At 36.1% G+C, this 72,089-nt stretch overlaps 1 long non-coding RNA gene across 1 annotated transcript; it reads left to right on the top strand.

The window, feature by feature from the left end:
- Positions 1-20,166: 20,166 nt before the first annotated feature.
- Positions 20,167-52,857, top strand: LOC138857534 (uncharacterized). Its single transcript, XR_011396633.1, has 3 exons — positions 20,167-21,885; positions 21,944-22,161; positions 51,826-52,857. It is a non-coding gene; the product is annotated as an uncharacterized lncRNA (long non-coding RNA).
- Positions 52,858-72,089: the final 19,232 nt, after the last annotated feature.

Genomic DNA, 72,089 nt, shown 5'->3' with positions numbered 1-72,089 from the left:
ATCACAGGGCACTTCAGGCCAACCAGATGCTCATTATAACATAAGAGCTAGTGCAAGTCAAGCAGCAGCGGCTGCAATAGCACATAGTCATGAAATGGATAGCTATCAGCAGAGCCAAACTATTAGTAGCGGTAGCTATGAATCCATCACCAATGCCGCTTTCCCAACTGGCCCACTAAGGAAGCAAAAGATCAGCTCAAAATTGAACTGAAAGAAGTCCAACTACGAGTAGAAGAAATTACCTTTAAGAAGCAAAATGCATTCAAGGAAAGCGAGCTACGCATAGAAGACATTACCTTTGAAAAGCAAACTGCATTCAAGGAAAGCGAGCTACGCATAGAAAATATTACCTTTGAGAAACTACGCGTAAAAGACATTACCGATGAAAAGAAAAATACATTCAACGATGATGCTAGTAGTATGAACACCGAATTGTTGTCTCCTCTGGTAGCTGATGACAAGTCAATAAATCCAACTCAACACGACCACAAACAATGCAGGCTGGCAGAAGTAGAAGAAGAGATTAATATTGCAACGTTTGAAGATAAGGATCCCGCTGAAGTGATCGAAGAAAATAGAAGAACTAAGAGAAATTACAAGAGGAGCAGATAAAATGAAAGAGGAGGCTAACGCAATCACCTTTATAATTAACGAAGGCACAAATTTTGTGGAAGCAGCTAGATTTTTGAAACAACTGATTACACCAACTATAGAAAGAGAAGATATCAAGTGGCATTTTATTCCCCCGGAGAGTCCTCACTTTGGAGGAACTAGGAAAGCTGGTTATGTTGTCATAGACGCAACATTGAATCTTGATCCTCCTGATGAAGAGCCAAATGACGATGTGGATATTAAAGTCTTCGACGATGGAGGTACCTATATCAAATAAAGGTGACTCAAATGATTCTAAGTTTGCTTGTACAACCAAAAAGAGAAATTCTCAACGTGGTACTAAGGGTAGACGAAATAAACGCAAATCAATGGCCACAGCAACACGGAACCCAAAAGTCAAGGACATGAAACGTATGAGACGTCTGCCAAGCAGTGAAGAGGAGAATTCGAATCCACAAATAAAGAAACAACAAGGGTACACCGCCGTTCGATGAGAGAGAGTGAAAACCGATAGAATACTTTTGCGACGAATATGAACAAATAGTAACGAGTAAACTATCATTAATACAACACAGGAAGGCGCATAGTCATCGTGAGCCGTTATGTGACATGTCCACATTTGAACGTCATAAATACGAATATTCAGCCACCAGCTACAAACTCACTTAGTTAACGAGCATGACACGAATACATACTGCGGGCACCTTTTCAGCAGTCACTTTTGTCGCCCGGGAGTATGTTCAAAAATGAATATGTGCATTGATATCAAAGGGCATCACTTTCAGTATGCAGCAATACATTTAGTTTTTATTATTCTACATACTAATGTTATCTAGTCCCGGTTATATAGTACCCGCTTGGGTGGTAAGTTATTGTTTGGTTGTCGTCGAGATCATCTAACGAGAGGCCCAGGAACGAGCTGTTTCGACAGCATTGCATGCTGGACATAAATTGGGCATGTCGGGGTCGATTCTTGATAAGTAGGAGTTTAACCAGATACAGTATCCAGAACGGAGTTGCGCAAGGGTCACTCTAGATTCACGATATGTTCCTTAACCGAAAGCATACGGGCCTCACTATTGTTCTAATGCGGACATCAAGAGGCATACCATGATAGTCCGGAGTGCAGAGCTTTGACAAGTTTGAAGCTTCTTCGTCTGCGTTAAATTCCGGCAGGCCGACTGCCTTGCAAGTTGCCAGCAACGTTTCTTTGTCTTTTCCCCAAGAGCTGCCGACTATCGATTTGAGAATTTTGTTGCGGCTCTGTACTTTGGCAGTTATCGCGGTCGTGTGAGGAGTAGTTGACTGTTGAAATTTTAATACAATCGACTTAAATGTCTAGATCCAGTCTGTACTCCTTCGTCCAGTTTGTAAAGACACAGCCATCGATTCTATTGCCGACGTCAATGTCGTGCAGTCATCAGCGTACGAGGTCATGGAAATTCCCTCTGGTGGCTGGGGGAGTTTCGAAATATATGAATTTAACAGTAGGAGATTACACCTTACGCCACGCCGATCCCTGTGATCCCTGAATAAGGGATCTTAATTTGGAGATTCGGCAAATGGTAAATCATCATAAGCGGACAAAATGGATACAGCACCTGAAGTCCTGCAACAGGTTCACAGGTTTAAGCAAGCTTAGGACTACTGTCAAGGCCCTGTCAAATCCGATGGAGTTGAAATTCAATTCGATTGTCATGACTTCTCGGACGCGAAGAAGAGCGCGAGCTATTTTAGCGGGCAATTTACACTGCACCCTTCGACCGACAAGGCCAAACGATGAGTTACCCGACGGCTACGCAAAATGCCAAAAGACTGCGCACCACTTACTTTTACCGATGAGAAGGTCCAGAGTGCCATCAACAAGACCATGCGGAAAAAGCATGCTGATTCTAAAACACCTAGGCTCGACGGGAATAAGCTATCTCACCAAGGTCCTCAACTTGTCAATGACCGCTATTCAAATACCCGAAGTGCAGAAAGTCGGAAGAATGGTCCCATTACTGAAACCAGAGAAACCAACCAACAAAGGGGAGTCTTATCGTCCGATAACTCTCCTCTACCCAGTAGTGAAGACACTTGAGGCCTTGCAGAAACCACCCTGCGAGAGGACGATCCTCGTAGCGTTGGACTTGTCAAAAGCTTTTGACACAGTCAATCACACAACGCTACTTGAGGGCATAAAACAATCCACGCTCTCTCCAGGGCTGAAGCGGTGGACTATGAACTACCTGAGCGGTCGGCATTCATCCGTACTGTTTCGAGGCCAAAACTCCAAACTTAGATAATTTAAACAGGGGGTTCCTCAGGGTGTTGTCCTCTCCCCACTACTAACTTTTACATCTCGAAACTCCCCCAACCACCAGAGAGAATTTCCGTGACCTCGTACGCTGATGACTGCACGATATTAACGTCGGGCAATGGAACCGATGGCATGTGCTCGAAATTAAACGGCTAACTCTCCGATCTTTATCGCTTCGTCTCTGCAAGGAGTCTGACACTCTCCCCACTAAATCCACAGCGACCATTTTTACGAACTGGACGAAGGAGTACAGACTGGATCTTGATATTTCAGTCGATGGCACCAACATTCCGACAGTAAACAACCCTAAAATTTTAAGCGTTACGCTAGAATAGTCTTTGCTCTTTCACTCCTCACACGACCGCGATAACTGCACAAGTACAGAGCCGCAACAAAGTTCTCAAATCGATAGTCGGCAGCTCTTGTGGAAAAGACAAAGTAACGTTGCTGGCAACATACAAGGCAAACGGCCAACCGGTCCTAAACTATGCAGCCCCAATATGGTCGCTTGGATGTAGGGATACGCAGACGAAGAAGCTTCAGACCTGTCTGAACACTGCTTTTCGGACTATCACGGGGTGCCTCTTGATGTCCTTAATAGAACACCTACACAGTGCGGCCCGCATGCTTCCGGTTAAGGAACATAACGACATAACGAGCTCTTTCCCAAGCAGTTTCCGCTGGGCTGTTTTCGTAGAAACCACCCCTGCAGCCGTGTGCTGGGAGCGAAACCGCCTCCTAGAAACATCAAGAGGTCTTTCATTGATTACGTTGACGACATTAGACAATACGCCGACCGGACTTCTGACGCAACGAACTTCAAACAGGCACTGACTGCCATTCACAGTGGAGCCATCAACACCTTCACCGACTCCCTTTCAGTGAATGGCGTACGACGAGTCAAACCACCACCCATAGCAGATGTAGAGCTCGAGTTGCCTCGCGAAACCAGAGTGACCCTCGCGCAACTTCGTTCTGGATATTGTAGCGGGTTAAACTTCTATTTATCCAGAATAGACCCCGACATACCAAATACATGTCCTGCGTGCAATGAGTTTCCGCATGACACTAACCACTTCTTTGCATGCCCAACGAACCCCACTCATCTAACACTCTTTTCCCTATGGTCCGACCCCGTCGAAACAGCTCGTTTGGTTGTCAGGTAGTCAAAGTGCAAAACTGTTTATAGATTTCGTCTAAATGCTTAGTATGCGTCGTAAACATTCGTTATTTGTATTTTATCAGCAGAAAGTACGAGGTAAGCAATATTGTTATACATATATCCAAATGTTTATGGGCTAAAAATATTTCCTTTGGTTTGCATATCGCAATGATACTAAATGAAGATAAGTTTGAAAGTCGCAAAAATGTTTGGTCAAAATACAAAAGTATATTGACTAGTGTTTGTCTACAGCTGGCTTGGGAAATTTGGAGTATATTAAAGGAAATAGAATTACTGAAATAAAAAGAAATCATTTTTAGCTTGACAAAAAGCTTTTCCAGACAATAGCGAATGAGATAACTCGGCAACAAAAATTACAAATCATTACATATTTTATTAAGAACGACCACAGTTTGAATCATATTTTTAGCTAAATGGTCTCTTTTATGCATTTCAGCTCACTCAATGTATAAACTCAACATCTCTCTATAAGAAAAATAAATTATTTATTTCTATATTATACAAAACTGTTTTAGAATTAATTATACATAATTTACTTATATTGATCTACTATATGTAACTTCGCTAATTGCGTTCAACGCAAACATTTCATAAAAACATAAAGCGATATTTCTAAATTCAAGATATGTTATTTCAAAACTTGTTAGGACTCGGTTTAATATTATTTGATTGACAATTATTAGAGTAACAAATCCAAATATCCAATATCCCTCATTTACGGAAATATATAAGTACACCAAAAACGTTGCGGTATATATTACTGATATGCCAGATATTACGTTACTCAGTTTAACATTTTTCCATTGAGCAAATGAAGCAATAAATGCACATACCAATGCCCCATAAAATAATATCCCACGACTTATATTTAGAATTTCATAAGCATCTCTTATAACGCATAGAGGAATTATATTAAGTTGTAAAATCAACATCATATTCCAAATTACTGAGTTGAAGAGGAAACATTCTGCTTTAGTAAAAGAAAAACTACCAATAATTCCAAACACCAGAAGTACTGGAAACATCCCCCGGCAAAATGATGCGGCAACGTTAATCATTTTTAAGGCCCATCCTGAAATTACAATGACAAATATGTTTGCTATACAAACAACAACTGCACGGCTCATTTTCTTATTTCAAAACGCTGATATGTGCAACTAAGATCGATAACCTACCGCTCATCTTATACTCCGGCCACACATGCCTGTAAATCGTTGCCAGTACAGCATACGATTATATACCGTTGTGATGGCATACGAGCAATTGCAAGTTTATTTCAAACATTTTTTCCGCGCGAAAGAAGTTACGTGTAAAAAGTGATGAGGGCAGGGTTAAAGGGATGCCCAACCTATTCCAGTGTGAGAGCACCTCAAAATTTGCGTCTTTTATAACATTTTGAATTGTAGGCAGATCAATCAAAATAATAACTTTGGGGAATTTAAATTAAAACACCCAATTTTTATTAAGATTAAAAATTATTATAAATATATCCTGTTAACAAACGGAGAAACTAAGTCAATCCTTTTTTATGATTTTGTGATATATTAAAACAACTGATTTTTGAACTTTCAACACTTAATAAAGTGCTTAAATCATTTTTAATTGAAAGTTACTACTACGAAACATGACATCACATACGATATCATCACATACATTTCAATTTCGCGTTTTCTCTTATTTTAATTGTTTTACCAGAGAACTTAGAAGAACGAGAAGGTGCAAATTGAATTTTGTAGGATGCTCGATTGGACGCCAACAGAGCTGAATATTCCGAGCAGGGAGCTCATCATTTTTTGTAATATTCGCTGTTATTTAACAGAAAATTTATAACAACGTTCTCTGGCAGTATACGTATCTATCAACATAGAGAAAAATGAAATACTTTAAACAAAAAATACAAATCCCACTTCACATAAAATGTGAAAGATTATGCAAAAAAAAAATATATATATTTTACATTTTTAATAATTTACTGATTTCAATTGTAACAAAATTAATAATTTATGTATGTACATCAATATGAAGTTCATTTCCATTCTCTGGTATGTACACATCGAGGAATAGAATTTTTGATATCGCTTCTCAATAAATACATGTGCGTGCACTGCTCTATATGTAAATACGTATGTACAAATATGCGTATGACTTTGCAAAATAAGTAATGCATGCACAAATCTACATACATTTTTTTTTTATAGTAGGGGGAAGCAATGAAAGCCGAAGTGCGGAACTTTAATCTGCTAAACCTGACCAACTCCCAACCCAAATCTCTGCCACGGAAGCACTGGACAAAGTATTACTCTATGGGAGAGAAGAAGACATTTAAGTCTCCTCTGCGGTACGGACTGACTGACTCCTAATCTTTTGTAAGTTTCTCAATCTTGTCAATATCAAAGCTAACGCTTCGATGACTGCTTTTCATTTAATAGCGGACTCACACATAAGTGTCGTCAAATTTTCCGCCGAGAAACTACCGCCAAATGTGGTTTTCAGGTTTTCTTTTATACTTGAGAACCGAGGGCAATGGTAAAAAACATGATCAGAGTCTTCTATACACTCTGTACACGTCGGACAAAGCGGACTATAATCATGACGAAATTTATAAAGGTAGCTTCTAAAGCACCCATGTCCACTTAGCATTTGTCTATCTATCCACGGTCTGATGTCTGGTATCAGTCTGTGAGTCTACCGTCCTTTGGATGAGGTTTGCCACCGTTGCTGCCACAGCGTTATGCTCTTGATTCTTTCCTTTTTTTTTGTTGCTGTAGAGGGTTCCGATAGCTGGAATAAACGCGCGAATTCATATCGCTGTATGTCAATGGGCACCATACCGGCTAATACTTCCGCAGCGTCACTTGATACGGTTCGGAAAGCACTTATCTCGCGTATTGCAGAAAGCCTATGCACTGTGATTATTGGTTTAGCATATGATTTTGTGTCTAGCGCCTGGATCCATATTGGAGCCGCATACAGTATCTCATTGCCTTAGCTATTAAAAAACGTCGGCTGGAACACAGCCTCTACATACTTATAAGCGTACAAATGTAAGTATGTCTATATAGGAGAAATACAAACATTGTTGTACCAAAACAACAATTGCCTCAAATAGCATGTGCAGCGTCAGAAATCACTATGGCAGCCAATTTGCAAGTCCTTAATTTGTAGTAAGTCACACAACAACATTTTCATTCATGAACGCTGACGCACATGCAATAAGCTAAGTCGCTTCATTCATAAAAGCAATCGCTTAACACATTTCCCCCAGTATGCATTAGCGTCTTTTCGCTACGATGGCAAAAGCTAGGAATCCCAAATTGAGCTTTTTTTGCTAATTGTGTGTCAAAGAGTGCGGACGTGTATTTAATTCGCTCCGTGAATGTTTAAACAAAACCGATCAAATAAATAAAAACACAAACAAGTGATACAAAAAACAAATAACAGTTGTCACAAAGTGTAAACTAAAACAAAACATTATTCAAATAATAATAAAAATAAACATAAACATATAATAAGTGAACAAAAAGAAACAAACAAGCCCAGGGAATCCTATTCAGAGCTGTCAAACGAGCAGTGGACTTTGATCTTTTTAAATTGTAAAATACCCCTATAAAAGCTTTTATATAAAAGATCGTGTAAGCACGGACACAAACCAGTAGAGCTTTTATTAAGGTAAAGCCTAAAAGCCTGCTATAAAAATCTATGAATACAAATAAATATGTAATATCACAAGAGTGGCTAGAAAAGAGTTCTGTGTGGGATAAATCATATTTTACTATGTGACATGAGTCTCAATAATAAAACAGCCACTACATCAAATGAGTACATACTCATCCAGCAAAACCAAGTACTGTTCCAAGAGGATCAACAACGCACCCAAAATGAACAGCAGTTGTTTAATCAATGGCAATATGCCTCAAGTCGATGGCAACATGCAGATAGCGAAATTGCTCGTCTTAATTCCCAACTTATGGACATGCAAAAACAAATTGATATGCTCAAGGCAAATCTACCTAAAGGAAGGCCTTTTCTAAGTGCCTCGAGAACCGCAACTCCTGCATCCTCTAGAGCTAGTACACCAGCTCCAGTAAAAGAATGTGATACTGAATATGGGACGGATGAAGATGAGCTGGCTAAAGAAACAGAATGGAATAGAGAAAAACATAAAAATAAAAAACGAAAAATAAATACAACACCCTCACCAACCACTATAAAGAAAAATATACAAACTCCCAAAAAAACTAAAAAAGAACCATTACCACCGCCTATTGTTGTAAATGGAATCAAATCGTATGAAACCCTATACTGCTTGATGAAAGAACATATAAATGAAAGTTCCTTTCAAATGAAATTAATCAACGACTCAACAGTCAAAATGAATTGTAGAGAGTCAAATGATCATAAAGAAGCAGTTAAGCTACTTAAAGAAAATAATTTGGATTTTTATTCAAAAAGACCAGTAAGGGTAATGGCTAAAAACCTGCACCACTCATGTAATCCTATCGTTTCTGGATCATTTTTAGCTGAAAAAGGGTTTAAAATTATCTCTGCTATCAATAAATTGTCATGGAAAGAAAAAAAGCCATTGAATATGTTTATGTTGACATTTTGTAACGAAGAAAACATAGAAAAAATAATGAAAATAAGTCATATACTTGGGTGTAAAGTGGAAATCCAACCAATGAAAGGAAATAAACTGATCCCCCAATGTAAAAAATGCCAGGCCTTTGGTCACACGTAAAATTATTGCTGCAAAGGGCCAAGATGTGTTAAATGTGCAGGCAATCATCTTACAGTAAATTGTGAAAAACCTCACAACAAAAGAGTAAAATGCATCAATTGTGGCGAGCCACATCCAGCGAATTACAGGGGATGCGTTGTAGCCAAAGAACTGCAAAAAATCAAAAATAAAAAGATTGATAATCCCAATTTGAACAAACATATCCCAAAAAAATATTGTAAAAGATGCATCAGAAATAAATAAAGCTGCCAGCGTTCAAAATAAAACGGACAACGTTCAAAAAAAACCAATCTATGCCTCTGTTGCTGCATCAGGTACTGAAATGCAAGGTATTGATACCAAAAAAGGGGATATTAGCCAAACCCTTCAACTCATTCTCTGATATCAGAAACGCACTTTACTAAACAATCTTTCATTAGATTTAAAGGATATAAAGTCTACCACACTATACATCCAGAAAATGCAGCAAGGGGAGGAAGTGCGGTAATAATCAATGAAAATCTCAACCATAATGAGCAAATGAAACTGGAAGCGGAAGATATACAAGCAACGGCAATAAACATTAAAACAAAGAATGGTAACATTACGGTAGTTAGCTTGTACAGCCCCCCGAAACACAATATTAAGTGTGATAGATATGAAAAGTTCTTCAAAAACATAGGAAAACGATTCATCATTGGTGGTGATTTTAATGCTAAACACACGCACTGGGGATCGAGGCTCATCACAACTAAAGGAAGGGAGTTATTAAAAGCGGTTCAAATATATGGGTGTGAAACCTTATCAACGGGCAAACCCACATACTGGCCTACCGACCCAAACAAGGTTCCTGATCTTATTGATTTCTTTATCATAAAAGATGTTTCAAGCAATTACATGAAAATAGAAGATCTTTTCGATTTAAATTCAGATCATTCGCCGATTGTTCTAACTTTAAGTGAAAACATTATAATGAAGCCAGCTAACCCATATCTGACTAACAAATGGACTGGTTGGGAAAGCTTTAGAATTTTACTTGACCAAAGAATTGAATTAGCAGTTCCATTACAATCTGAAGAACAGTTAGATCTGGATGTAGAAAAACTGACCAATGATATCCAGTATTCAGCGTGGCAAAATACATCTGAAGTTTGTTTAAGACCAAAAGGTAACAATTATCCTAAAGAAATATTGGAACTAAATTAAACAATTTAAGAACGATACCATGAGTGCGTTTCTATGTGAACTTACAAATGACTCAAGTACTGAATATTCACTTTGGAAGTCTACCAAAAGACTGAAAAGACCAATTATGCAAACCCCTCCAATTAAAAACATTGATGGTAGCTGGGCTAGAAATAACTATGAGAAAGCATCCAGATTTGCTGAACACCTTGAAACGATTTTTTAACCCAACACGATGGATGACACTACACTGTTACCAAACATTATTGCACAGGAAAATATGGAAATACCACGGGTCACTCTAGCTGAAATCAAAAAAGAAATTAAAAATACCATGAACCCTAAAAAAGCTCCTGGTTTCGACCTGATCACCGGCCAGATACTTAGAGAATTACCAAGGAAAGCATTACTTAAAATAACCAATCTGATTAATGCATCATTCAGACTACAATATGTACCGTCATTGTGGAAATTGGCTGAAGTTATTATGATACCCAAACCTGGAAAGCCACCCCATGAAACCACATCATACCGACCAATTTCTCTGCTTCCGGTTATGTCCAAATTGTTTGAAAAACTTTTATTGAAAAGATTAAAACCAATAATTGATGAGAAAAATCTTATTCCAAATCATCAATTTGGTTTTCGGAATCAACACTCTACGATTGATCAGGTTCATCGAATAACTGATACAATTGAAAAAACATTAGAAGAAAAAAAAGTGTGCTCAGCAATATTCCTTGATGTAGCACAAGCTTTCGATAAAGTTTGGCATGCAGGATTGAACTATAAACTTAAAATGTTACTTCCAACACAATTCTCGAAAATTCTGAAATCATATATATCAGAACGCTATTTCAGAATCAAACAAGAGGACGCTTTTTCTGTCCTAAAAAAAATCCAAGCGGGAGTTCCGCAAGGTAGTGCATTGGGACCAGTTCTTTATCTCTTATATACTAGTGACCTACCAACATTTAACGGATCTGAATGTAGAAACTGTTGACACCGTCATCAAAAAGTATGCTCAAAGTCATGCACAACGACTTCAACAACATATCAACATTGAGGCTCTCCAGCTCCTTAATAATGATGGCCTTACCAGAAGATTAAAGCGAGTAAAACCTTTCGAACTTGTGTAAAAAAAAAAAAAAAAAACTTAACTATAAAATAAAATAATCATTGTTCAGGTCTCACTAAAATAGTGACTATAATACATACATATGTATAAGTTTAACATCTGAAATGAATATCATAGGATAAGCATTTTGTAATTTTAAAACCGTATAAATTTAAGTCAGAAACAAATAGTTTATTAGTATTAATTTACTAGATTGCTATAAAATAAATTCCCCAAAGGGGTGTTTTTACAAAATAAAAAAAAATAAAAATATATAACCATATGTATATATTTACAACGATTTGTAGGCAAAGCTGTTAGCGCGGCGAGGGATGCGATGACAATCGGCGAGCCATCGTTTATTTTTTCGGCACATCGGATTTTCTACTAACAACACAATGTTGTGACGCTTTGTCGTCACGTCAGTCCTTCGACAGATTGAGTGTTTAACTTTGAACAATTCTATACTTAATTTGCGTGTGAGCACACACCACTGATCCAAAATTAATATAATAAGAGTAAGGGTCTCGGCGTATCAATAATTTTGGTTTACTCCGCAATAAAATAATAATGTATTTTACATTAGCGAAATGAAATAGATAACATAAAAAATTATATTGCTATGTGGACGGAATCGAACGCAGTACGGGTCGTATCGAATTGATGCGGTATCGCGCAGGAACTGTTGTCGAAACGAATTATTTTAGCGAAATGCAGGTAGCGCGCTGGATCGCGTTCGTAATGAATGTGTTGTTTACGCGGCGCAGCGTCCTAACGAATGTTGATCCTCTGATGTGGGGACCATCCTTTTTGTTGCTTGGCGGTGTGGGGTGTCGTCGTGTGGTGACATTTTGCTGAGTGTGGTGGTGTTCTCAGGTGTGGTGTGTATTAGTAGGGTGCGCCAGTTTTTACCGAGTAGAGTGGTGTGCTTAATTATTGAGGCTTAGCTCATTTAAACAAACATAAAAGCAAAAACCGCGAGCTTCGGTCATAGGTTGACCGTGTCATTTCACATGAAGTGATAAGTGTACATATCTACAACCATATGTTGTTTATTTGATATGAAAATGCCGACGGCACAACACAATTCTGTACATTTGTGACTCCATAATGGTGTCAAGTATATGAATTATTTTAAGACATACTTATATATCAAAATACCTTTAAATTATTATTAATAACTCATAATAAAGTAAAAATTAATTAACATAAAATAATTTAAAAAATATTAGTTCAATAAAAGGCATATCAATATTCCCTGTTTGGCATACATATTATATTATCTCCAATAATCATCGGTTGGACTTGTCAATGGGCACCATACCGGCTAATACTTCCGCAGCGTCACTTGATACGGTTCGGAAAGCACTTATCTCGCGTATTGCAGAAAGCCTATGCACTGTGATTATTGGTTTAGCATATGATTTTGTGTCTAGCGCCTGGATCCATATTGGAGCCGCATACAGTATCTCATTGCCTTAGCTATTAAAAAACGTCGGCTGGAACACAGCCTCTACATACTTATAAGCGTACAAATGTAAGTATGTCTATATAGGAGAAATACAAACATTGTTGTACCAAAACAACAATTGCCTCAAATAGCATGTGCAGCGTCAGAAATCACTATGGCAGCCAATTTGCAAGTCCTTAATTTGTAGTAAGTCACACAACAACATTTTCATTCATGAACGCTGACGCACATGCAATAAGCTAAGTCGCTTCATTCATAAAAGCAATCGCTTAACACATTTCCCCCAGTATGCATTAGCGTCTTTTCGCTACGATGGCAAAAGCTAGGAATCCCAAATTGAGCTTTTTTTGCTAATTGTGTGTCAAAGAGTGCGGACGTGTATTTAATTCGCTCCGTGAATGTTTAAACAAAACCGATCAAATAAATAAAAACACAAACAAGTGATACAAAAAACAAATAACAGTTGTCACAAAGTGTAAACTAAAACAAAACATTATTCAAATAATAATAAAAATAAACATAAACATATAATAAGTGAACAAAAAGAAACAAACAAGCCCAAGGAATCCTATTCAGAGCTGTCGAACGAGCAGTGGACTTTGATCTTTTTAAATTGTAAAATACCCCTATAAAAGCTTTTATATAAAAGATCGTGTAAGCACGGACACAAACCAGTAGAGCTTTTATTAAGGTAAAGCCTAAAAGCCTGCTATAAAAATCTATGAATACAAATAAATATGTAATATCACAAGAGTGGCTAGAAAAGAGTTCTGTGTGGGATAAATCATATTTTACTATGTGACATGAGTCTCAATAATAAAACAGCCACTACATCAAATGAGTACATACTCATCCAGCAAAACCAAGTACTGTTCCAAGAGGATCAACAACGCACCCAAAATGAACAGCAGTTGTTTAATCAATGGCAATATGCCTCAAGTCGATGGCAACATGCAGATAGCGAAATTGCTCGTCTTAATTCCCAACTTATGGACATGCAAAAACAAATTGATATGCTCAAGGCAAATCTACCTAAAGGAAGGCCTTTTCTAAGTGCCTCGAGAACCGCAACTCCTGCATCCTCTAGAGCTAGTACACCAGCTCCAGTAAAAGAATGTGATACTGAATATGGGACGGATGAAGATGAGCTGGCTAAAGAAACAGAATGGAATAGAGAAAAACATAAAAATAAAAAATGAAAAATAAATACAACACCCTCACCAACCACTATAAAGAAAAATATACAAACTCCCAAAAAAACTAAAAAAGAACCATTACCACCGCCTATTGTTGTAAATGGAATCAAATCGTATGAAACCCTATACTGCTTGATGAAAGAACATATAAATGAAAGTTCCTTTCAAATGAAATTAATCAACGACTCAACAGTCAAAATGAATTGTAGAGAGTCAAATGATCATAAAGAAGCAGTTAAGCTACTTAAAGAAAATAATTTGGATTTTTATTCAAAAAGACCAGTAAGGGTAATGGCTAAAAACCTGCACCACTCATGTAATCCTATCGTTTCTGGATCATTTTTAGCTGAAAAAGGGTTTAAAATTATCTCTGCTATCAATAAATTGTCATGGAAAGAAAAAAAGCCATTGAATATGTTTATGTTGACATTTTGTAACGAAGAAAACATAGAAAAAATAATGAAAATAAGTCATATACTTGGGTGTAAAGTGGAAATCCAACCAATGAAAGGAAATAAACTGATCCCCCAATGTAAAAAATGCCAGGCCTTTGGTCACACGTAAAATTATTGCTGCAAAGGGCCAAGATGTGTTAAATGTGCAGGCAATCATCTTACAGTAAATTGTGAAAAACCTCACAACAAAAGAGTAAAATGCATCAATTGTGGCGAGCCACATCCAGCGAATTACAGGGGATGCGTTGTAGCCAAAGAACTGCAAAAAATCAAAAATAAAAAGATTGATAATCCCAATTTGAACAAACATATCCCAAAAAAATATTGTAAAAGATGCATCAGAAATAAATAAAGCTGCCAGCGTTCAAAATAAAACGGACAACGTTCAAAAAAAACCAATCTATGCCTCTGTAGCTGCATCAGGTACTGAAATGCAAGGTATTGATACCAAAAAAGGGGATATTAGCCAAACCCTTCAACTCATTCTCTGATATCAGAAACGCACTTTACTAAACAATCTTTCATTAGATTTAAAGGATATAAAGTCTACCACACTATACATCCAGAAAATGCAGCAAGGGGAGGAAGTGCGGTAATAATCAATGAAAATCTCAACCATAATGAGCAAATGAAACTGGAAGCGGAAGATATACAAGCAACGGCAATAAACATTAAAACAAAGAATGGTAACATTACGGTAGTTAGCTTGTACAGCCCCCCGAAACACAATATTAAGTGTGATAGATATGAAAAGTTCTTCAAAAACATAGGAAAACGATTCATCATTGGTGGTGATTTTAATGCTAAACACACGCACTGGGGATCGAGGCTCATCACAACTAAAGGAAGGGAGTTATTAAAAGCGGTTCAAATATATGGGTGTGAAACCTTATCAACGGGCAAACCCACATACTGGCCTACCGACCCAAACAAGGTTCCTGATCTTATTGATTTCTTTATCATAAAAGATGTTTCAAGCAATTACATGAAAATAGAAGATCTTTTCGATTTAAATTCAGATCATTCGCCGATTGTTCTAACTTTAAGTGAAAACATTATAATGAAGCCAGCTAACCCATATCTGACTAACAAATGGACTGGTTGGGAAAGCTTTAGAATTTTACTTGACCAAAGAATTGAATTAGCAGTTCCATTACAATCTGAAGAACAGTTAGATCTGGATGTAGAAAAACTGACCAATGATATCCAGTATTCAGCGTGGCAAAATACATCTGAAGTTTGTTTAAGACCAAAAGGTAACAATTATCCTAAAGAAATATTGGAACTAAATTAAACAATTTAAGAACGATACCATGAGTGCGTTTCTATGTGAACTTACAAATGACTCAAGTACTGAATATTCACTTTGGAAGTCTACCAAAAGACTGAAAAGACCAATTATGCAAACCCCTCCAATTAAAAACATTGATGGTAGCTGGGCTAGAAATAACTATGAGAAAGCATCCAGATTTGCTGAACACCTTGAAACGATTTTTTAACCCAACACGATGGATGACACTACACTGTTACCAAACATTATTGCACAGGAAAATATGGAAATACCACGGGTCACTCTAGCTGAAATCAAAAAAGAAATTAAAAATACCATGAACCCTAAAAAAGCTCCTGGTTTCGACCTGATCACCGGCCAGATACTTAGAGAATTACCAAGGAAAGCATTACTTAAAATAACCAATCTGATTAATGCATCATTCAGACTACAATATGTACCGTCATTGTGGAAATTGGCTGAAGTTATTATGATACCCAAACCTGGAAAGCCACTCCATGAAACCACATCATACCGACCAATTTCTCTGCTTCCGGTTATGTCCAAATTGTTTGAAAAACTTTTATTGAAAAGATTAAAACCAATAATTGATGAGAAAAATCTTATTCCAAATCATCAATTTGGTTTTCGGAATCAACACTCTACGATTGATCAGGTTCATCGAATAACTGATACAATTGAAAAAACATTAGAAGAAAAAAAAGTGTGCTCAGCAATATTCCTTGATGTAGCACAAGCTTTCGATAAAGTTTGGCATGCAGGATTGAACTATAAACTTAAAATGTTACTTCCAACACAATTCTCGAAAATTCTGAAATCATATATATCAGAACGCTATTTCAGAATCAAACAAGAGGACGCTTTTTCTGTCCTAAAAAAAATCCAAGCGGGAGTTCCGCAAGGTAGTGCATTGGGACCAGTTCTTTATCTCTTATATACTAGTGACCTACCAACATTTAACGAAAATATTGTTGCTACATTTGCTGATGATACTGCAATTTTAGCCGTTGGCGACAATAATATTGAGTCAACAGAAAAATTACAAAAATTGCAGAAGTACAACGCTGGACAACTACTTGGCGCATTAAGCTGAATGAAACCAAATCAGTGCATATCGATTTCACCAATAAACGTATACAACACAAACCAATATTTATGAACCAAAAAATAGTTCCGTATAAGAATACAGCAAAATATCTTGGTATGACCCTTGATACTAAACTTAGGTGGAAATCACATGTCAAAAAAAAACGAGAAGAATTAAAACTTAAGTACAGAAAAATGTACTGGCTATTAGGCAGATATTCTGCCTTGTCAATATACAACAAGCTACTCTTGTATCAACAAGTCCTTAAACCGATCTGGACTTATGGTATTCAACTCTGGGGATGTACCAGTCAAAGCAACAGATTAATTATCCAAAGATTTCAAAACAAAGTACTTCGTGGTATTGTTAATGCACCCTGGTACATTCGCAATGACAACTTGTTCAGGTCTCACTAAAATAGTGACTATAATACATAAATATGTATAAGTTTAACATCTGAAATGAATATCATAGGATAAGCATTTTGTAATTTTAAAACCGTATAAATTTAAGTCAGAAACAAATAGTTTATTAGTATTAATTTACTAGATTGCTATAAAATAAATTCCCCAAAGGGGTGTTTTTACAAAATAAAAAAAAAAAAATATATATATAACCATATGTATATATTTACAACGATTTGTAGGCAAAGCTGTTAGCGCGGCGAGGGATGCAATGACAATCGGCGAGCCATCGTTTATTTTTTCGGCACATCGGATTTTCTACTAACAACACAATGTTGTGACGCTTTGTCGTCACGTCAGTCCTTCGACAGATTGAGTGTTTAACTTTGAACAATTCTATACTTAATTTGCGTGTGAGCACACACCACTGATCCAAAATTAATATAATAAGAGTAAGGGTCTCGGCGTATCAATAATTTTGGTTTACTCCGCAATAAAATAATAATGTATTTTACATTAGCGAAATGAAATAGATAACATAAAAAATTATATTGCTATGTGGACGGAATCGAACGCAGTACGGCTCGTATCGAATTGATGCGGTATCGCGCAGGAACTGTTGTCGAAACGAATTATTTTAGCGAAATGCAGGTAGCGCGCTGGATCGCGTTCGTAATGAATGTGTTGTTTACGCGGCGCAGCGTCCTAACGAATGTTGATCCTCTGATGTGGGGACCATCCTTTTTGTTGCTTGGCGGTGTGGGGTGTCGTCGTGTGGTGACATTTTGCTGAGTGTGGTGGTGTTCTCAGGTGTGGTGTGTATTAGTAGGGTGCGCCAGTTTTTACCGAGTAGAGTGGTGTGCTTAATTATTGAGGCTTAGCTCATTTAAACAAACATAAAAGCAAAAACCGTGAGCTTCGGTCATAGGTTGACCGTGTCATTTCACATGAAGTGATAAGTGTACATATCTACAACCATATGTTGTTTATTTGATATGAAAATGCCGACGGCACAACACAATTCTGTACATTTGTGACTCCATAATGGTGTCAAGTATATGAATTATTTTAAGACATACTTATATATCAAAATACCTTTAAATTATTATTAATAACTCATAATAAAGTAAAAATTAATTAACATAAAATAATTTAAAAAATATTAGTTCAATAAAAGGCATATCAATATTCCCTGTTTGGCATACATATTATATTCTCTCCAATAATCATCGGTTGGACATGATAAGAGAGATGTATGTGTACAAATTCACCGCTGTTATAAAAGTTATAATAAATGTTATTTGTTTCTCCTGCTTGTGAGGTGAGGTCTCCGACTGAAATTTTACAAATTTTCGCTGTCGAACCTCCACCTTCTCGCTCCTTTAAGTTCTCTAGTTTTACAATTATTGTTAGTCATCCTGAACAGCGGCAACAAACAGTCTCCGTTCACATATTTTTCCCAATTGAGAAATATTAAAACCTCCTTAATTCTGTCAACTGTCAAAGTTGAGGAGGTGATTTACGATCTCACTTCGAATAACATGAGAGTTGTACATCCCTTTATCTCTATATGCGAGTGTCGTTGGTCCAGTGTTCTATTTTATTGAGGTTTTATGTTTTATAATTAAGCGTGTTTTGACAAATACTTGCATATGTGTAGGGATGGCAAAAGGGAAGTGATGACAATCGGCGAGTGTTGGATTATTTTTTCGGCACATCTCGGATTTTCTACTAACAACACAATGTTGTGACGTTTTGTCGTCGCGTCAGTCCTTCGAAAGATTGAGTCTTTAACATAAAAGCAAAAACCGTGAGCTTCGGTCATAGGTTGACCGTATTATTTTACATGAAGTAATAAGCGTACATATCTACATACATATGTTGTTTGTTTGATATGAAAATGCCGACGGCAAAACACAATTCGGGAAAACTTTAGTTAAGCATCCCACGATTTCAGGGTTAAGAGGGGTATGATTGAATAGAGGAGATGCTCCAGATCTCGAAAATATATATTTATTGCCGCCGGAAACTTATAGTTTTCGAGATATTTGCATTTTAAGTTGAAAATTTCACACTTTTCATTTTACAATTTCTCGATTTATGGTTATCTTTTCTTTTATATTATGCACTTATTACACACTAACACTTCACTACAATGTTTCTACATATCTATTGTATATTAAATATTTAAGTATTTGCTTTAAATAAGCATTTAATTTTTATACAATTTTCGTAATATGAACAATAACAAATTGGTTCCATGTATTAAATGTATTACTCGATTCATGTATCAATTGATTAATTGCAAGAACAAAAAATTTATTTGCAAGATATTGATAGATTAATCGCATATGATTCGATTAATTTTTTCTTAATGCTAAAATATTGAAACAACTTAATTTAAAATTTATTTATTGATTATATACGCATATATTACATACATCGTACAGAACTGAAATGTAAATAAATATATTATCTGTAGTGTACAACAAACGCTTTAACAAGTAACGACGGGCTAAGTTCGGGTGTAACCGAACATTTTATACTCTTTCAACTTGCAAGAATCCAAGCCTAGGAAATTCCTTTAGGTCCCGGCAAATTTTTTTAAAAAAAATTTGGCGAAATAATTAAACATCCATTATTAAATGAGATCGTGAATAAAATACAATCAAATTTGGTATATTTTTAAGATATATTGAAGACCATAAACTTAGACTTAGTGTTATTGTTATATTTTACTATTTTACATATTACACACGATTAAAAAACAGGTGGGAAGACGGAAATAATTTTAGAGGGTATATTGGCGATAGGGAAAGGGGCGGGCCGATTGTATTAATTTTGACATTGCTCAGGTATACTTGAGAACATATTTTGAAGCAGTTTAATATATAAATATCACTAATCAACATTCGGCTTAAAACTTGTTGAAATAACAAAAATAAAGTATATGGGAGTTGGGGGTAGTATTGAACCGATTTTATCAATTTTTGCCAATAACACATACTACTAACATGCCACAGACTAATAAAATGCTTCCAGGTTTTCATTAAGGTTTCTCACATATCATATGAAGTAAAATTATTCGGATGTTCGAAAATCTTGATATTAGTTATATGAGGGCTAGGTTGGCAAAAATCCTCCGCTGAACCCTCCACGAGGGTGCCGACTGGAAATAGATACCACAGGTTCACGTCGTTAGTAGTGAGGTATCTAGCTAAGGTCAGGCTTCCTATCTGGGTGTTCGGTACTCTTCAATAGTGCATCATCCAGATAGGAGGTCTTACCATGGTAGGAGGTAAAGGGCTGGATCAAGGTGCCATGCGACCCGTGTCGAAGATCAACCTGGCTGGGGGCCCTTAAATAGCCCAGTCTCGCACGGAGCTTACGGATACCTGGCACCCTCCGTAATAAGATAGCCTTACTTGCGTAGCGGGGGCTATGCGCAAGCGGACATACTTTCCCCTACACTCGTGGGTCCAAAATATGAGCCAAAACATTAATAATGATAAAAACAAAAACAAAAAGGAGTCCGGACCTCCTTCAAAAAGACCGGAGGGAGCGAGTTGCTCCCAGAGAAGAGCAGCGTTTGGCACGAGCTCGACAACAGCCAAAGCGAGGACAGGAGCGAAGCTTGGTCCTGGAGCAAAGGCGAATACTAAGGGGGCAGTAGCCAAGGCTGGCGCCACAAAAACAGCAACGCTGGAGGCAGCCCATACCAACCCCTGTAGCCAAGGCTTGGCAGCTAAGCAGGAGAAGGTGGGAGATGCTAAAAGCGAAGCTGCCAGCAGTGGGTCAGTCAGAGAGTGGCCTTCCTTTAGGATTGATGACCCGGCAAAGGCAAAGTATGCAGAGAGGCGACGCGCTGCATACCTGTTGAAGAAGGTGGAGCTGCAACCGCCAATCAATTAGGAGCTCACAAAGGAGCTCCAAGAATCCATTGATTGCGGGAGAGCTGTCTTACCTAACTTCAAGCTAGAAGCGCCGGTAGTGGCAACAAAAAGACAAAGGACCGCATTGTCATTGGGGTATTGGATGAGGGTGACCCCGAAGGAAAAATCCCCAGAGCCCAATGGAAATGGGTGCAAGCCGCACTGACGAATGTGGCTTTGGAAGTGCTACTAAGCAATCCAGGTCCACCCCCGTCATGTGCGGATGCCGGATGGTATCAAGGGCAGATAAAGATGATAGCGTGTGACGACGAGAGATGGGTCCAGCTATATAAAGCAGCAATAGCTAAGGTGGGAGAGGTCTACCCCGGAGCCAAATTAGTGGCGGTAGACAGGAAAGATATCCCATCCCGACCGAGAGAAAGGGTATGAATCCCGACTACACCATCGCAGCCGGACCAAATAATGCAGCTTATAAGAGCCTGCAACCCAAATCTGCCAACGGAGGGATGGAGATTCGTCAAGGTCTTTGACGACCCCGCAGCAGAATCTGGTGTGGAGACGAAATGAGCCACAAAAGGTCATGACCTACAAATCAGACGCCGATGCAGGAGAAAACTTGGCATCGGAATCGGAGTGCGAAGTCGAGGAAGATCCAGTGGAGTCCTCGAGTGACGCAGAGATCACGGATCAAGGTGAGTGTACTTCGGGGTCTGAACTTGCGGACAGACTCTCTGAACTCTACATTGAGAGTGAGCTTTTAAGCGACTCTCATGATGATGCAGAGAAGACCATAACTAATGCGTCTTCTCCAAATTAATTTACACCACAGCAAACTAGCGTCTCTAGCCCTAGTTAACCGCATGGCAGAAGAACGGCTTGACTTTGTCCTCATTCAGGAGCCATGGGTTAACGGAGGGCGTATTTGCGGTCTGAGGACACCAGGTTACAATCTATACGCGAATGGTTGTGTAGGTAAGCCTAGGACATGTATATTGGCTAACAAAAAGCTTAATGTCTTTTTATTACACAGTTACAGTAGTAACGACACTACGGTGGTAAGCTGGGAGACGAGCAAGAAGAAATACCGGCTCGCATCATGCTACATGCCGTACGACGAGGTAGCAGTACCATCGCAGCTGTTCAAGGAGCTGGTACGAGACGCCGAAGCATCCAAGTGTTCGATCATACTTGGGTGCGACTCCAATGCGCACCATAATCTATGGGGAAGCACGGACATTAATGAAAGGGGTGAGTTGCTCTTTAATTATCTAATAGGAAGTAAGCTTTTGTTATGTAACAAAGGTAGTACGCCAACATTTATAACCAGAAACCGACAGGAAGTATTAGATATAACACTGGTATCGGAAGAACTGGTGGATAAAATAACACATTGGGGGTATTGGAAGAACACTCCTTCTCAGACCACCGCTAAATTGAGTGTATAATTGAAGAAAATGTAGTTAGGGAAGAGAAATTTAGGAATCATAGGAAAACGAACTGGCAGATGCACATGCAGGAGCTAAAAAAGCGTATTCCTATGATTCCACCATTCCAACCGGAAAAGAAAGAGAACCTAGACATCCTCGTTAAACGATTCACAGATTCTTGTCGTCAAGCACTAGAGGTAGCTTGTCCATTAACGCACAGTAGGGGAAGAATTAGACCTCCTTGGTGGACCCCAATACTTAAGAACATGCAGAAGAATTGCAGGAGGCAATTCAATTCTGCCAAACTATCCCAAGAAGATATAGAGTGGGATAACTATCACAACCACCTTCGGGCATACAAAAAGGAGGTAAGAAAAGCAAAAAGAAATTCGTGGAAATCTTTTTGTAGTGACATTGAAGATACGGCAGAAGTGTCCCGACTGAGAAAGATAATGCCACAGTCGAAACATAGCATCGGATACCTTCAGAAGCCAGATCACAGCTGGACGGAATCCAGTAAAGAGACTCTGGGCCTACTAATGGACACTCACTTCCCAGACAGTTCCGAGAACCTCACAGGGGAGCATATAATGGAGAGTGAAGTAAGCTCAGAGACCCCTCCGCTAGACATAGTGTCAGATGACAATGTTTATTGGGCAATAAGCAGCTTCAAGCCTTATAAAACGCCGGGACCAGACGGTTTATTCCCGGCCCAGTTACAGCAATCCCTGAGCTACACAATAAACTGGATAACAACCATGTTTAGAGGGGCGCTGAAATTGAACTATATTCCCTCGACATGGAGGGAAGTTAAGGTGATATATATCCCAAAGGCGGGCAAAAGCTCACATATTAATCCAAAGGATTTTAGACCAATTAGTCTTTCATCATTTCTTTTAAAAACGCTGGAAAGACTAATAGAAATACATATAAAGGACATACTAAACCCAAGAAAAATGGCAGTTTCGCAGCATGCGTACTCGAAGGGTAGATCCACAGAAACGGCATTAAGCTCAGTGGTAGCAGAGATTGAAAAATCTCTGGAAATAAAAGAATACACCCTCGTAGCCTTTCTAGACATAGAAGGTGCCTTTAACAACATCCAACCGAAGGCTATATTGAGCGCGCTTAAAGATCTGGGCATATCTGAGCCTCTCCGGAAATTAATTGAACAGATGCTCTTGGGCAGGTCAATTATTTCAACGCTGGGACCTTCAACGATGTACAGATCTGTCCGAAGGGGTACACCCCAAGGAGGCGTGTTATCCCCACTTCTCTAGGTCCTGACAATGAATAAAATGCTTGTGGATCTAGAAAAGAAGGGGGTACATGTTGTGGCCTACGCTGATGATGTGGCAATCTCGGTTAGGGGCAAGTTCCCGAACACCCTCGCTAGTCTCATGCAGACAATACTAAACGAGATTAATCGATGGGCCGTATCATGCGGACTGAATTTAAATGCTAGCAAGACAGAACTAGTATTGTTTACTAAGAAACACAGTACTCCCGAAATCACGCCGCCATTTTTAAATGGCACCAGGCTAACGATAGGGGATAAAGCAAGCTACTTGGGACTAATTTTGGACAGGAAGCTTTCTTGGAAACAAAACCTGGAAGCGAGGATAAAGAAAGCTGCTACAGCGCACACATGTAAAAGAATGGTGGGGCCCAGGTGGGGACTGACACCTCCGGTGGCTCACTGGCTGTACACAGCAATTGTAAGGCCGATCATGACCTAAGGGATAGTAGTATGGTGGCCAATTACAGAAAAGAAATATGCGATTAGAAGTATGGAAAGTATACAAAGAGCAGCTAGTATTTGCATCAGTGGAGCTCTCAGAACTACGCCAAGCTAGGCACTCAACATAATTTTACACTTGCTGCCAACAGACTTATATTGCAAGCAAATGGCAGCGAAGTCAGCTCTGAGACTAAGGGAAGCCTCCCTATTAGTCGCCTGCAACAAGGGGCATTCTAGGATACTTAGGAAGTTCCCGTTTCTTCCCATAACTACGGATTTTCGCAATCCTGGGGAGCTGAACCTAAATCCGGTCCTCAATATTGCCTTTCCCTCCAGAGAGGAGTGGGAAAGGGATGTAGTAGACAAGGAAGAAGGGATTAGCTTCTATACGGATGGTTCCAAACTGGATAACCGAGTAGGCGGCGGTGTCTTCTCGGCTAAACCAGATACCAAAATCGCCTTCCGGTTACCAGACCACTGTAGTGTCTTCCAAGCAGAGGTCACTGCAATTAAAGAAAGCCTTCTTGTACTAACAAAAAGCGTAATCACAACAAGAAGTGTATTTATATATACAGACAGCCAAGCGGCTTTGAAATCTCTGATGTCTCATAGGATTTCGTCGAAGACAGTGAAGGATTGCCATGATCTTCTAGCGGATCTGTCGTCCTATTTCACTGTAAATCTGCAATGGGTTCCAGGACACAGTGACATCCCTGGTAACTGCGTAGCAGATGAACTAGCCAGAACAGGCACCACCCTACAACTAGATTCTGGTAAGGTGGACATAAATATGCCTCTGGCTACGTGTAGATACCTAATCGACAAACATGACTTTAATATAGCGGAGTGTCAGTGGAATCAATCCCTGACCTGCTCAACCAGCAGGCAAACGTGGCAAGAATGGAATATGAGCCGCACATGCCGACTGTTAAAATTCAAGAGGAATGATATAAGAACTCTCGTAGGAGTACTAACAGGCCACTGTCTAATAGGCAGACATACAAGTAGACTTGGCGCGCCATATAACGACTATTGTAGAAGCTGTCAGGAAGTAGAAGAGGAGGAGACCATTACACATCTTCTATGCGATTGCGCAGCACTATATAGGAAAAGAATCGCAACCATCGGTCGTGAGTTTCTTGACGACGTCTCGGAGGTTGCACAGATAAAACTTGTTTCACTGATGAAGTTCATCAGAAGTACGGGGTGGTTCAGAGAGGAGCCAATAGAGTGAGGGGATCACAGTCCCAGTGGTATCACAATGGGCCTCCTAAAGGCCTAAGTGTGTCGAATGATAGCCACTTTACCTACCTACCTATATGAGGGCTAGGTCAAGTTTTCAGCCAGTTTTATACGTATTGGCCGTATTACAAGTAGTTACAGAGAATGCAGATTATGGAGAAGGTTCATAATGCGGCCATTATCAAAATATTTCACTTTTCGCAGGGGAACTGAAACCGATGAGCGTGTTTCACCACAGCAAATTATTGGCCACAATAAACATCAGGAGACTCCAAAATAGCAGAATTGAGCTTTTTAAATGTTAATTGAGCAAAGTGATGCTAATTTTAATGTTAAGAAATGTACGCTTACAGTTTCGTATATTTACAATGCGCCAACGACTTTGCATATAATTTTAAGATATTCTGAATATGCAGGGTGGCTTACGAATCGTGCTCCAAAACTGAACCGTATAAAGTTTCTTTTTAATCAATGCATTCCATTTTTTTTTATTGTGCAGAAAATTTTATTTTATTTAAACACCTTATTATTCCTCCATGCTCAGCCACGCATATGCGACAGCTAACTCGGGATTGCCTCAATTATCTATTTAATTGTATGCTTCAGTTCGGTATGTATGCTTCCCTTGCCGCTCTAACAGCTTTGCCTACAAATCATCGCAAATGTGTATGTTTATATAGAAGCATGCATACATATTGACGCAGATGTTTGTGAGGCCCGGAAAAATATTTTAAATTTGTAAAATATTTTAAATCGACAAAAGTTTTGTTGATAGTTTTGTCAAAATTTTCTGTTTTGTGGGTTTGCGGGGTTGCAACTTTTCCCTTCTAGAGGGAACATCAAAAATTGCATACATATTGACGCAGATTTTTGTGAGGCACGGAAAAATATTTTGAATATCCATCATCGCCATCGTCGCGATAAGACGCTTGTAGGCAAACGCATGCTCGGGGAGATATGGGAGTGTCTGTTTTTATGCATGAAGCGAGGTTGCTTGTTGAAAGTGGGCTGCGTTCATGAATGAAAATGTTGTTGTTGTGTGATTTGCTATAAATTTGGGCTTCGGCTATTTGGCTGACATATATTATATATATATATTGATAAGTGATAAAAATATGATTTGAATTTCTGAATGCGTACATTCAAATACGCATGTTCAGATATATGAAAATATGACTATATAAGATTAATATGATAAAAGATGTATGTATTCGTTTTAATAAATTTAATCGCTATAATTATATATATATTACAGCACAAAATATTTATTAGGAATGCATATTATGTAAAAACTATATAATATTATTAAATGCCCGACAGACGTTGTCCTGTACACACGTCGTTAATTAGAAAATTTCCAACATTGTTTAATAAATTGTAACAATCTGGACCGTTTTGATGAAAATGATTATTCAAGAGTTATTTTAATATCTAACGTCATTACATGAACACTTATCCAAATTCGACCGATCAGTAGCATGTGAGTATATACTGTGTGTGTAAGTATGCATATACTGTATGAATGAAGTAAAATAAAGAAGCTGTGTTAACTAAAAATATACACTATTACCAGAGAACGTAAATGAATAGAGAAGGAGCAAATGTTAGCTGTACTAAAATGTTAATTAAGATGAGGGAACATCGAAAACGCCCAAGTTCGAAAATAAAATTTCACCAACCTATCAATTTACGCAACGAACTACACCACTCTATAAGCAAAATGTATGCACAAACATATGCACAGATATTCTTTGGTATGCACATGAACAAAAATTAAAGTAATAAAAAGGGAAATAATTGACTTATGAAAAGAAAATGTAAATAATGAGGGAAATAATATGAAAATATCATTTAATAAAAAAGGGTTATAAAAATAAAAAAGAGTATATAAATATAATATATCTGATAGGATTTGAACTTAGGCAAGATACTTCATGTTGCAATAAGGAAGCGTACTGTACAAGCAGCACCACAGACAATATTCAAGTCACTTTGTCTAATCTGTGAACTCAAACAGCTATTGTAGTTTACTTGCTTCAAATGTTCATATGTCTATATGTGAATATTCTTGAAATTGCCTTCCTTCATTCGCATGTCGAAATATATTTGCATATATGTACACATATGTACATATGCATGTCCCTCAATATGTATTTCGCAAAAAATCAAACATTGGCGCAAGTGACAAAAAAACGTAGACGCACCATCATCGGCCAATAATATTCAAGCGAACTCGCGGCTTATTTTCTAAGTATTTCATATTACATCGACAACAAATTCATTCATAAGGAACGTGCGTCTGCTTCAAAGCAAAGCGCGTTCGTTCATAACTCTGCGCCGCGCTATTTTTTCTGTGCGCCTGGTAAACCACATTTGGTTTTCATATAGAATTCCTACGCAAATGCGAAATTAAGTTTATAAAATGAATGAATGAATGAAATTGAATTTGAATGGTTTCAGTAAAACGAGAAAAATTGAATTTTACAATTTGACAGCCACCACTGAAATTTCTACCGTCCCCCTCGCATTTGTATGTTGCCCACAAGCTGCTTCCTCAGAACGATGCTAAAAATCAGAAATTGAAGAATTTGTCTGATGTTCCCTTCAGAAAGGAGAATTGGCAACATGACCTATTAGCGAGTTAAAATAATATTTCAATTTTATTTATATTATGCACTATATGTGGCATTAAATTATAAAATTTATATAAAATTGACATTTATATGAAATCATTAACTACTTCTATATATTCTAAGCACAGTCCATATAGTACTTTTATATGTTTACTTATTATCATTATTTCATTGTTTGTTGATTTAGCCCATTTTATCTAAATACGACGCTATGAAAATGCAGTTCAATCGGTAATCGCAATATTTCAAAAGAGCATAAGTCAACTTTTAATAGCAAACCACTGCAAAAAGGACAAACGAGACAACATAGCCGACCGACATTGTCGTAAAATTGTCGATTCAAATAAATTTTGTCATATCCGCCAGATGCGCAAAATTCGGCGTCAATATGTACGCGAGCTCATATGTATATTTCTATGTTTGTCGACAAAATTGTCATTTGGTTTTTTTCAACAACACAATGTCCGCGCGAACTCGCCGTTATTTCGTTGGCTTGCCACCATACACAGAGGCGTGTCAAGTGAGGGCTCATAATACATTAATATGTTGCTTAATGAGTATTGAAAAATACTGATGCATTTATGACTTCTTTTCGTAATATAATAATAATAAACGTAAAAACATAAATACACATAAATTCATACTTATAATCGTTTTTAAAATAAACTCGATTAATAAAAACTAGCTGAAATAATTATGTGGCAGTGCGCCCCTGACCCCTCCTTGCCAGCGATCGTTCAACTTGCTTCTCGCAAAAAGCAAAAAGTGTTGACAAAAGTCATTGCTTGTGCGGGGCAAGAACTAGCAAGCATCAGCGTACGTGTATTTAAGAATGTATGTGTGATTATCACATTTGTGTAAATACGCATAATAAGGAAATATTCAATAAACCTAAACATATGAACATATTTTCCTGATATATTTTAATTATATCAGAAAGTAAAATATGCTATTAAAGAAATTGAATTATGATATGCTTAGACTCCACTTAATAAAATAAAAAAATTAAATAAAATTTCAGTTTTAGGATTCGAACGTATAGGCTCGTATTCGGATTGTGTTTAACCACTTCCCGCTTACGACCTCAGCCACCACAAAAGTGGAAACGCAGCCGCTTAGCCACCGTTTTATTGTTATCCTTTGTTCAATAAGCAATTACTCACGCAACGCCCATACATAAGTTGGAAAAATTGCCTATTAAATGTTTATTTTATTATGAATTCTGGGGTTTTTACCGGTAATACAACTTTTTAATTCAGAAGGCTTTTCATAATTATAAATTTGTCATATCATAGAAATTGAAAACATAAATCTAAATAGGTATGCGCAACGATTTTTCATTTCCGAATATTCGTTGTGTCTATTTATAGCATTTCGCACATTGCGTAATGTATTTTTCTTTTTCGAAGTTATTTTTTTCGATGTTCCCTCATCTGGAATTACAAATTAGTACTCAAAAAGATTTCATTTAACATTTGCTCCTTCTCTATTCATTTACGTTCTCTGCTATTACCACACTCCACGTATAAGATGACAACGAAAATAACAATAGAATAATAGATTTTTATCTGTTTCAAAATCAAGTTAAAGATATGAAGTACAGATGGCGCTATTCTATAACGGCAACTCTTAACGCGAAAGTGATGAATTTTTAAATTTAAAATCTTACCTAATACAAAGTTTACTCCCTCCCTGCCCATGGTAAGAAGTTATAAGATTCACTAAACAACCATCCTCCCCTAAACGCTTTACAGAATTTTTGAATGCCCCTTATACTATCTTAGAATATTATCTCAGCGCCATCTACCATTCGCAACTGCAACTCAAATATACTTTTGAATACCTGACACAACTGAACAACGGAATTCTATGTAAAACGTTCTAACATCAACAACAATTTAAGAAATAAATAAATTCATTGTTAAAACATTATCTAGTTGATCAAATTATGAATCTAAACCATCCTCGACGCCCCTTGAACTCACACAAAAAACAGAAGAAATATATATATAAAGATATATGATTACATATAAAAGTATAAATATATATAAGCCAAATATTATAATATATATTAATGCAAACTTCCGAGCATTTTTTTTTTTCTTTTAAGTAGGGGAAAGCATTGAAAGCCGCAGAACTTTAATCCGCTAAACCTAACCTACTCCCAACTCATGTCTCTCCCACGGAACCACTGGATTAAGTATTACTTCATGGGAGAGAAAAGGACATTTAAGTCTTCTCTACAGTACGGACTGACTGACTCCTAATCTGTTGTAAGTGTCTCAGTTTTGTCATAATTAGAGCTGATGCTTCGCTGACAGTTTAACATTTATCAGATAACTGACACATATGTGCTGTCAAGGTTTCCACCATTAGACTACCGAGTGTAGATTTTAACTCTTTCCTAATATTTAAAAAACGGGGGCACAGAAAAAATACGTGTTCAGAGTCTTCTATGCACTCTGTACATGTCGGACAAAACGGACTAACATTATGATGAAATTGGAATAGATACTTTTTAAAGCATCCATGCCTACTCAGTATTTGGGTTAGGTGGAAATTTAGGTCCCCATGTCGTCTGTCTATCCACGAATGAATGTCCGGAATTAGTCTGTGGGTCCATCGTCCTTTAGGTGAGATTTGCCACAGTTGCTGCCACATTGTTAGGCTCTTGGTTCTCTCCTCTTTGTTTTACTCCTGAAGACGGCACTGAGAGCTGGTACAGTCGCGCGAATTCGTCCCCCGGATGTCAATAGGCGGCATGCTGGCTAATACTTCAGCAGCAGCACTTGATATCGTTCGGAAAGCACTTATTATTCGGATTGCAGAAAGTCTATGCACGGCGTTTATTTGTCTAGCATATGATTTTATGTCTAGCGCTTGTATCCATATTGGTGCTGCATATAATATCACCGTCATTGCTTTTGCTAATTAAAACCACCGGCTGGAGCGCACGCAGCCTCTATTGGCCATCATTCTCTATAGAGTATTATAGATTTTATTCACTTTACCGGAAGTATGCGCCAGGTGTTCTTTATATTTTAATTTGGAGTCAAGTATTACTCCCAGATACTTCATCTGCGGCTGTGAAGTAATCTCGCACTCCCCTATGGTGAGTGACAGCCTTTCTTCCACCTTCCTTGTGCTTATGAGCAAAACTTCCGTTTTCTGCTCGGCCAGCTCTAAGCTCATGGTAGCAAACCATTGGCGCAGACCATTTATGCAATCGTTGCATTTGAGCCCGAGATCATTTAAATGTTTAGCCACTGCTACCTGCTAGATCATCCGCATACGCTAGTGTTTTCACGTTTTTTGGTTGATGTATTCTTAGTACCCCGTCGTACATCAAGTTCCATAATAGGGGGCCTAAGACCGAGCCTTGTGGTATTCCACCCGAGATAGTGTAGCTCTGAGTGCCCTCGTCGGTGTCGAACAACAAAATGCGATTTTTAAAATAGCTTGTTATAGTATTTAAGAGATATTGGGGAGCGCGAATGTCGTATAGAGCTTTGATTATATTTGCCCACTTTGCGGAGTTGAACGCATTCTTCACGTCCAGAATAATTAGCGCGCAATACTTTTTTGTACCACCTTTCCATCTTTTGCCACTTACTGCACATTTCGCAGTATCAACGACTTCTCTTAGTGCGTCAATAGTGGACCTCTTTTTCGTAAAACCGTATTATCTTTCTGATAATCCGCCGGCTTTTTGGATTGCTAGCTCCAAGCGGTTTCTTACAATGCTTTCGTACACTTTACCAATCGTGTCGAGAATGCGCAATGGTCGATAAGATGAAGGTTCATCCGGTGGCTTTTTCGGCTTTGGGAGCAGTACCAAACGTTGTATCTTCCAGGGGTCGGGGAACACCTCTTCTATTATTCACGCATTGCACATTTTTACAAACAAACTGGGATTTATAGTCATGGCTTCCCTTAGGGTTTTGTTGGGTATGCCATCTATTCCAGGCGCTTTGTTGGTTATTATTCTTTTAGCTTTGGTCAATATTTCATATTCAGTGACCAGCAATGGTGGCTCTGCAGCATCGTTTTGTGGCTTTGCGTAGGAGATAGGGTGGTGTATCGGAAATAGTTACCCGACTACTCTTCTTATAAAGGATGCGCTATTAGGCTGCTGGGACTTATTTTTAAATTTGGGCATACAAATTTTGTACGCAGTTCCCCATGGGTCTATGTTCACTTCATTTCAAAGCTTTTTGAAACAATTTAACGTTTCCCTAGAGAACAGAACTTCAGCAATTGTAGCCGACTGATCGCTATTTGTGTAGATGTTTGACACTTCCCACTTAATGCGTCTGCTCAATGTGTCATTAGTAAACATTAGATCTATTATAGAACTTTTATTTCCTTTTTGGTAAGTATTTTTCGTGCCGCTATACAATAACATGAGATTCGTTTGGCTCAGGAATTCTAAAATAAGACGCCCACGATGGTTTGTTCTTTTGCTGCCCCAAGCAGTAGACCATGCGTTAAAGTCGCCCGCTATTATTATTGGCGATTTGCCTCTGGTTTCCAGGGACAGTTCCAGGAGAAAGTCCTCGAAATCTTTAATTGATGCGCTGGGACGGGCATAGCAGCTTACAAAATATATGCCTTTTATTTTTACCCCTGTGAAACCATTGTGAGCTTGCCTGGAATGCGACATAAAAGGTTTCCCTTTACAAGACCATATTGCTGTATTGCTAGTACTGTCTGTGATCCTGGTGCTTTCCGAACGCTGGCAGTATTGTTCGCTTAATAACGTGATATCAATATTTTTGTCTATAATCGTTTGTTTGAGCAGGTCTTGTGCTGCAACACAGTGCTTTAAATTTAGTTGAAATATCCTCAGTTGTTAGTGACGTCATCATCTCCCGATATTTCGGGCACTTCGTACTCAAGATTGAGTGATCCCCTTTACTTAGCAATCGCTTTGAAGCGTTTGTGCATATCTTTGCATAATTTTCATTGAATGCTCAGCTCTGTTCACGCGCCACTTTTAAAATGTTTTCTTCCGAGCTAGCTGGGGTGAAACACGTTCATCGTGGTTTGTTAAGTTTTGACAATTGACACGCTGCTCCGTAGTAATGTTTTCCGCTCGAAAAGAAGTTACATGTAAAAAAAAATGCGGGCAGTATTAAAGGGATGCCCAACCTATTCCAGTGTGAAAGCACCTCCAAATATGATACTTTTATAACATTTTTTATTGTAGCCAGGTCAATCAAATTAATAACTTTGGGGAATTTAAATTGAAACACCCAATTTTTATTAAGTTAAAAATTATTATATGTTATTAAACAACTAAATTTTCAACTTTTGACACTTAATAAAATGCTTTAATCATTTTCAATTGAAAATTAATACTACAAAGCATGACATCACAAACATTTCAATTTCGCGTTTTCTTTTGTTATCATTGTTTGACAATTATTGTTAGTGATCTTAAACAGCGGAAACAAATCTCTCCGTTCACGTATTTTTTCCAATTGCGAAATGTCAAAACCTCCTTAATCCAGTCAACTGTCAAAATTGAAGAGGTGATTTACGATCTCACTTCCAATGACATGAGAGTTGTACATCCCTTTATCTCTAGATGCGGGTGTCATTGGTTCAATGTCCTATTTTATTGTTATTTTATATTAAATAAATAAATTGCCAGAAGTAACTAAAAGCTTGAAGTGCCACGCTAAAATAGTTGTAACCATAGGAGGGAGGGAGGGGCGTACAGGTGGAGGTTGTTCCAGCTGCAGAACCCAAAGTGGCGGTTGGCGCTAGCCGTTTTTGATGGTTCCGGGGACAGACTCCTACAGCAATAGGCAACGTACATTACACGCCACTCACGTTAAGTGTGCAGATGGAAATACGTCGGAAAATGACACCAGAAGTTGCCTCGCACGTGAATTGGAACAGGATGTGTGATGAGGGATGGGATTGATAAGACTGGGTGTCATGCTACCTAGTTAGCTCTTTGAGACCGTAAAGGTTCCCTAGTGATACATATTGCCAAAGGATATTTCCTCTCTTGTTTTATTTCTTGCGTTCTTTTTTTTGCGTCCCAACATCCTTCAATAAATTAATATCATATGGGCTTCTTGGCGTGGACAAGTATCATGTTGCAGTATCAATTATTCCCCAATAGGCCCATCTCCGTAAGGAAAGGCGTTAGTAATTAGGGTACTCAAATATTTATTTTGGGGTATCGATCCGGGGATAGGAACTAAAGCATACAGCCCATTACGGGCAAAACATACCCACAGCTTGTTTCCACCTTGGCTTATTAAAAAAGGACTCTTCTCTTAGCTTACTATTTTTGGCAATCTTACAAAATTTACTAATTTCACTTAATGGAACGCTTGTCCCCAGCTGTAGGTTTGTGCAGATTTTTTACTATAATTTTTTTAGAAAAATATTATGTTTTACACATATATAAAAATGTTTATGGGCTAAAAATATTTCCTTTGGTTTGCGCATCATATTCGATACTAAATGAAGATAAGTTCAAAAGTCGCAAAAATGTTTGGTCAAAATACAAAAGTATATTGACTAGTGTTTGTCCATAGCTGGCGTGGGAAATTTGGAGTACATTAAAGGAAATACAACTGAAATCAAATCAATCAAAATAAATCTTTTTATAAGAAAAATAAATGATTTATTTTTAGTAAATACATATATTGTAAAACTGTTTTAGAGTTAATGGGCGAAAGTTACATATTATTGTACTACATAATTTATGACTTTAGTTGATTTTTTAGTGATTAAATTCAATATTTAGTGATTTAACTCTGAGTTACAAGCTAAGTATTAAATGTTCTTAAGTTTTGTGCATTATTAAAAAGTTTAAATTTTCGAATTTTTGGTGCCGAGTCAGCTTTTTGTTTCATTTTGTTTTATTTTATTCTATTTTCTCTCTTTATTTATCTCATTTACTTCTTTATTCACAGCTGTGTTGCGTGTAGCTGGACTGACAGGTAGAATCTTAGATTCTATTCTCGACTGTAAGGAATTGGGTTGGTCCTGTTTAAATTGTAGATCTATCGAAATCGATCTATTTAGTTTATAGGGAGTCACGCAATGGCTTTAACGAAATCGGTCGAGATCTTGTAACCTCACTGAAAAATTTAGGCACTACGAAAAATTTTTCAAATCTTTTAAGTGCCTGAATGATTCTCATGAATCCTCCAAACCGGCTCCTAAGCGTAAACGTCCTTCCGATGAAGTAACACTTAGTTCTTCTGTACAGAAAAAAACCTCTCCAGTGGCCTAATACATCTCTCTTCTCCTTGCCCTCAAGGTGATAAGCCGTCAACTTCCAAAAGCTCTATCTAATAGTAATAAGTGTCTCACAGTTCCTGAGGCTCCCCCTAATAACTTAGTAACATATATTAAAAATTTGGTAGTTATTCCACCTAAAAATTCTATATTTATTTCTAGACTTGCCAAAGATACCTTGGTGGAGGACATTAAGTCTTACATTTCGTCACGTTTAAAAATTGATGATATAAATATCCGTAAATTTAACTTCAATTATGATAGAAGTATATCATCGTTTAAAATAGACGTATCTCTTGAAGCATTCAAAAAGATCTTAGATAGTTCATTCTGGCCACCTGGGGCTTTTGTATGCGAATTTAAGCCTAAACTTAGAAGTCAAACTGAGGAAAACATTGCTAAATTACCAAAAGCAACCACCGATATAAAAAACTGAGTGGTAAAAATTCGCTAAGCATTTATTATCAAAATGTTAGAGGTCTTAATACAAAATTAACCGACTTGTATTTAAACAGTTCCAATTTTAATTTTTATATAATTGGATTTACAGAAACATTGTTAAAACCTACATTTTTGATAATGAGATTTTAAATAGCGAATTTCAAATATTTTGATGTGATTGACTGAACAGAATCGGTGCAGGTGTTCTATTTGCCGAACATTCCTCTATCCCATCTGAAGATGTTATTGTTCCAGGAGCCGACTCATTTGAATTTAAATGTATTAGAGTCTTTGTTAATAGTTGCTTTATTTATTTAACACTGTCTTATATACCACCCCATTCGGACTTATCTGTATACATGCAGCATGCTTCTTTAATAAATAGTGCTACTTCGATGGAAAATAATGCAGATTCAATAATCGTATTAGGAGATTTCAATTTACCGTGTGCTTCGTGGAAAGCTTTCGATGACTACATCATACCGATTTGCAATCGGTCATGTTTTCATGAGTATTTCGAAAAAATGTCCGAGTTGGGTCTGTACCAAATTAATTTGATTCCGAATAAATTTGGTAAATGCTTAGATTTAGTATACGTTGATACCTCTTCAAAGTGTTCCGTTATTCAGAGTAATCCTTTTGTTGTACCAGAGGATTCGTATCATCCTGCTTTGGAAATATCTGTCGAAATCATGAGCAATATACGCGATAATAATTATCAAACTTCGTGCTTTCGTACTCGGTTCAACTTTGCAAAAGCTAATTTTAAAAAGTTAAATACAGAACTTTCTACAATATCATGGCCTAATTATAATGGTGATATTGAATTGAGTGTCTCTCATTTTAATAACATTATTATGAAATTATTTGAAAAGTATGTTCCAATAGTAATTGTTAATAAAACTAAAAGTAGAAGTCCGTGGTCGTCGAAAGAGTTACATAAATTGAAAAACAGAAAAACTCGAGCCTTTAAACATTTTAAAAAACCGGGTCACTTGTCGACTATTCTAAGTATTCTGTATTGCGCCGACAATATTTTGGCCTAAACCAAAAATGTTATAATAATTATTTAAATAAAGTAAAAAATAATGTTATAAGTAATCCAAAATCGTTTTATGATTTCGTCAACTCCAAATGCAGGATTTCCAAATTTCCGTATACATATATTTACTTGCCTTTGACAAGGATATTTAATTCCTCTCTTAAACACGATATATTTCCTTCAATATGGAAACAGTCATTTATAATTCCTTTGCATAAAAGTGGATTTAGATCCAACATTGAAAACTATAGAGGTATCGCAAAACCATCAGTTATACCTAAACTATCATCACTGACCATATAACCTTTTCGATTTCTCCGTTAATTTCCTCATCTCAGAGCTTTCGATACAGTAAACTTCTCGATTCTCTTACATAAACTTGATCGACTGGGCTTTCAGTCAAGATTTCTTCAGTGGGTAACTTCCTATCTTTATAATAGAACACAAAAAGTGATATTTGAGGATACACCTTCAGATACAATTAATGTTTCTTCAGGTGTTCCGCAAGGTAAGATGACTACCCGCCCGATTCTGTTCTTGTTGTTTATTAACGATATCTCTTCAGTAATAGAATTCTCAAAAATTTTATTATACGCTGATGACGTAAAGCTTTTTAAATCGTACACTTCAACTGAGGAAAGGTGTCTGTTGCAAACAGACTTAAACAATATGGTTGCATGGTGTGATAGAAATGATTTTCCATTGAATCTGAATAAATGTAAGACGATGTGATTTTCCCGTAGATCTGTGCACCCCTCTTCTTATGTAATAAAACACCATATTCTGGAGCAAGTTTTTAACTATGTTGATTTAGGAGTTAATACTCTAAGCTTAATTTTTGTCTTCATATTGACACCATGGTCTTGAAAGCAAAAGCTGTCCTCAGTTTTGTTAAATGTTAGTCTAAAGAATTTAGAGATTCGTATATTACTAAAACACTTTATACAACTTTGGTTAGACCTAAGTATATAGGAATCTGTTGTACGGAACCCTAACTACCAAATCCATTCTAACAAGTTAGAGTCTGTTCAAAAACAATTTTTACTTTTCACCTTAGGGATTCTAGGGTAAGTCTACCTCCATACACTAGTCGTTTGAGACTTAAAAATCTTCATACAATTTTTAGTCGTAGGGGAATGGTTTTCCTAATATTCTTAGTGAAAATTGAATGGAACAGTTTGCAGTACTTTTTGCCTGTCTGAAATTAAATTTAATATCCCGATTCGCTTTTCGAGGCAGTTTAGACCTTTACTGTTAAAATCCTGTAGATCAAATTTTGAACTAAACGAGCCATTTCGCCGTATATATTATGATTTTAATTCTCATTCCAGCACATTTGACTTATCTGACTCACTTTTCAAAATTAAAAAGACATTGTTTTCTCTTAATGAATTAAAATGTAACAATTTATTATATTGTAACTATAAATCTTAGCTGTTGAAATTTTTGTTTCTGTAGCTGAGCAGTTTTAGATCTCAACACTTGAAAAATTCTCTTACCTTTTCTGACTCGCCTAATTGCGCACGTATGCGTATTGCGCCCCTCGCGTCGGTTGGGCGGGAGGAGGGTAATCGTTGGGTTATTATTATAACGCATGTAGGAATTATATTAAGTTGAAAAATCAACATCTTAGTCCAAATTACTGAGTTGAAGAGGGAACAATCAGGTAATACAGTAAAAAGTAAAAGTAAAACTACAGATAATTCCAAACACCAGAAGTATTGGAAACATCCCCCGGCAATATGATGTGGCAACGTTATTTATCTTTAAGGATCATTTTAAAAATATAATGATAAATATGTTTGCTAGACAAACAACAACACCATGGCTCATTTTCTTATTTCCGCAAATATGTGCAACTAAGATCGATAACCTACTACTCATCTTATGCCACGGCTACACATGCCTGTAAATCGTTGCCAGTACAGCATACGATTATATACCGTTGTGATGGCATACGAGCAATTGCAAGTTTATTTCAAACATTTTTTCCGCGCGAAAGAAGTTACGTGTAAAAAGTGATGAGGGCAGGGTTAAAGGGATGCCCAACCTATTCCAGTGTGAGAGCACCTAAAAATTTGCGTCTTTTATAACATTTTGAATTGTAGGCAGATCAATCAAAATAATAACTTTGGGAAATTTAAATTAAAACACCCAATTTTTATTAAATTAAAAATTATTATATATATATCCGTTTACCATTTGGAAAAAATATTTCGATCCTTTTTTATGATTTTGTGATAGAGCAAAACAACTGAATTTTCAACTTTCAACACTTAATAAGGTGCTTTAATCATTTTCAATTCATCAACCGATTTCCTCACATAATAAATCAAAACTTATTATCTATTGGGACACAGAGTTTTCATTTAAAATAAAGCGAATTTAAACTAAGTCAGTTGTATGTGATCCCCAATAAATTGTGTATCAATTTAAACACAAACAAAACTGCTATTATAAATAAATATGATATTTTATTTCAAGTTTTCTGATTTTTGTAAAGTAAAATGAAAACACCGCTTAGGAAGTAACGAAACGCTAAGTTCGGGTGTAACCGAACATTTTTTCCCCTATAACTTGCAAGAATCAAAGCCTAGGGAATTCCTTAAGGTGCTGCCAAAACTTTATTATAAAAAATTTTGCGAAAGAATTAAACATCCATTATTAGATGAAATCGTGAGTAAATTACAATCAAATTTGGTATCTTTTTGACTTATATTGAAGGCTCTAAACTTAGACTTAGTATTATTGCTACATTTTACTTCGCATCAGTTAAAAATATCATCAAAACACCTTCAAATGAGATATATCTATGTGATATTCGACCTAAGAGGCTAAATTTAATATACCGAGTTGATGTGGAAAACGTCAACCACATTGGAATTCATTATCACGGAGGTTCAGAACTAGGCATAGACCAATTCCATTATAATTCAGAGCTAAACCAAATAGATTTTAAGAACACTTGTCCATTTAGTTTCACTGAAATATCACACATTCTGACCAACAACGACGGATATAAGACAGGTGAAAAGACGGAAATAATTTCAGAGGATATATTGGCAATAGGGAAAGGGGCGGGCCTATTGCATTAATTTTGACCTTGAACATGGGAATTAGGGTAGTACTGACCCGATTGTATATATTTTTGCCAATAGCACATACTACTAACATACCACAGACTAATAAAACGCTCCCAGGGTTTCATTAAGGTGCCTTACATCCATTACCAATCGTTTGAAGTAAAGTCATTCGGATGTTCCTGATATTAGTTATATGGGGGCTAGGTCAAGTTTTCACCCAATTTTATGCATTTTAGATACAAATATACACTGTTATGATTAAAACACACTCTCTTATGTTCATTAAGATAACTCACATATTGGCCGATGTATGCGGTACAAAGTCACCCGGAAGTCCAAAAATCTTTATATTAGTTATAAGAAGCTAAGAAAAGTATTGACCCGATTCAACTCAGTTTTGACATACATAAAATATCAAATACGTACTATATATGGGGGTCCGTATATTCGGAACATAGGGGCTTGAACAGTTTTGGTTTAATTTGAACAAGTTTTGGTTATACGGTAATATACTTTAGAGGCATTATTCGTGCAAAGTTTTATCCGATACATTAATTTTTGCTCGATTTACATACGTGAAGGTGAGAGAATCAGATGTAGTTTAAAAGTCTACTATAAGGGAAGTACGTGTGGTTGTAGGCCGATTTCGCTCCTTTTGTACATAGGAACTGTACCTTTTGTACATTCGCACTGTAACATAGGAATGTCAGAGGAACATTACATCCCGAATATGGGTGAAATCGGTCGAGCAGGTCCCGAGATATGGGGTTTCCCCTAAAGGTGGGAGGTGTCATACCCATTGTTCAATTTTTGTTCAGCCTCCGATAAAGCTTAACTGTACCATCTTTTGTGTAAAATTCAATGTGCACATGTGTACTAAGTTTCTTTAAAATATCTCAGTTTTTGTTAAAATTTCTTATCTTCTACAAACTTAAATTTCCAACTGGATATAATTACGATTTCAACAATGCCTAACGTTAATTTCTGTTGTCTGGTTCTTCCTGATGAAAATCTCTGAAAGGTACTAAAAGCATCTGCAATCAGAGGTTGCGTGTATGCTATCAAACTCCTGCTACTGCACGGCAATTCCTTATTACTGTCTTCAATTGGTTTCGATACGGCATTATTGCTGGTATTGAAGAGAGCTGTTGGCTTTATTTTGATACGAAAAAAATTTATTTCATTTACGGAAATATATAAAAACACTAAAAACGTTGAGGTATATATAACTTACTTATTATCACAATATATATAATATAACGTTACTCAGTTTAACATTTGCCCATTAAACAAATGAGGAAATGAATGCACAAGTCAATGCACTATAAAAAAATATCCAAGGACTTATATCTACAATTTTATAAGCATCTCTTATAACGCATATAGGAATAATATTATGTTGAAAAAGAAAACACGTTAACTTCGGTTGCACCGAAGCTATAAAATCTTTCACAAATACAAAGGCCCCTTACAAAAACTTAATTCCGATCGTGATTGTTGTAACGGTTATCTAGTCCCCGCTTGGATGATAAGTGATAGTTTGGTTGTCGTCGAGGTCATCTAACGGGAGGCCCAAGATACAGGCTGTTTGTTGTTGTTGTTGTAACGATTACCTAATCCCCGTTTGGGTGATAAATTCTAGATTCGTTGTCGTCGAGGTCATCTAACGGAAGGCCCAGGACTGCTGTTTCGACGGGGTCGGACCATAGGGAGAGGGGCGTTAGATGAGTGGGGTTTGTTGGGCATGCAAAGAGGTGGTTAGTGTCATGCGGAGACTCATTGCATGCTCACTCCGATCGTTCATCGTTTAATTTGTATGGAAGCTACAAGTATATGATAAAGAGTCTGATCTCAATCATTTCTGCAGACAATACATTGTTGCCTTAAACAACAACTCGTGCCTTATTTCGTGAAGATACCTCGTCAAATGAAAGAGTTAACCTTACAAACACTTGATTCCGATCGTTCAGTTTTTATGGCACCAATATAATACAGTGATCTGATCTATACAATTACTTCGTAGAAATCAGTTCTTAATTCCGATTGTTCAGTTTGTATGGCAGCTATAGCGATAGTGGCCTGATATCGGCTGTTCCGGGAAATTAGCAGCTGTTTAATGAGAAAAGGACAGGTGCAAAATTTCAGATCGATAGCTTAATAACAGAGGGACTAGTTTGCATATATACAGACAGACGTGGCTAAATCAATTTAGCTCAAGAAGTTTCATATAAAAAGTGATGCGGGCAGGGTTAAAGGGATTCCCAACCTATTCCAGTGTGAGCGCATCTCGAAATTTGAGTCTTTTATAACATTCTGAATTGTAGCCAGATCAATCAAAATAATAACTTTGGGGAATTTAAATTAAAACACCAAATTTTTATTAAATTAATAATAATTAGATCCCTTTAACATATGTGAAAAATATTTCAATTCTTTTTTATGATTTTGTGATATATTAAAACAACTGATTTTTTAACTTTCAACATTTAATTAAGTGCTTTAACCATTTTTAATTGAAAATTAATAGAACAAAGCGCGACATCACAAACGATTTCATCACAAACATTTCAATTTTGCGATTTCTTTTGTTATGATTGTTTGACAATTATTGTTACTGATCTTGAACAGCGGCAACAAACCTCTCCGTTGACGTATTTTTTCCTATTGCGAAATGTCAAAACCTCTTTAATTCAGTCAACTGTCAAAATTGAAGAGGTGATTTACGATCTCACTTCCAATGACATGAGAGTTGTACATGCCTTTGTCTCTAGATGCGAGTGTCGTTGGTCCAATTTCCTATTTTATTGTGTTTTTATATTTTGTAATTAAGCGTGGTTTGACAAATCCTTGCATATGTTTAGGGATGGCAAACATTTTATTAGTCGATTCATGTATTAAATAATTAATTGCAACAACAAAATATTAGTTTCAATTAATTGCAACATATTAACCAATTAATCCCACTTTTGGTTTTTTTTGTTCTTACTGTTAAAATAATGAAACAACTTCATTTAAAATTTATTTATTGATAAGTTCGGGTGTAATCGAACATTTTATACTCTTACAACTTGCAAGAATCAAAGCCTAGGAAATTCCTTAAGGTGCTGGCAAAACTTTATATTAAAACATCTTCTGAAAGAATTAAACAAATTTGGTATCGTTTTGACTTATATTGAAAGCCATAAACTTAGACTTCTTGTTATTGCTATATTCTACTTCGCGTCAGTTAAAATATATATTCAAAACACTTTCGAATAAGATTATGTATTTATGTGATACTCGACCGAAGAGACTAAATTTAATATATTGAGTTGAAAACTTCAATCAGATCGGAATTCATTATCACGGATATGAGGTTTAGACCCAGGCATAGACCAATTCTATTATAATTCAGAGCTAAGCCACATAGTTTTTAAGAACACTTGTCCACTTATTTCCACTGAAATATCACACATTCTGACCAACAACGACGGATAAAAGACAGGTGGAAAGACGGAAATAATTTTAGAGGGTATGTTCATGCGACTTCTGATCCCGCGACATTTTGCGACTAAGCACACAACCCACCGTACAACATCATACAACACAACAGAACACAATGCAACATCATACACCACCTACAACACACCATATCACTTACCAACACAACCATATACAATTAACCAACCACACTAAACACCTATACTATACACCCACACTTCAAGCACCCGAATGATCAAAATCACCAGTCAGACCGGGATGGGCTCTCTTTTCGATTTCATCCGTGACCAATAAGGTTCTACATTAAAACGTTCCCACAGAGTGGTTTTCGTCGCATTTAATAAAAGTGAAAGTGAACTTATTATATTATAAATTATTTACAAACAAAAATATAAGAAATTGAACTTGTTATATTATAAAGTATTTTCAAAATATATATTAACGTGAAATTAATTAAAGAGTTTAAAAAATTAATTAAAGAATTTTTAACTAAAAGTAGTGCAATAGTGCAAGTAAGTATAACACCGCGTAAAAATTAAAGTAATTAATACATATACAAACATAAAAAATAAAAACATACAGCATTAAACACGGGACAGTAACGCACAGGAAAAACACCGGAGACAAGGAAAAAAAAATTAAAACAGAGGAAAACGAGAAGAACCATACACATACATTAGTGTTACTCCCAAAAACCCTTGGCGGAAAAAAAGTAAGTCCATTTCAATTAAATTTGAAAATAGAGACATTTAATGCACATACATATGTACATATGTATGTTATCTTACAGTGATATCGTTATTTCCTTGGAAATAAATAACCGAACAAAATAACTGAAAAAGAAAAAAAATATACGGTATCTGCCTCAGCTTATTTTGTGTCTCCAAATACACCGTTATATTCTTTCAAAAAAAAAAGTTTTTTTGCAAAGTCAAGTATTCCTACTTACAATATTTCCAGCGATACCCCTTGGGCTAATCAAGCAACAAGCAGGATCGCCTATAACACATAAGCAAAGTTTAACAAAAACAAAAAATTAAACATATTACAGAAATACATACATACATATGTGCATATACCTATAATTTAAATACAAAATTTTTGGGCTTTAAAACTTTGCCGCGAAATATATTGACCGCAAGTAACATCTTTTCTAGCATGCCTACATAATCATATGGTACATACATAAATTACCCCTTGGGCCCATAAAGCAACAAGCAGGATCGCTCAGAACATATAAGTAAAGGCAGAAAGAAAAAAAAACAACAACAATACAATTATTACACAATTATCGGCATTTATGTATGTACACATATTTTCTTAAACATTGTCACATTTCCCGCGCTAAATATTAGGTAAAGTATAAGAGATGGTTATTGTCCATAGTACTAGTGTTACGTGTCGCATCATGTCATACTATACGGCGCTGAAAACGTGCTTAGTCGCGCTAAAAGTTTGTTTTTGACAGTTTTTCGATTGATTCACTCAGTACGTTGTGAGCGCTCGTCAAAGATGGACACCAGCAAAGAGAAAATTCGCGATATTTAAAATTTTTCTTCGATCAAGACGAAAAAGCAGACAAAGCGGCTGAAAAAATTAATTTAGTTTATGGGCCCAATACTGTAAACGAACGTGTAGCAAAAAAGTGGTTTGCTTGATTCCGTTCCGGTAATTTCGATGAGGCCTGTCGTCAAAAATTTCGATAAAATCATGGAAATAGTAGGAACAGACCGTAACGTGAGCACTTATTTATTTGCTGGGGAACTAAAGCTAAGCCAAAAACCGTTTTGAACCATTTGTATAACCTTGGATTCAAAAAGAAGCTCGATGTTTGGGTGCCACACTAACTAACGCAAAAAAACATGATGGACCGAATTTCCATCTGCGAATCGCTGCTGAATCGCAACAAAATCGACCCGTTTCTGAAGCGGATTGTGACTGGCGATGAAAAATGGGTCACTTACGACAACATCGAGCTCAAACAGTCGTGGTCAAAGCTCGGGGAAGCGGCCCAGAAGGTGGCCAAGACCGGATTGACGGCCAGGAAGGTTTTGCTGTGTGTTTGGTTGGATTCGCAAGGAATCATCTACTACGAGCTGCTCCCCTACGACCAAACGCTCAACTCGGCCCTCAACTGCTAACAACTGGACCGCTTGAAGGCAGCACTCATCTAGATGAGACCATTTTTGATCAACAGAGGCCGATTGTGTTCCATCAGGACAACGCCAGGCCACACATGTCTTTGGTGACGCGCCAGAAGCTCCGGGAGCTCGGACGGGAGGTTCTAATGCACTCACTTTATGGTCCGGACCTGGCACCAAGTGATTACCATCTTTTCCTGTCCATGCCAAACGCGCTTAATGGTGAGAATTTGGCCTCAAGAGAGGTCTGTGAAAATTGGCTCTCCGAGTTTTTTGCCAATAGGGACGCAGCCTTCTACGAGAAGGGTATAATGAAGTTGGCATTTCGTTGGCAACAAGTGCACGAATAAAACGGCGCATATTTGACTTAAATCGAACAAATGTACACAAAGTTATCATCTTTTGAAAAATCAATAAAAAAAACCGAACGAACTTTTTACTTGACCAATATATACCGCAATCCAACCTTTTTGTTCTTCTCATTTCTCTTATATATGCTCTTAAAAAATATACTCATAAAATAATATAGTTACAAATATATACATATATACAAGTACTCTCAGCGAAACTTTACAAAAACGCGTTACATGTATGCATTTACACATATATTTACAAATGTATATATTATATAACTACGAAATATGCGGTCGAAACGGATAATCATAACCAAACATATGAAAATTAAAATTAACATACATATGTATGTTAATATATATAAACATATATATACATTTTTTTTTTAGAACAATTTTATTTTCGCGTTCCTTTTATACAAATGTATATAGATACATATAATATAAGCGAATATACATATGTACATACAAAATATACAAATTATTCGCCAGTGAAACGAATACCCAGCAAGCAATTTTCGGAAAATTTTAAGATAACGATAAGACGGACATAAATTTTAATAAAATCTAAATTGACTGTCCGATAAAAATAAAGTTTACAATAGACTAATTTTACAATCGAAGCTTTCAACAGCAAAAAAAAAAAGTTTTTTTTAACTATAGCTTTGGGAAGCAAACTAAAAATATTTACTACAATCATATTATAGCAATTTTCTTTTATTAAATTTATTACAAAACTATCTTAATAGCTAGCTAATAGCTTTTAATTTAATTCAAAACATTATAAATGCGATCTGGCAAATCAAAAGGCACACCCGCAGAAGCTACACGCTTAAAGCAGGGTGCAAAGCATAGAAGAACCAAAGACAATTCACTGTCAAGGTTCATAACTGAAAGTGACAACTTTATTAGATACTGTACACGGTTTTCGGCTTCGCCTATTAACGACAATACTAGATACTGACGACGCTGAACTCCCAGAAAACATTAAAGCTTCGGCGTCAGCCAAATATGAAAACTGCCTCGATCAGTACGAAACTACGAAGGCAATGATATTAGACCAAATAAATTTATTAAGGCCATGTAGAGCCACTACTACTCCTCCGAGAGTAGTTACAACTCCAAAAGAAAGCCTAGATACAGGTATATTTTTAAAAGTACCAACTTGTGCTACGGAAGTTTTTCATGAAGGTTATGATCAATGGCCGTCCTTCCGGGACATGTTCACTGCCGTGTATATCAACCTTCCTAAACTTTCACGAGCACAAAAGCTGTACCATCTCAGGAACAAAACAAAAGGGGAAGCAGGCAGTATTATCAAGCGTTTCGCTTTGAATGACGAAAACTTTAATCTGGCTTGGGATGCACTGGTCGAAAGATACGAAAACGAAAGAGTATTGGTAGATAACCAAATAACTATTTTAATGAATTTACCAAAAATTCAACAAGAAACCAGCCAAGAATTTCAAAAACTATACTCGTCAGGGACTAATTGCTTATCTGTGTTAGAAACACAAAATGTATCCACAGAATCGTGGGACCCTATCAAAGTAAATATTTGCGCAGCGACACTACCTGATGCTGCTTTGCTACGATGGGAGTAGTCACTAGTGGCAAGAAAGAAATCGCCAAAATGGCATCAAATGAAAGAATTTTAACAACTCAGTACGAAATAGCTGAGCGAGTAGACAAAAAGATAGTTAAGCCAAAAGGTCATCAAAATGACTCAAATAAAAACTTTTTTAAACCCCAAGTCAGTAATAACACACAATATTATACTTGTATACACGTTAAAAGAAGCCAAACATTCTTGTCAAATCAAACAAACCATTGGCAATCATTATGTGAAATCTGTAAAGGAGGACATAATATAAGATCTTGCGAGAAATTTAAAAAAATGTCCGTTTCAGATAGAAACAATCTTGTCCGACAACATAAACTTTGCATCAACTGTCTGTCCAATTCTCACGGGACAAAAGACTGTGAAAGCAAATTCAGTTGTGTGTATTGTCAACGACGACATCACTCATTGCTTCACATAACCAATTTTACAAATAGGAAGCAAAATCATATACATAAAACCACGGGTCTAGTCGCGACAACCAAATCAGGTAATCCCGAAATTTCGAACCCCGAAAATAAATAGGAACAGCACCATGTTGCTCAAAAGCAGCAAAAATTCAAGCGCTTCATTCAGAGAATGAAAGCAAAATTCTTTTACCTATAGCGGTCTTTCTATAGAACATAAAGGAGATTTATTCAAATTAAGAGCATTAATAGATCAAGGCTCTCCTTCATCCAAGATCCTTTATATCATCAAAAGCTCAGAATCGGCTAAAATTGTCGGTCAAAAATTGCAGTTTTCAAATTTCGGTAATGGGCGGAAGAATTATACAAAATTCAAATAAAATTTGCCCAATTACCATAGTCTCTCCAAACGCGGATATACGAAAAGATGTACAAGCCATTGTTCTACCGCAGCTCACTAATTTGCTTCCAAGCTATGAAGTAAATAATAAACAGTGGGAAAAATTCTCATATCTCAAATTAGCAGATCCCAACTGCCATACTTGATCACAAATCGACATATTATTGGGCAGCGAATTAATACTTCAAATAATTCTTGAAGGTATAGAGAAAATCTCTAATAAATTGTTAGCCCAAAACACAACGTTTGGATGCATATTAAGTAGCTGAGTCACAGAAAAAATTAATACCTGCACAACTCAAGTTGAAAATATTTCAAACGAATATTTAAATAGTCTCAACTCAAAAAATTCTAGGAAATAGAAGAATTACCCCAGATCACACAACCTTCAGAAGAAGACCTGGCATGCGAAGCCTATTACAAGTCCATAACAACAAGAAACGAACATGGTCGTTATGTTGTGCGACTCCCATTCAAGCCAACCTTTCCAGAAACTATAGCTCTAGGCCACTCTAGAATATCAGCAGTCTAGCAATTCCTAAGCTTGGAAAAAAGCCTAATAAAGAAAAGCGAGCTTAAATCAGCATATGATAACGTGATGGATGAATATCTTGACCTCAATCATTTGGAAGAAGCTGTACCATATGAAAAAATATCTAAAGGTAGATATTTATCTTTTTATCTTCCACAGCACGTGGTAATAAGACCAGATAAAATCACAACAAAAGTACGAGTTGTTTTTAATGCCTCAAAGTGTACGATCACAGGCAAATCACTCAATGGTGTACTATACACAGAACCAACATTACAACCTGATCTCATACTGCTAATACTAAATTGGGGCATATTTAAATATGTTTTTAATGGAGATGTAAAGAAAATGTATCGGCAAATTTTAGTACATAAAGATGACCAAGATTTCCAACGTATAGTCTTCCGAAAATCAAGTAAAAGTCCAATCAGCGACTACAAACTTAAACAGTTACCTTTGGCATCAATTGTGCGCCCTATTTAGCCATTAGGACATTACATAAAGTGGCAAAAACCTGTCGAACAAATTCGCCTTTAGCAACTTCTGTGCTACAAAAACAAACATACGTTGACGATATTACATCAAATCATCCTGAAATAATAAAAAACATAAAAAGGGAAGACTTATTAGATACAAACTTGCTTAAATTTGAAAAGGCCAGTACTACAAAAACTCTCTGGATTCAATGGAATGCGATAACAGATCAATTCTCATATACAATTGAGTCAATATCTGCAGTATCCGCCATAACCAAACTTCAAATACTTTCCTGGGTGGCAAAACTTTTCGACCCCGCAGGATGGCTTTCGCCAATAATGATTCAAGCACAAATCCTCATTCAAGAACTAAGGCAAGATGGAACTGAATGGGATGAGTAAGTAAAACCCATACGTTTAACAAAGTGGGTTCAATTTGCTAACAATCTTCATACCATCTCGGAAATTCGAATTCCTCGATGGGTAAATTTCGCACCTGACTATAATGTAGAATTACATGGCTTCTGTGATGCCTCTGAAAAGGTTACAGTTTACGTACGCACTGAATATGATAACAGAATATCTTCACGTCAATGCCAAAGTTGCTTCCCTGAAGACACTAAGCCTGTCACGGCTCGAACTGAACGGTGCACTTCTGTTAGCAAAACTAGTTTCAATTGTCCAAACCCATCTGAAACTAACCAATCACAAAATGTACCTTTGGTCAGACTCAGAAATAGTTTTAGCTTGGTTAGAAAAACCACCGTATACCTGGAAGACTTATGTATGTATCTAACCGTATATCTAAATATTAGACTTAATTGGCCCAGCACTATGGCAACATGTTGCAAGTGCAGATAATCCAGCGGATCTTGAGACAAGAGGTTGCAAACCACTTCATCTTACCAGCACTACACGGTCCTACGTGGTTAACAGAATCACAAGAAGTTTGCACAAAGTCTCACGATCGCAATATAATAGCTCCTGAAATTCGGAGAATTGAAAATTTTCATATCACTCCTGGTGAAGATGATATATTACATTGATTTTCTTCATTTCCAAAAGCACTAAGAGTAGTCGCTTACATGTTTAAATTTATCCAAAGACTTAATCAAAAGGTTAAAGGAATAACAAATGATCCTTCCGCACAACTAACGCACTCCGACCTGCAACATGCCAAAGTCAGCCTTATTACATAAGTATACACAAACTCGCTATTTCTTTCGGGAGAAATCAAAGTTAGTCGAAAGACGACCCCTCGATAACGAAAGCTCACTTCTCGTATTAAATCCTTTCTTGGACACTAAAGGATTATTCTGAGCACATGGAAGACTAGTGAATTCCACCCTTAGTTATAACGAACGACATCCCATTATAATTCCCGAGAAATCCCGTTTTAATTATTTATTTTTAATATATCTTCACCAACTTACATTACATGGTGAGCATCGCTTGATGCAACAAATGGTCCGACTAGAATTTTATATAACGCGCCTAAAGCCACAAATTAAAAGAACGATTTTTATGTGTAAACAATGCACATTATGCAAGCACAAAATACGCACGCAGATCATGGCAGCTTTGTCAACTGAACGCTGCAATTTTGCTCTTCCCTTTACCATTACTGGGGTCGATTTTGCTGGACCTTTCCAGATAAAGGCCTCTATGTTAAGGTCTTAATCATTCAGAAAAGGGTATGTGGCTGTATGCTTCACGACACTGCGGCTTTTCTCGCAACATTTCCATTCAAAATTATGAGCCACAATGGGAAAAAACTTACCGGAGCTCAAAGAGCCACAGAGAAAGAGTTTGTAAAGTTTACTCAAGAAGTCTCCCCAGAAATTGTTAAAGAATATGCACCACAAGGAATCGATTGGCAGTTTATAACCCCTTGTTCTGCTCACATGGACGGACTCTGGGGATCAGCTGCTTTAAGTCTCATTTAAAGAAAACGGCAGGTAATCATAAATTCAATTATGAGGAATTTGGTACACTACTCGCTCGTATAGAAGCTGTACTAAATTCAAGACCCATCTCACCACTCTCGCAAGCTTCCTCCGATCTCACAGCTCTTACACCTGGACATTTCCTCAGGGGAGCTCCACTTCTCGCCATACCTGAGGCAGAAGCAGACTCACTCAATTTAATAGACTGATGGGAAAAAATTAAGATACTTCATCATGAATTTAATACGGGCGAATCATACATGATGAATGTCTTCCTTCAACCGAATGGTGACTAGGCCGCATTGAAAAGGTACATCGGGGACGAGATGGTCACATAAGAATAGCAGACGTACGAATACAAACTGGTATACTAACTCGACCATTAGAAAAATTGTGTTTTCTTCCGAACACCGAAGAACCGATTACACAAACGCCGCCAAGACGAGCGCATAAATAAAATCAAAATCGACAATTAATTCGTTTAACGCGAAATACTACCGTTTTATAATCCGTACATTCAAATCTAACATTAACAAACGCGATTAGAAGTTAAGCATAACATATATATTTACATATACATATACAATATATATAAATATATATATTTTTTTTTTTTTCAAACCAACCTACAAATATAATTCAAAACTATAAGCCATACCATCTTTTAATATATTCCAATAGAAATGGACGTAGGAGATATCCACAGCACTCTCAAGACTGTGAAGTCCGTAATTGCTGCGCCTAGAGCATCAGCTCCACCCATCGCAGCACCAAGGATGCAAAGCGCCACGAGCCCGCCAAGCCAATCATATGCAGCAGCAAGCAACGAGGAGCAGTTTGAAAAGCATCTGCCTCCACAATGTAGTTTATGCCATCGACCATACGTCCTGAAGAGGTGCACCATTTTCAAGAGCATGAAGTCCGCTCAACGACAACAGATCGCCAGAGCCCACGGCCATTGTATGACTTGCTTGGCAGATAGTCACTCCACCGTTGACTGTGTAACCGACGGATCGTATCAATATTGTCAACGAACGCATCACACATTGTTTCATCGATTCCCTCGACGAGCAAAAAAGACCAGTTAGCGGCACAGACAACACAAGGATCCCGTCCAGCGCCGAAAAGTACATTGATCCAAGCCATCCAGAGGGGCACGCTCGCGGCCACCTCCATCACCCCATGGTAACGCAACCAGCGACAAAGAGCAACTGGATTGAACGCCGTAGAGAGTACCCTGCAACAGTAGCAGAGACTTCTTGGTAAATAATTCGTCTAGGGATGTTTATGCGACTTCTGATCCCGCGACATTTTGCAACTCAGCACACAACCCACCATACAACATCATACAACACAACAGAACACAAGGCAACATCATATACTACCTACAACACACCATATCACTCACCAACACAACCATATACAATAAACTAACCACACTATACACCTATACTATACACCCACACTTCAACCACCATCTTTTCCACCACCCGAATGATCAAAATCACCAGACAGACCGGGATGGGCTCTCCTTTCGATTTCATCCGTGACCAATAAGGTTCTACATTAAAACGTTCCCGCAGAGTGGTTTTCGTCGCATTTAATAAAAGTGAAAGTGAACTTATTATATTATAAATTATTTACAAGCCAAAATATAAAAAAGTGAACTTGTTATATTATAAAGTATTTTCGAAATATATATTATATTAACGTATTGGCAATAGAGAAACGGACGGGCCGATTGCATTAATTTTGACATTGCTCGGAAGTTCAAAAATCTTTAAATTCGTTATAAGAAGCTAAGAAAATTATTGACCCGATGTTTTGACATACAGACATACTATTATCAGGAAGCATCCGCCATGAATATCAAATATACATCTCACACATTGCCCGATATTTTCGGTAAAATATCAAATATGTATTAAAAATGGGGGTCCATATATTCGGTACATAGGGGCTTGAACAGTTTTGGTTTGATTTGAACAAGTTTTGGTCACACGGTGGTATACTTTAAAGGCATTATTCGTGCAAAGTTTTATCCGATACACTAATTTTTGCTTGATTTACATGATTGAAGGTGAGAGAATCAGATTTAGTTTAAAAGTCTATTATAAGGGAAGTACGTGTGGTTGTAGGCCGATTTCGCCCATTTTCGGACTGTAACATAGGAATGTCAGAGGAACATTATATCCCAAGATATGGATTTTCCCCTAAAGTTGGGCGGTGCCACGCCCATTGTTCAACTTTTGTTTTGGCTCCGGTAAAGCTTAATTGTACCATCTTATGTGTGAAATTCAATGTGCACATGTGTACTAAGTTTCTTCAAAGTATCTCTGTTTTTGTTAAAATTTCTTACCTTCTACAAACTTAAATTTCAAACTGATTATGACTACCATTTCAACAATGCTTTACGTTAATTTCTGTTGCCTGGTTTCTCGTGGTGAAAATCTCTGTAAGGTACTAAAAGCATATCAGAGGTTGCGTGTATGCTATCAAACTCCTGCTACTGCACGGCATTTCCTTATTACTGTCTTCAATTGGTTCCGATACGGCATTATTGCTGGTATTGAAGAGAGCTGTTGGCTTTATTTTGATACGAAGAAAATTTATTTCATTTACGGAAAATATAAGTACACCAAAAACGTTGAGGTATATATAACTTACTTATTACTCCAATATATTATATTATATATAACGTTATTCGGTTTAACATTTGTCCATTGAACAAATGAGGAAATGAATGCACAAGTCAATGCCCCATAAAACAATATCCCAGGACTTATATTTACAATTTTATAAGCATATCTTATAACGCTATAGGAATAATATCAAGTTGAAAAAGAAAACTCATTAACTTCGGTTGCATCGAAGCTATAAAACCCTTCGCAAATACAAAGGCCCCTTACAAAAACTTATTTATTATATTATATATATGATTTAGTAGTCTGATCTGAACAATTTCTGCAACACATTGTTGCCTTAAACAATAACTCGTGCCTAATTTTGTGAAGATACCTCGTCAAATGAAAGAGTTAACCTTACAAACACTTGATTCCAATCGTTCAGTTTGTATGGCAGTAATATGCTATAGTCATCTGATCTATGCAATTACTTCGGAGATTGCCTTAAATAATAATCCGTGCCAAGTTTCAAATACCAGTACTTAATTCCGATTGTTCAGTTTGTATGGCAGCTATAGCGATAGTGGCCTGATATCGGCTGTTCCGGGAAATTAGCAGCTGTTTAATGAGAAAAGGACAGGTGCAAAATTTTAGATCGATAGCTTAAAAACTGAGGGACTAGTTATATATACAGACAGACGTGGCTAAATCAATTTAGCTCAAGAAGTTTCATATAAAAAGTGATGCGGGCAGGGTTAAAGGGATTCCCAACCTATTCCAGTGTGAGCGCATCTCGAAATTTGAGTCTTTTATAACATTCTGAATTGTAGCCAGATCAATCAAAATAATAACTTTGGGGAATTTAAATTAAAACACCAAATTTTTATTAAATTAATAATAATTAGATCCCTTTAACATATGTGAAAAATATTTCAATTCTTTTTTATGATTTTGTGATATATTAAAACAACTGATTTTTTAACTTTCAACATTTAATTAAGTGCTTTAACCATTTTTAATTGAAAATTAATAGAACAAAGCGCGACATCACAAACGATTTCATCACAAACATTTCAATTTTGCGATTTCTTTTGTTATGATTGTTTGACAATTATTGTTACTGATCTTGAACAGCGGCAACAAACCTCTCCGTTGACGTATTTTTTCCTATTGCGAAATGTCAAAACCTCTTTAATTCAGTCAACTGTCAAAATTGAAGAGGTGATTTACGATCTCACTTCCAATGACATGAGAGTTGTACATGCCTTTATCTCTAGATGCGAGTGTCGTTGGTCCAATTTCCTATTTTATTGTGTTTTTATATTTTGTAATTAAGCGTGGTTTGACAAATCCTTGCATATGTTTAGGGATGGCAAAAAAAGTTTATTAGTCGATTTATATATCGAATAATTAATTGCAACAACAATATATTAGTTTCAATCAATTGCAAGATATTAACCGATTAATCCCACCTTTGGTTTGTTTTGGTTTTTACTGTTAAAATAATGAAACAACTTCATTTAAAATTTATTTATTGATTATAAACGCATATATTACTAATATATGTAATATAATGTTTAAATGACTTAATCCTCAGTAACTAAACACACCACTCTACATGGTAGAAACTGACTCATCCTAATACTGCCCATTACATAATTACCAATATACCACAAATTTGAAAACAGCATAGTCGATGACATCACACTCAAATTTCTACAGGCTACCGATTACATGCGCTACGGATATATTGTACAAGTATGATTACTGTGATCGACATCTCTCCACAAACCCATTCGATTATTAGCTTCAATCAACACGGTTACTGCCTGCTTCTTTTTTCGTTTGATCGACAAGAGCGATCCTGGGCGTTAAGTACATGCGATTCGTTCCGCCCGTCGACATAGTTATTTTCTAATTTTTTAATTTCGTTACAGTCATTGTTATTATACTACGGTATAAATCAAAATTTATTATATATTGAGATACAGACAAAACTGCTATTATAAATAAATATGTTATTTTATTTCAAGTTTTCTGATTTTTGTAGTGTAAAATAAAAATACCGCTTCAACAAGTAAGGAAGGGCTAAGTTCGGGTGTAACCGAACATTTTATACTCTTACAACTTGCAAGAATGAAAGCCTAGGAAATTCCCAAAGATGCTGGCAAAACTTTATATTAAAACATCTCTCGAAAGAATTAAACAAATTTGGTATATTTTTGACTTATATTGAAAGCCATAAACTTAGACTTCTTGTTATTGCTATATTCTACTTCGCGTCAGTTAAAATATATATTCAAAATACCTTCAAATAAGATACTCGTCCGAAGAGACTAAATTTAATATATTGAATTGAAAACTTCAATCAGATCGGAATTCATTATCACGGATATGAAGTTTAGACCTAGGCATAGACCAATTCTATTATAATTCAGAGCTAAACCACATAGTTTTTTAAGAACACTTGTCCACTTAGTTCCACTGAAATATCACACATTCTGACCAACAACGACGGATAAAAGACAGGTGGAAAGACGGAAATAATTTTAGAGGGTATATTGGCAATAGGGAACAGGGACGGGCCGATTGCATTAATTTTGACATTTCTCAGTTATAGTCGAGAACATATTTTGAAGCAGTTTTATATATAAATTATACTCACTGACCGACATTCGGCATAAAATATTGTTCCGCAAGTCCAAAAATCTTTATATTAGTTATAAGAACCTAAGGAAAGAATTGACTCGATTCAACTCAGTTTTGACATACAGACATACTATTATCAGGAAGCATCCTCTATGAATATCAATTATACATCTCACACATTGCCCGATATATTCGGTAAAATATCAAATATGTATTGTATATGGGGGTCCATGTATTCGGTACATAGGGGCTTGAATAGTTTTGGTTTGATTTGAACAAGTTTTGGTCATACGGTGGTATACTTTAAAGGCATTATTCGTGTACAGTCTTATCCGATACACTAATTTTTGTTTGATTTACATGATTGAAGGTGAGAGAATCAGATTTAGTTTAAAAGTCTATTATAAGGGAAGTACGTGTGGTTGTAGGCCGATTTCGCCCATTTTCGGACTGTAACATAGGAATGTCAGAGGAACATTATATCCCAAGATATGGATTTTCCCCTAAAGTTGGGCGGTGCCACGCCCATTGTTCAACTTTTGTTTTGGCTCCGGTAAAGCTTAATTGTACCATCTTATGTGTGAAATTCAATGTGCACATGTGTACTAAGTTTCTTCAAAGTATCTCTGTTTTTGTTAAAATTTCTTACCTTCTACAAACTTAAATTTCAAACTGATTATGACTACCATTTCAACAATGCTTTACGTTAATTTCTGTTGCCTGGTTTCTCGTGGTGAAAATCTCTGTGAGGTACTAAAAGCATATCAGAGGTTGCGTGTATGCTATCAAACTCCTGCTACTGCACGGCATTTCCTTATAACTGTCTTCAATTGGTTCCGATACGGCATTATTGCTGGTATTGAAGAGAGCTGTTGGCTTTATTTTGATACGAAGAAAATTTATTTCATTTACGGAAAATATAAGTACACCAAAAACGTTGAGGTATATATAACTTACTTATTACTCCAATATATTATATTATCTATAACGTTATTCGGTTTAACATTTGTCCATTGAACAAATGAGGAAATGAATGCACAAGTCAATGCCCCATAAAACAATATCCCAGGACTTATATTTACAATTTTATAAGCATCTCTTATAACGCTATAGGAATAATATCAAGTTGAAAAAGAAAACTCATTAACTTCGGTTGCATCGAAGCTATAAAACCCTTCGCAAATACAAAGGCCCCTTACAAAAACTTATTTATTATATTATATATATGATTTAGTAGTCTGATCTGAACAATTTCTGCAACACATTGTTGCCTTAAACAATAACTCGTGCCTAATTTCGTGAATACCTCGTCAAATGAAAGAGTTAACCATACAAGCATTTGATTCCGATCGTTCAGTTTGTATGGCAGTACTATGCTATAGTCACCTGATCTATACAATTTCTTCGGAGATTGCCTTAAATAATAATGCATGCCAAGTTTCCCATACCAGTACTTAATTCCGATTGTTCAGTTTGTATGGCAGCTATAGCAATAAAGGCCCGATATCGGCTGTTCCGGGAAATGAGCAGAAATTTGCGTCTTTTATACCATTTTGTATTATAGCCAGATCAATCAAAATAATAACTTTGGGAAATTTAAATTAAAACACCCAATCTTTTTTTAATTAAAAATTATTATATATATATCCGTTTAACATATGGAAAAAATACTTCAATCCTTTTTTATGATTTTGTGATAGAGTAAAATATCTGAATCAACTTTCAACACTTAATAAGGTGCTTTAATCATTTTCAATTGAAAATTAGTACTACGAAGCATCACATCACAACCGATTTTATCACATACATTTCAGTTTCGCGTTTTTTTTTTATTTTCATTGTTTTCCAATTATTGATGGAGATCTTAAACAGCGGAAACCAATCTCTCCGTCCTTATATTTTTCCAATTGCGAAACGTCAAAACCTCTTTAATTCAGTCAACTGTCAAAGGTTAAGTTGTGATTCACAATCTCACTTCCGATGACATGAGAGTTTTACATCTCTGTACCTCTTGATGCGGGTGTCGTTGGTCCAATTTCCTATATTATTGTGTTTTTATATATTGTAATTAAGCGTGTTTTGACAAATCCTTGCATATGTTTAAGGATGGCAAAAAAAGTTATTAGTCGATTCATGTATCAAATGATTAATTGCAACAACAAAATATTAGTTTCAATTAATTGCTAGATATTAACCGATTAACCCCACCTTTGGTTTTCTTTTGTTCTTACTGTTAAAATAGTGAAACATAAAACACCATAGTCGATGACACCACAGTCTCCCACAACACGATATACCGTACCTGTAAGCAGGACAGCCGGTATCTTTCGCAAAACCACTCTCGATGACTCAATTCTCAACAGACCACCGATTACGTGCGCTAGGGATATATGATTACTGCAATCGACATCACTCCGCAAACCCATTCGATTATTAGCTTCAATCAACACGGTTACTGTTTGCTGTTGTGTTGAGTGAATCTGATAATATCTTACCATGGGCAGAGGGGTAGTAAACTTAGTATTACGTACAATTTTCAATTTTAATATTCATCACTTTCGCGTTTAGAGTTGGCGTTATAGAATAGCGTCATCTGTACCTCATTTTTTTAACTTGATATTGACAGATAAAAATCATATGTTCTTATTCAGTACTTTTCGTACTTCTCGACTTTTAATTATTCTATTGTTATTTTCGTTGACCGGTGATTTCCTTGTGATTTGAACTTTTGAAAATACACGTGATTTAATTGTATACTGAATATTTTATCAAAAAAGTCTGGATATTTACATCCACTGTTATTTAAAGCTTGGGTAAAAGGTTTCCCAAATAAAACACCTAAGGTTTGTCAACAAGAATCAAACTTGTTCTGAACAACCAACAAAGATATATTTGAAAATGACAAAGACTGAGTCAACTTGCTGCTGCTAAAAGAAACTAACAATGCCCATATTTTCCTAAACAGGTTAGTCAATATTGTATTTCTGTATACATATTTCATTATAATATTACTGTTTTAATATTATTTCCAAGTCATTATTATAACTCGAATTCTACTCGTAACGTAAATCACTTCTTACAGCAAAATGTGTCTAGGTGACATTTTGCTTTGATGGATAAGAACTCTACAAATTCCTCTGTGGCATTATGCACAAGAGAAGTATATAGCACACGAACTGATTAAGAAAGAGACAATTCCTGATGAATCACAATCAACATCTCATTCTACACCAGCACAGATGCCAATGAAAAAAAATTTCATTGATAGAGAGTGAGTTGAATACTAGTCCTTTACGTCGTGATTCGGGTCTTGGAGGCCTGCAGATTAATCAAGAAATAACTAAATTGCAAAAATAACTTGATGGATCGATGGATCTCAAAAGCAAAAAACGCAACGCTTGATATCAAAAAAATTTTAGAAAAAAAAGACAGGCATTAATCAAAGACCTTATCAAGGATCCAGTTGTAAAACAACAATTAAATTTGCACGAGATAGTTGGTCGCCCGTGTTTGGAGGAGTCTGTACCTGAGTTTTAGAAAGTTTTAGCAGAAATTGCAAGCTTTGGATGTGATGCATGGTTTAAATTTATCACGAAGTGCTACGTATCTTCGTCTTTTACCTAGATACTCTCCTACAATTGAAGGGAAAAACACGTAGTAACAGTTCCGTTGAAATAAGGTAGAGCAACAAATGATGAGCCCAAACGAGATCCAGATGGTCAATTTTGCACTGCTTCGATTTGGGATATCGAGTCACTCGCCTCATTGCTTGGACCTGATCTGGGTAACATTCAGCATTATCAGCACGCTCTCATAGCATTAACTAAAAGTATTGATTATGTTAGTCAGTTATGATCATGACTGTTAACGGAGGACCTGATGCAAATCCACGCTTTCCTAAAGTTATCTCTCAGGCCGTGTCTCACTTTCGTAAATTTGAGCTTGATGTTCTAGTTATTGTCACGAATGCTCCAGGATGAAGTTTGCTTAATGGAGTAGAGCGCAAAATGGCTCCATTGAGTCATCAAGGTCATCGGAACTTGTCTTACCGTATGATTCTTTTAGTAATCATCTTGATGATCAACGACGTACAGTTGATGATGAACTTGAACTCAAAAACTTCGAAATGGCTGGTGATATTTTAGCGCAAATATGGAGTAAATTGATTATTGATGATAGACCAGTCGTTGCTGAATACATAGATCCGGAACGTGATAATGTTGATGTAAGCCCAGAAGAATGGGCTGCTGATTGGTACTGTAGACATATTTACTGCAAATTAGCAAATGCACCAAATTAAAATGATGTGGAAAATTAAGGAGTAATTTGCGAATGATTTTATTAGATGGATTTATTCCACCACCTCATCCTCTTCGACAAGGGCAATATTTAGATATTCCCTTTCCTAAAGACCAAGCTAATACTAATTTTTGCCCTTTATTTGATCATGACCTTTTTCCTAGCCGTTCAGACTTCATTTTATCACCATACGGTTTTTATTGTCCTACAGTTCAAACACAGTTGATTGCACGTACATGTCCGACGGGTGGATTGTACTTCGCATCAAATAAAAATATGAGAACTCAGCGACAATCAAGTATCAGTGTACTCGCACCGAGAATGTTCAATCGATTAAATTTTTACGTCGTCAAGCTGAGTGTAGCCTGTGTCTCACATGTCTGACATGATGTAGAATGGTATGACAGTGAAGATATTGATATCGAAAAGTTAGAAGAGTCTATAGAAGAACAAAAAAGAATCAGTCGTTCCAGTAATCGAATCAATATCAGACTGGTAAGTTAGCCCGTGGGTAAATAACAGTTAAATTTTTAAATTGTTTTCTATTTTATTCAACATCTTAGGTTTTACTGAACTAATTCTGGTCAAAACTGTGATAAATTGATAAAATTAATGTTATTGCAGTAAGTTAAGGATTTTTATAGTAAACAGATTGTAATAAAAGATGTTTTCATAAAAAACTGATTTAAATTTTATGAGTATGACTTTTTATTACGAAAAATTCCTATTGAGGGGCAGGGGGGAGTAGTTGTCATCTGATGATGTCTTACAGTAGGGGGGGGACGGTTGAATCATCTTTCAAACTGCCTTACGAAATTTATGAACGGTCCCCTAGTGAAAGGAACGATGGGATTTTTATAAACAAAAAACAAACCAAAAAAAGTTTACAGTGCTAAAGTCCGGTAACATAAACTGAAAAAAGATTATTAAATAAATAAAACAAAAAAGGTGCAGTGGCCCATATTCACATATGAAAAACATGCGATTACACAAAAAGTACATACATTCAAAAAACAAAGACAATATATATACACAAAACAAGAAAGTACACCAATATATATTTACATATATAACTAAAATTGTGGTAGCAAAAACCAAATATAGTGCATTGGCCCATATATGTACATATAATACAAAAGAGCGAAGAAAAATAATACGTAAAAAATTAAAAATACATATTGACAAACAAACATATATGAAGTGCGTGTCAAAAACCAAATGGAAAAAAGCTGTTAACACACAAAAAACACAAGTCGGGCGCGAAAACTAAAAAACCTAACTACGAAACATAAATAAAAACAAATAAACGGGTGCAGATTAAAACACAAAAACTCAAATTGTTTAAACAAAAAACAACACAATACTGCTGGAAGACTTCAGAAGAAGAGAAAAATTGGTGCTACAAATTCATACATATACATACGTATATTATTCCCCCCACATTTGAGGGACGATAACGTGAGTTGTATTGATTCCATTTATTATTATTGTCCCTTACGCACATATGTAAGCCATGTCTAAAGTTCCAGTTTTATATAATCATATATAAAACTAGTAATAACAAATCCATTCAACAATTTGATACAGTTACCCAATGGTTTAATTATCTATATATTCAAGTATATACTTATCTAATGCCTAAATAAGCATACCCTTATGTTCTCAAAACACACCAATTAAAAAAAAAAAGCTTTAGAGTATATACTTGCTAATATTTTCCAGCAATACCTTATAACATAAGTTTAAGAAAAAAAACAATAAGCAGGATTGCATAAACTAAGTAAGCAAAGGCACAAGTATAAATCAAAATTCTAATATAAAAAACAAAAAGAGAGAGAAAAAAACAAACATATATGCATATTTGCCTAATGCTTAAATATTATTTCTATACATATTCTTGATATACATATTTACATACCAAAACATACTATACACAAAGTGCAGACGAGAGAATACCTGCATAATATTCATTTCGCTTTCGCGCTCTTTTCGCTGTGCGAACATACATACATACGTATATATACACATTTATATAAAAAAAACCCCAAATAATATGCCTGTAATTTTATACCCTACTTTGGGAGCTAATAAAGCTATTTAATATCAATTTCTAAAAAGAAAAAAAAATCATATTTTTCGGCCATAAAACAAATATATGGTAAACGAATTTATTAAAAATTAAACTATTTAAAAAGCAAACACGAAAAATCCCTCAAAATAAATCAATAATTGCGTAAGCTACATATTTATACATATATACAAATTCTCAAAGTCCACATTGGCAATTACACCTTGTTCTTTGGCAAACAAAAACAAGCAGGATTGCGTACGAAAAAAAACTCATTGATCTTTTTAACGAGCTCTCAATTGCACAAGCACTTAAATATATACAACATAAGTCCGTGTATTAGGGTGTACCTATATACAAAAATACAATATAATAACGACAAAAATCAAACTAGACCTGCAGAAGCTGCACGCTCAAAACAGGTTACTAAATTTATATCAGAAAGTGACAGGTTAAGAAGATACTGTACTTAATTTTCATTTTCACCGATTCAAGACTACTCTGATTCGGTAGTTGAAGTCAAAATTAAAAACCTCGACAATTTGTGGACACGTCTCAAAGCGGCTTATGACGGCATAGTAGAATCTGACGATTCAGATATACCAGAAATTTTTAAATCATTGGCTTACGCCAAATACGAAAACTGCTTAGACCATTAAGAAAGTACAGAAGCTATGATCTCCGATCAATTAAAGGTAAGTAAAGCAATTGCACCACCAAAGTCAAGAGGCAAGTTCAGGCATTCACCTCAAGGTGCCCGCATGAAAGAAAAATTTTATGGAGGTTATGAAGAATAGCCGTTCTTCTGGGACATGTTTACAGTCGCTTACATCAACTATCCTAAACTACCAAAAGTGCAAAAATTGTATCACCTCCGATACAAAACAAACGGCCAAGCAGGCGTAGTAGTCAGACAGCTCGCACTTTATGACGACAGTTTCAAGTTGGCTTAGGAAGCTCCAAAAGAAAGATTTGAAAATGAAAGAATATTGGTACAAGTAACAACACTAATAAAGTTGCCTAAATAAATAGGTAAGCGCATACCATTGTAAAGTTTTGATGTGGCACTTACACTCGCGGTTAATGTGACAAATGAAAAGCAGATTTCTTTCTGATCCGAAATAAGTGGTAATTTATTTATTGTTAACGATATTTAATTAATTTATTAATTTATTATATATTAATTTATTAATTAAATATATTATATGATAATATAATGAGTTTAAACTCATTTAAACATCCTGGGCCCCCTAGGCGAATATTTTGCCTAGTATAACACATATGTATTATGCATTTAGGCGTGCTGTTGATGAAGTAGCCGAGAGCGAGAACATTAGCTGTAAGAAGCAATTTTGGTTTTAAAGTTGGCAATACAATAAGTAGTGTTTGTATTTACGATTTTTTCTTTTATCAATTTTTTATGCGGATTGTTTATGATTTGCCTTTTCTGTATTATCAGCAATTATTTGCAATCTCTTTATTATCGGCTTATGAGGATAGCGACTCCACGCCTGGCTCAGATATGGCCAGAATGGGTGCTCCTTTCAAACCTGTGAAGAGGGATCTTGCGAGAGTGAGATTTGTGATTTTCGCTCACTTTATGGAAGTGAGATTTACAACTTTTACAAGTGTTTCCCATAAACTACCCGTATGATGAGCGCTTAGATAGATGCGATAAGTGCGACCTTTACTTTTTGTAAGTCTGGGTGCGTCACTGTATCACATTGCAAGTATGGTGATTCCTTAACTTTAATTTTGAATTGTATTTGATTATGAAAATTTAGGCAACTATGAGGCACTATAGTAAGAGAAGTGTCGATTTTTGAACATTCTATGACAATTACTCGTATGTTGCGGACGATATTATGTATGGAAGTGGGCGATTGTGGCTAAGAATCGGTAGATTCGGATATCGTTAAGATTGTTTGAAGATTGTGACCATTTTTCTAAGTGAAGAAGAATTAGGATTTTCGCTTATAATTGGAGAAAGCCATCCTGCGGGGTCAAAAATGTTATTGCGGATAATGCGGATGTTGATTCAGTAGGATATGAAAGCTGATCAGATATCGCATTCCATTGGATCCCCTGTATTTTTATGTTGTAATGCCCTTTTCAAATTTAAGGAAATTAGTGTACAACAAATTTTCTTTTCGAATACTTAGTAATATATCTTGATGATTTGGTTGAATTATAGATATATGTGTTTTTAACACTGGGGTTGTCAGAAGAAACTCTGACATGGTTTTTTGTGCCAATTTGTAGAGTGTTGGAAGATTGTGGCGTTGGTGGTAGTCGTACGACGTACCGGCCATTATTTGATCGAGTAGTTGTGGCTTTGTAGAAGTCTTTACAATACTGATCTTCTGGGGTTGTAATTAATATCAGGGGGCGTTTTTCTAACTCCCGAAGTTTCCTTAATTGTGAATGAAGGTATTCTTTAGAGTATTCGTCAACTTGAGTTGTTGTTGTGGAAACTGGTTCTGTAACTAGTCCAACCGAAAATAGTATTTTGGGCTAGAAGGGTCGTTGAAATTTTTTCAACACCTTCAAGCATTATTTGCGGTATAAGGTCGCTGCCTACTATTATATCTATTTGAGGGGGGTATTGCAGTTGGGATCTGCTAGCTTCAGGTGTGAAACCTTTTGCCAACGCTTGCTATTTGTGTGACAGCTTGGAAGCATATTTGTAAGTTGCGGTAAGACTATAGCTTCTGCTTGTATGTGCTTATCCGCTTGGGGGGAAATTAGGGTAATGGGGCAGATTTTATTTGAGTTTTGGACTACTCTTCCGACCATTCCCGTGATTTCAAAATTGGCTAGTTCTGTTGGCAGTTGTAGCCTGTTTTGAGCCCTAGACGCTATGAAAGATCGTTGTGATCCTTAGTCTATTAAGGCCCTAAGTTTAAACAGTTCTCCTCGGTGTTCGATGAAGATGACTGCTGTGGGTAGTAATACCCTATTTTGTATTTCGCTGTGTAGCGTTTGAGTTTTTTGTGCCTTTGAGCAACATGGTGTCTTTTGGCAATTTTTGGGAGGTGTTGTTACCACTAAACCTGTGGTTCCTTTTGTATAAGCGCTTCTTTGGGGTGATATGGGAAATTTGCTGTAATGAAGAATTGAGTGGTGTCTTTTGTGACAATATAAGCAATTGAACTTGCTTTTGCAATTTTTATACTTATGCGCATGTGACAAGCAATTTGTAAAAAGTCTTTTTGATCTGACCAAATTATTTCGTTCGTTAACTTTTGTTTGTTGTAGTTTATGCCCTCTCGTGCATAGTTCGCATGACGTATGATTATTTTGTTCGGATGTGAACGATTGAGATTTGTAAAAGCTTCTGTTTAATTTATTTTTGCTACTAGCTTAGGGTCTATTGAAGCTTCTTTTTTGGTCGTGTTGTACATTTTTTGTTTTAATTAGCCTTTTGTCTACCCTTTCAGCGATTTCGTACTGGGTAGTTAGAAAGTCTTTCATTTGTAGCCACGTGGGGCATTTCTTTCGTGATGAGAGCGATTGCTCCCATAAAAGTAACGATTTTTCTGGTAATGCGGCAGTGCATATGTTTACCAGTATAGGGTCCCAGCTGTCTGTGGGAATATTTTGTGTCGATAAAACCGACAAACAGTTTGAAACAGTGGATTGTAATCTTATAAACTCTTCTCTGTTTTTTTTTTTAATCTTAGGCAAGGTTATTAGTGTCGTTACTTGGTTATCGACCAATATTCTTTCATTTTCATATCTTGCTTTTAGAGCTTCCCAAGCCAAATTGAAATTGTCGTCATTAAGTGCGAACTGTTTGACTATTACGCCTGCTTGACCTTGCGTTTTGTATCGGAGGTGATACAATTTTTGCGCTTTTGATAATTTTGGATGGTTGATGTAAACGGCAGTGAACATGTCCTCGGATGTGGAGTAGGTGCAATCGCTTTTATTAGCTTTAATTGATCAGAAATCATAGCTTTTGTTTCTTCGTACTAGTCTAAGCAGTTTTCGTATAGTGCGTAAGCCGATGATTTAAAATCGTGTGGTAGATCTGAATTGTCATAATCTACTATGGCGTCATGAGCCGTTTGGAGACGAGTCCAAAAATTGTCAATATTTTGTTTTTTTATTTCCAATAACGATTCAGAGATGTCTTGAATCGGTGAAGATGAAAATCGAGTGCAGTATCGTGTTAATCTGTCACTCTCAGAAATGAATTTGGTGGCACAAATATTTTTGCCTTTTGTTTGCTTTGTGGTAACCTGTCTTGCGCGTGTAGCTTCTGCAGGTGTTATTTGAATTTTATCCACATTCATCATTTTTTTTTTGTATGTTAAAATATTTGTCAAAATTTATTAAAATTTTCTCAGTGTAAACTGTATTTGCTAGCAATATGATGTTGTTGTGGTTTTATTTTGAATGTATTGCTTTAATTTATTTAATTATTAAAAATCGCACTTTTAATTCAATAATACTTTTTATGTCCTTATATTGATGTATTTAGGTACACCCTAATAAACGGACTTGTTAGTATATATTTATGTGCTCGTAAAATTGAGAGCTCGTTGAAGAGATCAATTGGTTGTGCGTATGTATGTATACTTTCTAATGCAATTGAGAGCTCGTTGAAGAGATCAATGTTCTATTAGTTTTTTACGTACACAATCCTGCTTGTTTGTTACAAGGGGTATTGCGGGGTTTATGCCAATGTGGACTTTGAAAATATGTTTATTTTTGTTTTTAATAAATTATTTTTACTTTTTTAATATCTACAAGCAATTGTACTAGTGTTAATTTTACAACGTTTATTGTGTTATTTTTCATGTAATTTTACAACTTTTTATATTGTGTATGTAATTGACCCAATTTATATAGGGTATATAAGCATAGGCATAGATTATATGCCGTATGTTTAAATATGTATGTTCAAAGAGAGCGCGAAAGCGAAGTGAATAATGGGCAGGTATGTTCCCGTATGCACTTTGTATTTTTGTATTTTTGTATTACAATTATGTTTTGGTATGTAAATATGTATAACAAAAATATATATAGGTATAAGATGTAAGCAAATATGCATATATGTATGCTTTTGTTTGGTTTCTCTCTTTTTGTTTTTTATAAATATTAGTATTTTGATTTATACTTGTGCCTTTGCTTACTTAGTTCATGCAACCCTGCTTATTGTTTTTTTTTTTTTTTTTAAACATAAGGGGTATTGCGGGAGAAATGTGCAAGTATAGGTATACTTGAATTTGTTTTTTGTGTTTGTTAATTGGTGTGTTTGAATACACAAAGGTAAGCTTGTAGTTAGGCAACAAAGTAATATTAAATTTTTTTTGTTTTAATATATAAGTATGTTTTTTGAAATATATGTTATACCAGACTGTGTTCGGTTTTTCCCGCAAAAAAAAACTCGAAACTGAGACAATTTGGTAACCGTTTTTTTTTGGTAAACGTATTTATTATTACAGGTTCTATATATATAAAACTGTAATTTTTATATACTTATAGGCACGATAAAATAAAATAATAGGAAACGATACGACTCACATTTTGCTCCCTCAAGGGTTTTTTGAGGGGATAATATATATGTATGTACGTGTGTGTATTCCTTTGTTCTCAATTCCTTTTTCTCCGCTTCCAGTTGTGCTTGGTTTTAGTGAGTGTTGTTTTTGTTTATTATCGTTTGTTTTAAATTCGCGCCCGTATATGTTGTTTTTATTTCTGTTGTTGTATTTAGGTGCTTTTGTATTTCGCGCCCGTTTGTGTGAATTTTTGTTTGTTTAAACCCTTTTGTATTTGTTATTGTCTTTATGTTTTGGGCTACACGCACTTTTTCTTTATTAGTTTTGTATATGTTTATGTATATTATTTTGTTTTCCACTACACTTAACTTCACTGTATCTTTGGTAGGTTTGTGTTTAAACTTTTTGTTTTTTGTCACCAAATATTGTGTCTTGGACGTTAATTATAGTGCCTTTCGTTTAGGCTCGAAGGACCAATAAATATATAGGTAAGCGCATACCATTGTAAAGTTTTGATGTGGCACCTACACTCGCGGTTAATGTGACAAATGAAAAGCAGATTTCTTTCTGATCCGAAATAAGTGGTAATTTATTTATTGTTAACGATATTTAATTAATTTATTAATTTATTATATATTAATTTATTAATTAAATATATTATAATATTTATATTTAAGTAATTTATTTATCGAACGAAATGATGGCAGTTGACGGTTACAGGATCGAAGCGAATTATAGCGCACTTGATCGATTTCGTATTGATGTGACGAACGAAACGAATGTGTTGTTTACGCGGCGCAGTGTGAACGAAAGATGTTGATGTGGCGCTCAGGCCCGTAGACGATAAGAGAATGAAATAGTATGTTGTGTTGTCCTGTGTGGTGTCATCTGGTGTGGGGTGATATTCCTTGAGTGTTCACAGGTGTGGTGTGTTTCACTAGGGTGTGTCAGTTTTTCCCGAGTAGAGTGGTGCACTTGAAGGAGGGAGTTTAAACTCATTTAAACATTGCCTAAAATTCAAAAAGAAACAAGTGAAGAATTTATTAGACTACATTCCATCGTTTCTAATTGTATGTCGGTTCTATCGACACAGAATATTCCCATAAACAGTTGGGACCCTATACTGGTAAACATATGCACCGCCGCATTACCAGAAAAAGTTACTTTTGTGGGAGCAATTGCTCTCAACTCGAAAAAAATGCCCAACGTGGCAACAAATAAAAGAACTATCCAGTACGAAATCGCTGAAAGGGTAGATAAAAAACTTATTAAATCAAAAATTGTTGAACACGACCTAAAAAGAAGCTTCAATAGACCCCTAACTACTAGCAAAAATAAATTAAACAGAAGCTTAAACATACGTCATGCAAACTATGCACAAGAGGGCATAAACTACAACCTTGCGAGAAATTTTAAAACTTAAAAGTTAACAAACGAAAAAGTTTTGTCAGATCAAAAAAATTATTTTACAAATTGCTTGTCACAAAAAGCAAAGGAGAGTACTACAGTCGTCTCCATCGAATACCGATGAGATCTGTTTAAGCTTAGGGCCTTAATAGACCAAGAATCACAACGATCTTTCATAGCGTCTAAGGGCAAAACGGGCTGAAACTGCCAACAAAACAATTAAATTTTGAAATTACGAGAATGAGGGAAAAATTAGTCCAAAAAAATAAAATCTGCCCGATTACCCTAACTTTCCCCAAGCGGATAAGCGAACTATAGCAGAAGATATAGTCATTCCACAACTTACTAACATGCTTCCAAGCTATTACATAAATAGCTAGCATTGGCAAAAGGTTTCACACCTAAAGCTTGCAGATCCCAACTGCAACACCTTCCATCTAATAGATATTATAATATGCAGCGACCTTATACCGCAAATAATACTTGAAGGTACTAATTTGGTTGGATTCTAAATGGATTGGTTACAGAATCAGTTTCCACATCAACATCTCAAGTTCAACTCTAAAGAATACGTTAATTGACAATTGAGGAAATTTAGAGAGTTTGAAAAACGCCCCATTATACCAAAACCGCAACTACTCGATCAAATAATGGCCGGTACGTCGTACGATTACCACTAAAGCCACAACTTTCCAATACTCCACAAATTGGCACAAAAAACCAAGTCAGCTTCTTCTGACAACACCAGACAAATATATATAATACAACCAAATCATCCAAATATATTCCAAAAAAAAAGTGTTGTAAACTAATTTTATTAAATTCAAAAAGGGCAGTACAACAAATACACAGGGGATCCAATAGAAGGCGATATCTGACCAGTTTTAATACTAAGCCAATATCCGCATATTCGCAATAACAATTTCGACCCCGCAGGATGGCTTTTGTCAAATATGACACAAGCGAAAATCCTCATTCTTCTTCACTTAAAAAAATGGTCACCATTCTCAAACAATCTAAACGATATCCGAATCTCCCGATTTTTGACCAGAATCGCCCACTTTCATACATAATATCGTCCGCAACATACGAGTAATTATCCTAGAAAATCGAAAAATCTCTTACTATGGTGCCTCATAATTTTCAATTTTTATAACCATAACACAATTCAAACTTAAAATTAAGGGATCACCATACTTCCAATGGGATGATTATTGGAAACACTTGTAAAAAAAAGCAAATCTCACTTCAAAAAAGTGAGCGAAAATCACAAACCCCACTCTCGCGGGATCCATCTTCAAAGGTTTCAAAGGAGCACCCATTCTGGCCATTTTTGAGCCAGGGGCAAAAACTATCACACTCGCACACAACACTATACAGCGTACCTGTACACTACCCCACTCAACAAAAAGGATGGACAACAGGACAGTCGGTATCTTTCGCAAAACCACTCTCGATTACTCAATTTTCAACAGGCCATCGTCCGTCGATATAGTTATTTTCTACTTTTTTAATTTCGTTAAAGTCGAAAGACATTGTTCTTATATTACGGAATTAATCAAAACTTATTATATATCGAGACAAAAAGTTTTTCTTTAAAATAAAGCGGATTTAATTCTAAGTCAGTGGTGTGTGATCCTCAATAAATTGTGTATCTAAATATTTAAACACATACAAAACTTCTATAATGAATACATGTTATTTTATTTCAAGTTTTCTGATTTTTGTAGTGTAAAATAGAAATACCACTTTAACAAGTAAGGAACAGAATCAAAGTGAGCGTATTTATTTCACCTTTATTTATTTGAGCACATACATATGTTTGTTCGGAAAATACAGTTTATCTATAAGTAAACTTTAAATTATATATGTATCTACATACATATATTGTATATAACATTTTTTGCTTATATACGCTTACCATCGTATATTTAAATATACAAAATTCAACAAAAAAATTAATAAATAAATAAAACAAAACATACAAACATATATGCATACCTTAGTGCAAAAATATATATGCTTTCATACATATACATTCATATTACGTACATATATTCGTATATGTATAAAGACATATAATTTCTAAGAGCTATATATACCATATATTGTATATTTATTTCATATATATTAAAAATTTAATTAAAAATTTAGAAACTGCAAACTATATGGTACATACGTGACAAATACAAATTTGCACATTAAAATATTTACCTATAGCCAAGTGCAGACGGTAAACTACCTGCTCATTATCAATTCTCTGTTCTCGCTTTATTCGTACCGCGAAAATAATACGCATATTCACCATATACATACATACGGCACACAATCTGCCTATGCTTATACATATACCCTATATACATTGGGTCAATTCGATATGGAAATTTTATA

Source organism: Bactrocera oleae, chromosome 5 (assembly GCF_042242935.1).
Source record: "Bactrocera oleae isolate idBacOlea1 chromosome 5, idBacOlea1, whole genome shotgun sequence".
In the NCBI taxonomy this organism is placed as follows: domain Eukaryota; kingdom Metazoa; phylum Arthropoda; class Insecta; order Diptera; family Tephritidae; genus Bactrocera; species Bactrocera oleae.
Note: the sequence above shows the minus strand (reverse complement) of the source record. Positions and strands in the feature narration are given on the sequence as shown.